At 43.6% G+C, this 70666-nt stretch overlaps 1 protein-coding gene and 1 long non-coding RNA gene across 2 annotated transcripts; one reads left to right on the top strand and one right to left on the bottom strand.

Moving 5' to 3' along the window:
* Positions 1–20800: 20800 nt before the first annotated feature.
* Positions 20801–50662, bottom strand: SLC1A4 (solute carrier family 1 member 4). The gene is made up of 8 exons (XM_045549737.1): positions 49860–50662; positions 39762–39804; positions 37926–37988; positions 32907–33073; positions 27626–27859; positions 26026–26220; positions 25629–25763; positions 20801–23751 (listed from the first exon to the last, which is right to left on the bottom strand). The coding sequence occupies exons 1-8, from the start codon at positions 50384–50386 to the stop codon at positions 23517–23519; spliced, it is 1599 nt and encodes a 532-aa protein (XP_045405693.1). The 5' UTR covers positions 50387–50662; the 3' UTR covers positions 20801–23516.
* Positions 50663–65454: 14792 nt separating this feature from the next.
* Positions 65455–66985, top strand: LOC123636978. The gene is made up of 3 exons (XR_006734720.1): positions 65455–65977; positions 66424–66494; positions 66926–66985. It is a non-coding gene; the product is annotated as an uncharacterized LOC123636978 (long non-coding RNA).
* The last annotated feature ends 3681 nt before the right edge of the window (positions 66986–70666 follow it).

Genomic DNA, 70666 nt, shown 5'->3' with positions numbered 1-70666 from the left:
ATAATACATAAATGATAGTAGCCCCCAATTAAATTTTGTTTCCCTTCTATTTTGATGGGTAGACTATTTCCTTCCAATGCTGGAAGTAGACAGTTGTGTCACCACTGGGAGAAAGGGAGTGTGAGAGGAGGTTATATCCAGAACTTAGGACAGTTCATCAGAAGCCCCCAGATTCCTCGGCCCTAGGAATAGCCTGCAGATGTGCTGTTGCTACTGTGGTTATTACAGTCAGGGGGCAACCATTTAGTGCCTCCTGGGAGGACATAATAAGGGGAAATGGCTCAGCCTGGGCAGGGGAGAGACTTCGCAGGGTCCAGGGTCCCATGGCAGCCAGTCAGTCCAGGTCTGCAGGTGAGTCCCACAGAGCCTCTTCCTCCTGCCTTGTGGTGACTGATTTTTCATGACATCAGGTTAATCACAATTACATATACAGCCACTACACACTCCCAGGACCTCAAAAGAACCATAAAGAATATAATAATTATAAGCAAGACCATTCAGCTTTTCATGGCTCTTCATTGCCAACTGCATGAGTTCCCAACTCTTCCACCTGCAGTTCTAGGGCCTCCAGTATATGAACTCAACTTTCCAGAATCTTCTCCTTATACTTTTCTACATGGCCCATATGCTGCAGTCAACTGCCTACTCATTGATCCCTAAATGGGCTCCTGATTTCCCACCTTTGCCTTTGTTCCCTGTTTCTGGAAAGTTCTTTCTCCCCTTCTGCTTGTTGAAACCTCAGTCATGCTTTGAAGACTCATTACATCTGTGAGGGCTATTTATGTTTTGAGTGACACTCGAACAATAAAGGGAATCCATTGGCTCCTATGCTGAGAAATAGAGATATCTATCTTCAGGTGGTGTCTGATCCAGCAGCTCAGACAGCACCACAAGTGACCTGGTTTTACTCCACTTTTCTATTCTATCTTTTGCAGTGTCAGGTTGTGTTCTGACACCAGCCAATGGCTCCCTTGCCCCTCCCCCAGCAGTGGTGGGTGTGCCTCCTATCTTCCTTTTGCCTCTTTAGGTCTCTATTCTTCTCCAGCCTGCCCAGTGCCCTTGGAGGCTACCCTGGAGTACATCAGTGGGCTCCCTTGCCCTCTGCTATCCACTTGGGTTTAGCCAATGAGGAGCACCACATGAGCCCAGCAGATGGTTGGGGTATTTATTAAACCTCTGTCTACCATGGAGCACATGACAACTTGCCTTCATTCCTCACCTATGAGGTGACAGTCTCCATACAGCTCTCTCGATCTCTGCATTCCAGTAACCACCCTCTGTTGGCCTAGGGTGGTCCTGGCACCAAGATACTTCACTATTCCTTACGTTTTCCGTTCACCATGCTCACACCTTTGTAAAGGGTCCATTTATTAGTTGCTCCTCAAATTGCCTAATCTGAGTGTGCTGCTTCCTGCTGGGACCTTGACTGATGCAGCAATCCCAAACCACACATCTTCACACCACACTGCTCAGGGCAAAGGGAGAGGTTTCTCTTTTGGCTGTTTTAACAGGAGAAAGGGAAAGCTTCTTGCCCGCGAGCCCAGCAAACATCTTCATTCTCTTTGCCTTGGTTTTCTTACCCACCATCACTGTGGGGTGGTGGTAGTAGGAATGGGAATGTGCTGATCTGCCTAAACTAGTAAGAGACTCCCCCAGTGCTGGGGGTGGGGTCATGTCAACGCAAACCCCATGACTGAAACGTGCAAGGGGTGATTCCCTCAAACAAAATCAAGGTGCAGCAGTCCCAGATGGAAGAAGGAGGGAATGCCACACACTCCCTGGAGGGCCTTCTCCTTCTCTGAAGCTTGTCCTTGTTTTCCCAACTGGTTACAATGCAATGGGCAACAAGATAGGTGTGGTCCTGCTGTTGTGGAGCTTACAGTGTAGCTGGGGAAATAATTAAGTACACAAATAAAGATGATTACACATCATATTGAGTGCTAGGAAGGAAACAAATGAGGTGCTGAGAGAAGACAATACGGATCACCTATTTCAGATCATGTGACCAGGGAAGGCTCCTCTGAGGAAGTGACATTAAGCTGAGGCTGGAAAGATGCAACAAGTGAAGGGGAGGACTGGAACTCCTGATGGGCACAGCTTGAGAATGGATGAGAATCAGCAGTGGAGGAACGTAGGCGAGGCCAGTGTGGCTGGAGTGAGGTGAGGAAGGGGAGAGCCACCTGCATGAGGCAGGAGAGGCAGGCAGACTTCCTAGACCTGGGTTTGGATTCCATCTGGGGACAAAGAGAGGATTAAGGGGTGAGACTTAATCTGATTTCTGTGTTAAGATCACTCTAGGAATAGGGGCGCTCATTTTCAAGATGCTGCATTGTCGAGGTGACAGATGACAAAGACCTAAACAGGGTGCCCACTGTGGAGATGTATTTTAGAGGTGGAATCAGTGTAACTGACAGATGGATGGGATGGGGCGGGTGGGAGGTACGGAAGAGTGCAGAGTGACTCCTCAATTTCTGGTCTGTCTTGAGTCGTGGTGATGGGGCTGGGGTGGGAATTGGAAGGTAGTGGCCTGAGGCCACCCAGCATCCCTGGGTCCAAATGTCGAGTTCCAACAAAAGAGTCTGATGGCTGCCCTTGAGTCAGGTGCCACCTGGCCCATTAGCTACACTGAGAGAGAGGAGGGACCAGTGTGCTAGGGCCTGCCTGAATTTGTTTCAGCCTAAAAGAAAGGAGAAAATAAGCATGTGAATAAGTAAAACACAAAGCATTATAAGGTCTGGAGTAGGTGCTATCTGGGGCATCATCGTAGCCCCCAGCTGTTGCCCTTTCTCTAGAACCTGCTCCACCCGCCCTGGGGTAGGGGCCAGCTACAGTGGATGGCAGAAAGATTCTGCTATAAAAAACATACAAATAAACAAACAAACAAAAAAGAACAACAACAACAATAGGAGAAAGAGATGGAGTATGTCAGTAGGCACATCCCTGGTTCTGCACCCAAAGAATTTACAATCCCCAAATGACTTTTGTGATATTACACCTGCCTTGATTTCTCATTTATTCCAAGTCACCTCATCATTTACTTTGTTAACCTGCACTGTTTTTTCCCCCATCGATTAAAGTAGCTTTTAAAAATGGTTTTCAAGTTACTTTTTGTGTGTATTTAAATTTTCTGCCTACTTGGTAATCCCTCTGCATCCATGGAAACTTCTCCATGAATCCTTGTTTGTGAACCAGACAGGGTATTCTGGGACACTAATGTCTCCTAATTTACTGGTGTAATTATATCTCTATCTCTGTGCTAGCTAGAGATATAGAAATAGATGAATGATAGAGATATGAAATTCATCTATTTTCTCCTTCCACCTTAATAAGATTATTCATTGCTTTTCAGCTTGATGACCTTGGACAAATTACTTAACTTTCAATTTCTCATTTATAAAATAGCAATTATAATAGTGCCAACCTCACTGGGTTGTTCTGAGGATTAAATGGGATAATCTGTATAAACCACTTAGCACAGTGCCTGGCACTTAGTAAACCAAGCACTTAATCACAGTTGGCAGCTATCCATGTAAAAAGGAATGAAGAATATCTCTAAGTACTACCATGGTGGTGGGGAATGGTGGTTCATGCCTGTAATCCCAGCGCTTTGGGAGGCCTATGTGGGAGGATCACTTGAGGCCAGGAGTTTGAGACCAGCCTGAGCAACATAGCAGGACCCTGTCTCTACAAAATATAAGAAAAAATTAGTCAGATGTGGTAGTGCACACCTGTAGTCCCAAATACTCGAGAGGCTCAGGCAGGAGGATTGCTGAAGCCCAGGAGTTGGAGGCTGCAGTGAGCTATGATTGTGTTACTGCATTCCAGCCTAGCTGACAGAGTGAGACACTGTCTCAAAAAAATAAAAAATAAAAAATAAAAACTACCACTGAGTGATCACTAAGATATATTGCAAAGTGAACAAACCAAGGTAGAAAAAAGTATATAGAATATAAGACTATATTTTTAAACATACACATGTACATATTTTTAAAAACCAAATAATAGATCAAATTGTTTATAGCAATGGTATTTTTGCTAGCAGAATTGTTATTCTGTGATTGTTGGGTATTTATTGTGGTATGATAAAGCAATATAATATGTGGTCTTATAATTCTGTCATTCCCAGAGTCAATGAAAACCAGGATTCTCAGTGTGGGAGAAAGAGGATGGGACATAAGATAGAAGTTCAAGTAAAAACTCTATAGTCCTGATTGTGAATGGGAACCATCAATATGAATTCAGAGTGTATTTTCTGTCTCTGTGGAAAAAACCTAGAAACACTGACCAACCCTATAGCAATGAGCACCCTTCACCTCCAGATTGTGGTCTCAAACGATCATTTTCTACCAAAAGGAACCAGATGTCTTTGGAGAAATCACTGGGTCCAGGTCTTAAGCGGGAAATATATGAGATGACCCTGGAAGAGCTTGTCATACCAGAGAGTGTGGAAGCTTTCAAAGACAACTGGGGTCATGCCAGAAGGATTCAGGAGCCAATTTGAAAGCCTCCACTGGCCAAAGATGGGATGATTACAGCATCAATAAGGACAAAATTGCAAAGGATTAAAATACATCAAATATATTTAAATCTATGAGTTAAAATAATACTACTAAAAAGAAATGTGTTGTTTCCTGTTGGAGGATGCTAGGAAGTCAACTCGTTATTTTGAAAACTCGTAAATAAAGAAAAGGATCCAAGGATTTATCTTGTTCTTCTATATGTTTTTGTTTGTTTTGCTTTTAGAGACGGTCTCGCTCTGTCACTCAGGCTGGGGTGCAGTGGCATCATCATTGTTTACAGCAACCTCAAACTCCTGGGCTCAAGTGATCCTCCTGCCTCAGTCTCCCAACTAGCTGAGACTACAGGAGCCAGCCACCCCATCTGGCTAATTTTTCTATTTTTTGTAGCAACGGCGTCTCCCTATGTTGTTCAGGCTGGTCTCAAACTCCTGGCCTCAAGCAATCCTCCTACCTTGACCTCCTGAAGTGCTGGGATTATAGGCGTGAGTCACCCACCTTGCCCAGCTTGTTCTTCTATATGAACTATACCCCTGGGGAACCAAATAGAAGATGAAGGGTTCTCTCTCTCTCTCTCTTTCTTTCTTTCTCTCTCTCTCTCTCTCTCTCTCAGTGGTGGGTTACCCTAGCTGGAGTCTGTTACCCAGCCTGGATTTGAACTCCTAGGCTCAAGCCATCATCCCACCTCAGCCTCCTGTTTTCTCTTTAAGTGCTGTACAAGGAATGATGGAATTAACTGTCACTGTTTTACAATCCTTAATGTATTAAAGCAGTGGTCCCCAACCTTTTTGGCACCAGGGACCAGTTTCGTGGAAGAGAATTTTTCCACAGACCAGGGTGGGGGGATGGTTTTGGGATGATTCAAGTGCATTACATTTATTTTGCAGTCAAACCTCTCTGCTATTGATAATCTGTATTTGCAGCTGCTCCGCAGTGCTAGTCACCACCTCAGCTCCACCTCAGATCATCAGGCACTAGATTCTCGTAAGGAGTGCGCAACCTAGATCCCTCACCTGCGCACTTTACAGTAGGGTTTGCACTGCTATGAGAATCTAATGCCACCGCTGATCTGACAGGAGGTGCAGCTTATGCAGTGATGCAAGTGATGGGGAGCAGCTATAAATACAGATGAAGCTTCCTGCTGGTTTTCCCACTGCTCACCTCTTGCTGTGCAGCCTGGTTCCTAACAGGCCACAGATCAGTACCAGTCTGTAGCCCCAGGGGTTGGGGACTGCAGTGTTAAAGGCATAGCATCAATAGCTGTTGTCATAACAAAAAGAGAGACAACCAGATATGAAAAGCCTCCTGCTAGAAGAACACATTACTACCCATGAAGTAGTCTTGCAAAAACATTGAACTTGAATGGAAACGAGCTTCTAGTTTCAACAACCACATTATAGGCATTCAAAGGAGAGGAGAGAGGAACACAGTAGATGATGCCACTATAGAGCTGTAATCAGCAAAATCTAGACTGCGATATTCTCCAGGTCAAACGCCCTGCTGAATTCAACAAATCTCAATGAAAAAATTTTAAAAGTGGGTGGGGGAAATATATGGACTAAGAGACATATCAATTGATTGCAGATCCTAATTCAAATCAACTCTTTAAAAGTTACAACTTTATTAAGCATTGGAGATTTGAATTCTGAGTAGATATTTGATGATATTAAAGAATTATCATTAATGTTTTTGGATATGATAATAGAATTTGGAGGATTTTTTAAAAAGCCCTTTTCCTATTAGAGATATATACTGAGATATCTATGGATAAAATTATATGATGTCTGGGATTTGCTTCAAAATAATGCAGGTGTAAGGTTTTTAGGATTTGGCCGGCGCCAGAGAAAGAAAGATGAGTAGAGCTGAAAGGGATAAGTAAAGAGGTTTAATTGGAGTGGTTTTGGGTGGGGGTAATGAGTCTTAAGAGAGGGACCTGGGCGACTTCTCTGGTCCCACTCCAGGCCTGGCCCTCAGCGTCCTTAGCCAACCTCTGGGACCTACTCCTATTTCCACCCCAGTGGGCTACTTATCAAAAAAACCTTACAGCAGGAGGGGGATATGGATGGGTATACATGGAGTGGGATTGAGCAGTGGGTGACGAATCCTGTACATAAAGGTTCTTTATGTTATTTTGCTTACTTTTGTGTGTATTTTTAAATTTCCCTAATAAAAAGTTAAAAAAAAAGAAACAAAGAACAAAATGTGAGGGAGCAATAATAATAATAATAATAATACAATTAGCAATTATCCCCTGTATGCCCAAACCCTGGTCTCCTGGGTAGCCCATTCATGTAAGACGATTCACAGACTAGCAGTCCATTTGGCCAGTCGAGACTCAGTTTTCAGCTTATACTTTAATAGAACTTTTCAGGTACATTTACAATAACTTCCTATTAATTATTCAGACAACTTAAAATGATCCCTTTAAGTTAAATGCCAATTGTTTTGATTAGACTTTTTTCTAAAATGTCTTAAATCACTTCCTGCCAGAGGAAACTGAGTAGTAACATCTTATCTGTTTTTGTTTTTTTAATTGTGTGATTCAGAGTCATTGTTATGAAACCTCAGGCACTGTCCTGGCTGTACTCCAGCCCTGGAGGTTATTTCATTATCTGGAGTTATTAGCGCTAATTCAGAAGCTCAGAGGCTTTTATTCTCTTCTAGGTGGTGACTGCCCACTTCCTCCCTTCCTGCCGCAGTCAGCTAGTCCACGTCCCTCCCACGTACTGTGCTCTATTCTCCGATCTCCCCTTCACACCTCTCACCGCAGCCTAACAAGGTGCCTTGCACACAGTAAGCGCTCAATAACCATTTATTGAGTCGGATTAAACCTGGGAAGACTGGAAGTTTGCCAGAGGAAACTAATTAAGCTTGTTAACTCATTAACCTTAACTTTAGACACATCCCTTAAACTCCTGAGTGTAGTTTGGGAATTAATTCATACCTGAGTTCCAAATGCTTGAGGTTGTCAGGAATCTGGCTGCTGAATTAAATGGGGGGATGGCTCTATTAGATATTAAAATGTGTGTTTGCAGGCATGAATAATTGCTGCTAATTTGTGCAGCAGGAAGAATAAAAGTAGCAAATTGATAATTTCTACTTCTATAATGAAGACTACCCCCAAAATGTGTACAATTGTTACATATCAATACAAAAAGAGAGAATAGCCCTTGATTACCTTAAATACAACCCTTACCTTCATTGTAGCATACCAGGGTATGAAAGTATTATTTATGAAATTCAAAGCTAAGTGTTGAAATTCAAACACATTTTTATAAAAGAAGACATATTTTGACTAAAACAGAATTAGGTAAATTGAGTGGAAGCAAAAAAAAAAAAAAAACCCATAATCTGTTTTTTAAACACCAAACCAGATCCAGGACATAATCTTAATTAATTAATTTTTTATTCTAATCCCATGACATATTAACATAATCTTAATTTAATTGGCCTTTCCTACTAAAACATTTTAACTTTGTTTAAAAACTACTAAAGGTAAACTAGGAGATACACCTTAAGTGCAGCTTTCGTAGGCACTTAATTATTTCTCACTAAATATAGTTTTGCTCAGGAACAAAACTTTGGAGTCCTCCTAGATTCCTCTTGGTCTCTTCTCAAATCCAGTCCACCCATAAATCCTGCTAGTTCCATAATACCTTCATCTCAGTACCTCCACTGCTGTGCCCTATCCAGGTCACCACTGTCCCTCCCCTGAGCTTTGTGTTAGCCCCTTACCTGGTCTCCTGCTTCCAACACTGTCAGTTCTGCCTCCAGTTGCTGGAGTGGTTATTGATAGGAGAGCAGTTTCATCACCGCTCTTCCTTGCTCAGGACCCCCCAGTGGCTCCCATGACACACAAGTCCTCATGTTGGTCCCCTGGCCCCTGCCTGCCTCCACACTCCCCCTCAGTCACTCTGCTCCAATCACATGGGCCTCCTTTCTGTTCTTTAAACACACAATAAATATTTGTTCAATGAATGAATGAGTTCTATAATAATTATAGTCAATTGCAATCTGTACAGGCTGTGTGCTAGCCTCGCCCAGCCCAGCCCAGCCCAGAGACTTTCTCTTACCCAGCTGGCATCAACTGCTGGCTCTCACGCCTTACTAGGCATCAGAATCATCTGGAGGGCTTGTTAAAACTCAGATGGTCTGGGATGGCCTAAAAATTTACATTTCTAAGTTTCTAGGTGATGCTAGTCCGGGCATATACTTTGGCCTAAAGATTCTAGCGTGGAAGACCAATAGACCATTCTGGGCAGAAATTTGGCAAATTTTGTCCTGCTATTCCTGTATGCCTCCAGGGGTAAAAAGATTAATTGCAGATGTATTTGGTGGGGGAAAAACCCTGGACCTCCTTTTTTAACATTTAGCCACAGGGTGGCCCCCTAGCTCCAGTAATTCCTCCCTCAGGCCCCCCCCCCCCCCCAGTTAAAACACCTTTTGTTGTTTGGAGAAGTTCCAGGCCATTTCTCTTTAAAAAAAAAATTAGCTCTAAGACCAGGAGTTTGCTATTTACAAAAGGGCAGGTGCCCCACGGGACATGGTGGTGGTTTTCTCACCAATGTAAGACTGTGTGCTCTGTTGGAAGTCACTATGTCTCAGATAGAAATGACACAGGAAAGTAGGTTTGTAAGTAGGAGACGACATTACATTAGAAGATGAAAGGAGGTTTCATTTTAGCCCACAAGAAGTGATCTGACCCAGGACAGACTTCCACCCCCATGTAGCCCATGACGCCATGCACACTATGGACACTCCATATGCCCTGACCCCAAAGCCTGCTCCAAACTCCTGTCACTGTGGTGGAGAGAAGAGGACCTTTCCTTCAGCTTCTAGCTGCACTTCTCCAGCATCTTCACCTCACTCCCAGATTAGGGGGCTGGGGACCAGCAGGAGTGAGTGACAAGGACAGGGACGAAGGGCCTAGCAATGCTGCCTTCCTGGGCTGTCAGACCTGGCCTGGTGTTGGAATCTGAGAAGGGCTGCTGGGCTGGCAGCTGATAGCTAAAGTGGTGAGTGCTGGAGAGCTGGCCCAGGGGAGGCAGCACGAGTGGGTCCCACCTGTGGGTCCTTCCTCTTCATCCCTCCGCACTTGCTCTCGTGCTTCTCTTTCTCTGTAGAGTGAAGCCCAGTGTCTTACATTAACAGAGCCTGGAAAATGCATCCAAGTGAGAATGTACAAAGGTTAAACACAGCCTTCCATATTATAAGGGTGCTCGCTCCACTCCCAGAAAGATAATGGCAACTGTAAAATTCCCAATGACTCTTTGTCCATTAGCCATATTCTTCAATAACACAGTCTTAGCAGTTTAAACATCTTCACATGTGAAGAGGCTGTAGCTCTTTTTTCTCAGTGAGGTCTTATTGAGGCAATAGAGCGACTGCTTTGGGTACTACTGTAACTTTAATCTTTGTTTCAGTTTAAGGTTTTTGAGACCTTTGCTTCTTATCACAAATATCGTTAATTTCTCAGTTTTCCACTCATTAGAGAGAGAGAGAACAGGGCAAGTGCAATCAAATACTCAAATAGCTGTAAAACAAATTTTGCTCAACAAGGATGGTGACAACATAGAACCAAACTCACTGGCTGGTAGGCAGGAGCACCGTGAGACGGTTTGAAATATTCATTCATTCACAACAGCCTGCATTTGTCATGTAATGGGCACCTGGGGGAAGCAGACCTTGTGTGGAATGGGGCAGGCGTCCTGTGAGCAGGAGCTGTGGCAGAGTGGCCACTCAAGGGCCCATCTGACTCCTGTCAGGAAGGTGTACCTTCCTGAGCTATAAGGCTGAGACCTAGAAAGTGCTTTCCCAGACGTCCTAGCAGGTCTGCCAGGCAGAGCACGTGTGTGAAACTCAGAGGCTGCACCGGGGACAGTGGACAATACAGGACAGAGCTACACTGGGAGAGCAGATTGGAGTAGCTCTGGGGGAGGGTCCACTGCCTGGTTCCTAATGTCACAGGTGTGGGGTGGTGGGCAGCAGCAGCGGAACCGCTGTCAGTACAGTTCTAGAGCTCTTATCTGTATGGTTCCTGGCTATTAGCAACCCACCTGTCTTTTTCTCTCTCTCAGAAATTCTGTATGCTCGTTAATAATACCCTGTGCTCAATGCTTTTCTGCTTTTGATAACTAGAGTAGATGCTGTTGTCTGTAACTTAGACCTCTTACCAAGAGAGTGCTCTAGCCAAATCAGAGCTACTCAGCATGGGCTCAAGAAGATGTGTCTTGACAGTATTCTCTCCAAATCCCCTGCAGCTGTCAAAGTCTGTTACACTTTCTTCCAGTGCTTGTTCACAGTTTTGACTCCTTTCTCTGTTGGCCCTGATGGTTACCAGCCAGAGGGTGATACCTGACTGCTGCTTTGTACCCTCTGTTCCCTCACCCAGTTCCCAAAAGGTATTCAGGTTGACATCCAGCCTGAAACTCTTCCTTGGCACTTTTGTGTCACCTCTAGCACTGTCATTTGCATGTCTTTTGACAACTATTACCATGCGAACACAAACACCATGGAGAAGTAAACATGTCAACTTGCATGACCAGAGTGAAAGCACAAAGCATAAGTGTGCAGTGACAGAGTTCCCAGTGCAGCACGCCGAGGGAGCTCTCCAGGCCAAAAGCGCAGGATCCTACTTGCCCTACGGGCTATTGGGTGTTGTGAAAAAATCTGTGTTGACTCTATCCTTTAATACGGTAATTTCTCATGTGAGCGGCTCTATCAGCTTTGCTAGAACAAGACAAAGTGCGGTATACGTGGTTTCATTGTACAAAAGGGCAGATAGCAGGAAGTTTGAACATAGGGAAGTTGAAAGCCACCTGGAGATACTTTGTGTAAATAATACTAACTAGACGGGGAGAGAAGGCACCTGTGCTAAGAAAGGGGCGTGGCAGCCTCGGCTGTGCATTAGAATCACCTGCGACTCTAAAATGCCACTATCCAGGCCCAAACTCAGACCAGTCTTTGTGGGTGGGGGAGCTGGTGTTTTTTTAAGCATGGGGGATTCTAATGAGGCTTCAAGGTTGAGAACCACTGGGTAGAGCTTTCTACTCTGCCCTATTTAGCCTCATGAGTGTGGCTTTTTCTCCTCTCTCCAGTGTTGTCTATAGCTTCAGACGAAGTAACCACATAGGTTTTCCTAGTTAGTAGCATTTCTGGCTGGAGACAAGTTTCCCATTTAAAGACTGTCTCTCCTAAAAGAATTCAGGTACTTCCAGACAAAATTCAGGCTGGGGAATCTTTGATTCTTAGTGGAAGCATGGATAGTCAGCAAGGTGAAAAATGTAAACAATGATTCTGTAATCATCCACTTCACAAAACCAGGGTATGAATTGCATTGCAGTTTTGTCTAGGGCAAGATCACCTCCTTGGCAGACACAGTAGAAACAAGAAGCAGATTTCTCCTCAGATGAGTTCATCTGTGGCTACTCTAGTTAGAGATTTTTGGGCAATTACCTAGAATGGAGTTTTCTAGCAAAGACCCTGAGCCAGGTGTGCCCGCAGGTGCTGATGGTTCTAGCTGTTTGGTTCTCAAACATTCACATGCCCAAGAATGGGCTGGGAGCTTGTTAAATGCGGAGTTCCTAGGCCTGCCACAGTGCTGCTGACCCAGCCACTCTCAACCTTGGCTGCACATTGAAATCCCCTGGGCAGCTTTAGAAATACTGGAGCTTGAGTCCCCCCAGCCTCCACCAGAAATTTTGCTTATTTGCTTTGGATATGGCCTGGGCCTGGGGATTTTCCAAAGTTCCCACAGTAGTCTACTATGCAGCCAGGCCTGGGAACCACTGGCAAGAAAAATGCCACTGTGGACTTTTATTCCTATTTTCCTTTTCTTCTTGGAAAGTCTGTTTTCCTGAGTTTCTTTCACATTCCATCAGCAGTGGAGCAGAAGAGTAGAACTCAGGGACCATCTAGTCCAACTCCCTCAGTTTGCAGGAAGGCGAACCAACCACCCAAGGCCACAGGGCTATGCAGTCAGCCCCTGGGTGCAGCCTCCTCCCTCTCTCATTGTCCTGCCCCCATTGTGTTGCCTGCTCGGAAACAGAGGGAATTTTGTATGAAGCAAAATGCTACAAAACATTAGAAATAAGGAATAATATAATAACATTATATTATTCGGTCCTTTAAAAATCTTTAAAAGTCTCCATCAATTTGTAACTTCATACTATCTTCCATATTTGTAAAGTGATGCTGGTTTCCTAGGGGCAATTACTCACGTTCCCAATAAGCCACAGATGACTAAAAATGGGTGTGATTTTGTCCCTGACTCACTCTCAGGGACAGATTGGATTTGGATTCTGATGGACAGGCTGAGCTTCCAGGGAAGTATTTTAGCCATTGATTGTTGCTTTTCTTTCCTAAATCTCCATGAATATGTATACATCAGGTATCTTGTGTGTATCAGGCTAATGCCTTTCAATGCCTACTAGCAAAGTGGAAATCGGTCAGATCAGGGGTTCCTGGACAAGAGACTTCTCAGCTAGCAATTTATTGAGGAAAAGGCCCTGATATGCCCACTTTCCTTGTGTGTATGGGTGTGGGGGTAGGTGCTGCTAAAGAGGGCTGTTCCCCTGGGGAGCCTTGCAGGGGGGTGAGTATGTGTATAGTCATCCTCAGACTCATCAATGCCTTGCCAGTGTTTCAGTGCGCCATTTTGTAGAAGAGAGTTCATTTTATAGAGAATAAACTGCTAACAGGAAAACCATCCATGCATTTCTACTGTTAGATTCAAGCTACCTATTAGCATCATACCAATGTGCTGGGGAGGATCAATTCTTCATCCATTTCTCATTCCTTCCTTCCAGTTGTTCCACAGACATTGATTGTGTGCCTATTATGTCATAAGGTAAGTAATATAATAATAGTTTCAGGATTGGGTCACCCCGGAGGGAGCTGGGAATTTCTGGGCCTTGGAATTTCTGCTGGGCAGTCCCTACCTATGAAAGAGATTATCTGAGTGTTTTAGTGAAACACTAAAATTCAGCATGAAATGATAAGTTTATTGTCCCCTATTTATATAAGTATATAAAAACACATTTGATTTCAAAATTAGAAGTACAAGTTTGTCAGCCCTAAGCTCATTATTTGAAAGACTTGTTTAATTCTGACTAAAACAGTGAAAGGAACTTGTACCTTCTAAAAGAATAAAACCCCAAATCTATAAATCAGTTTATACAGAACTGGATAAAAGATGATCCTGCTTAAATCACAAGAATATCTATTCTCAATTCAAGAAAGAAATTTAAATACAATTGTATATTTATCATTCTTCATAATGACAAATGATAACATAGTTCTAAAGAACTGCTGAGCAAAGAAGATATACAAATGGTCAGTGAACACATGAAAAGATGCCCAGAATCATTAGCCATCATGAAATGCAAATAAATATCACAGTGAGATACCACTTCATACCCACATGGACAGCTATAATTTGAAACAAGACAATAACAAGTCTTGGTGAGAATGTGGAGAAATTAGAACCCTCATGCACTGCTGGTGGAGATGGAAAATGGTGCAGCCACTTTGGAACACAGTCTGGAAGTTCCTCAGAAGGTTAAACACAGTTACCACAACCCAGAAATTCCACTCCTACATGGAATCATATAGATATATACCCAAGAGAAATTAAATCCTAAGTATATGCCCAAGAGAATATGCTTAAGAGAAATTAAAACATATGTCCACACAAAAACCTGTATGTGAATGTTCATAGCAGCATTATTCATAATAGTTAAAAAGTAGGAACAACCATTAACTGATGAATGGAAAAGTAAAATGTGGTCTATCCATAAAACGTAACGTGATTTAGTGGGGAAAAAAAAGTACCGATACATGTCATAACATGGTATGCTAAGTGAAAGAGACCAGTCAGAAAAGTCCATATATTTTATGACTCCATTGATATGAAATGTCTAGAATAGGCCGATCTATAGAGACAAAAGGTGGACAGTGGTTGTCCAGGGCTGTAGGGGACTCAGAGGGCAGAATGGACAGTAACTGCTAATGGACGTGGGGTATCCTTTGAAGGTGATGAAAATGTTCTAAAATTGACTATAATGCTGTTTGTACAACTCTGTGAATACATCAAAAAACATTGAATTAGGCACTTTAAATGGTATAGTAAATGAATTATATCTCAAAGTTGTTACGTTGCAACCTGTGAACAGTTGATGGTTTTTCCATGTGTGTCTAATTTTGTGAAGCTAGGATAAAGAAAAAATTGCAAAAACTGAGGGTGTTTTTTCTATCCAAACAGAATTTATGGAAAACCAGATCTAAATATTGCTTAACACATTTGAGTTGAGAGACAGTAGTTCAACTCTGCTTCCCATAGTTCATGACAACAATTTAGGGAGATTTCTATTCTAATTGCATGGTTTTGTTTCTCTATTGCTATCTCACAAATTATTCCCACAACTCCTCAGCTTAAAACAATAATAAACATATTTATTTCACACAGTTTCTTCAGGTCAAGAATTCAGAAGTAGGCTGGGCACAGTGGCTCACGCCTGTAATCCTAGTACTCTGGGAGGCCGAGGCGGGAGGATTGCTCGAGGTCAGGAGTTTGAGACCAGCCTAAGCAAGAGTGAGACCCTGTCCCTACTAAAAAAATAGAAAGAAATTATCTGGACAACCAAAAATATATAGAAAAAATTAGCTGGGCATGGTGGCGCGTGCCTGTAGTCCCAGCTACTCGGGAGGCTGAGGCAGGAGGATTGCTTGAGCCCAGGAGTTTGAGGTTGCTGTGAGCTAGGCTGATGCCAGGGCACTCTAGCCAGGGCAAAAAGAGCAAGACTCTGTCTCCAAAAAAAAAAAAAAAAAAAAAGAATTCAGAAGTTGAGCATCTTGGTGGTTCTGCTCAACGTTGCAGTCCAGATGACTGTTGGGGCTGTAGTCATCTGAAGGCTTGACTGGTCCTGGAAAATCTGTTTCCACGATGATGTACTCACATGACTGGCGAGTTGATGTTGACTCTTGACAGACGCTTCAGTTCCTCCCCATGATGACCTCTTTATAAGACTGCCTGAGTGTCCTCTCAACATGGCTGCTGGCTTCCTCCAGAGTGAGATCCATGAGTGAGCAAGGTAGAAGCCCTAATGTCTTTTGTGACCTAACTGTGAAAGTCACACATCCTCATTTCCACAATATCCCATTGTTTACACAAATCAGGCCTGTTTGGTGTGTATATTAATACAAACTAGACAAACCATGAATACTAGCAGGTAGGCATCATTGGGGGCCATCTTGGAGGCCTCTTTAGATACGTGCTTTAGTTTATCTCCCAGCTAGTTAAAATTTTGACTAGCCAACCAACAAATCTCAGGCCATTTTCCTTGTCCAGAATGTTCATTGTCCTAGGATTGGCATGGCTGAGCCTTCTTTCCTGAGCTGAACATTACAGTGTAGTTTATACTTGGCTTTCACCAAACAATACCAGTGGCAAATGGGTCAGGAGAGTGGGGAAATATGATATAATCTTTAGAGCTGGAGTTGGCAGACTTTTTCCATAAAGGACAAGATAGTAAATTACTTAGGCTTTCTGGGACAAGAGGCAAAATCAAGGATATCATGTAGGTTTTTTTTTCTTTTTTTGAGACAGAGTCTCGCTCTGTTGCCCGGCTAGAGTGAGTGCCATGGCGTCAGCCTAGCTCACAGCAACCTCAAACTCCTGGGCTTAAGCGATCCTACTGCCTCAGCCTCCCGAGTAGCTGGGACTACGGGCATGTGCCACCATGCCCGGCTAATTTTTTCTATATATATTTTTAGTTGTCCAGATAATTTCTTTCTATTTTTTAGTAGAGATGGGTTCTCACTCTTGCTCAGAGCTGGTCTTGAACTCCTGACCTCGAGCGATCCACCCACCTCGGCCTCCCAGAGTGCTAGGATTACAGGCGTGAGCCACTGCGCCCGGCCTCATGTAGGTTCTTATACAACAAATGAGAAAACTCCTGCCCTGTCTTGCCCTGCACCATTTGCCTGGGGTGGGCCATCCCCAGTGATGGTCACACCTGACACCCAGTTGTCATCAGTTGGAGACATTCTCAGGACAAAGAGAATGGCCTGATGGGGAGGGGCTTGACCTGGGCCACTGGCCAGAGAGGTGAGGCAATTCACTGAGTTACTGACTTCTAGCCTGAGATTCCACTGCTGGAATCTCAACTGAAGCTGCCAATACTGAAGTCCCCAACACATAGGTGGTGGTGACAACATGGGCCCTGGGCAGGGTGAGTGTAGCCACCAACCAGGAAGGCAGGTGCTGGGGGGAACAGGGGCCAGGGTTGCATATGACTTTCATGGGCCTTGGCACTTTTGCCTTCATGGACCCTTCCTCTGTTAAAGAATGTTAAAAGTTCTATTTTATAACTGTGCTAGTATAAAGACAACTATAATCACTGCTAGGTTATGTTATTTTTCTTCTGATTTTAAAATAAATTATTTTGACAGGCTCCTAAAAGCATTGTGGGCCCTAGGCCCTGTGAGTACTGTACCTTGTGGGTCAGTCGGCCCTGCCTGGGTGGAGGGAGACACGGAAGCGTGGTCTCTGTGGCTCACACTGCTAGTACGCTGGAGCAGTGCCCACGGCCATACGACACAGGCAGAGGGTGGCTTTAGCCTGTGGGCCACAGTTTGCTGAGCCTTGCTCTAGATGACCAAGGTGCAGTTAGCTGAGAGAATTTGAGGTGGGGGTCACAGGACACCTGAGAAAAGACATGGTCATCCAAAGTGAGCAGTAACCACTACAGAGAGTTAGACCTGCCAGGTGCTAATTAACCACCCCCTCTCCTGTTTTTTTTTCCTTCTCACTTATGGAAAAGTACATAAAGCATAAGTGTGCAGCTTGATGAATTATCACAAAGCAAACACTCATCCAGTTGGAGAAGTAAAACATTGCCAGCACTTCCAGAGGCCCTTCTCGTTCCTCCGAATCCCTATCCTCTCCCTCTACCTGAAGGAACCTACTAAACTGACTTCTATGCTCTGGGTAGAAGTTTGTTGGGTTTTGACCCGGTATAAGCAGAATAATACTGCATATAACACTGCACTCTTTGGCATCTGGCCTCATTGATCCCTGGCCATTGTTGTGCTTGTTTTTGGAATAACTGAATGGAGTGGGCTACCATTCACAAGACCTTGGAGCCACTCTTTTGTGATGAGATTGGTTCTCTTAAAGGGGCTTGGTTGGAGGTGGAAGGCCTGTGAAGTGTCATTGCATTGATGTTACAAAGTGCCTAGCAATGAATCCAGATGCCACAGGTGGAAAAATCATGACTGGTGAGGCTGATTAAGAAAGTTCCTCTTGATTGCAACCCTGTTGCCTCTGAAACTTATTACCCATACTTATTAACAGGAAAAGAAATTTATAAGGAAGACAGATTCAACATGCTTTATGTTTGAGTGTGACTCAAAGCTTTTAACTGCAGCTTACCCCAGGAGTTCAGGGCCGCCACATTGCAACCTTGAAGGCTGCATACTACTCAGGTCCTGGAAGTGTCATCCACACGGAACTCAGTGTGAATGGTACCCCATGGAACTGCACGATGTTGCAGCCCCGCCAGTGTTAACACACCCAGTTGCCTGGATCTCGACTACATTTTAGCTTAGCATGTGGTCTAGATTTATGGACGTTCATCAGTTATATGTGTTTACACTAAAGGCTCTTCTGATTAGTTAAGTGTTCGGGTTAATCCATTGACCAGAATTTTTTTTTTTTTTTGGTCCAACTCCTTATGAAAAAAAAAGTTTCTGAATATATGTAGAACAGAACAGGCTAAAATGATTGAACCTGTATTTGATGATTAAGAGGATCTTAGCTTGCAGGGTCCCCTTTGGATGTGTGTGGGGAGAATGGGGTGTAGTGGGAAAGTAGACAGTGGCTACATCAGTTCTCTTTATCTGGGATATATTTATAAAAGGAAAAGATGTTATGATTCTATTTATGTGAAATATCCAGAATGGGCAAATCCATAAAGACAGAAAGTACATTAGTGGTTTCTTTTAGGGGTGATGAAAATCTTTTGGAATTAGATTGTTGTGATGGTTGCACAACTCTGTGCATATACTAAAAACCACTGAATCATATACATTAGAAAGATGGATTTTATGGTGTGTAGATTAAATCCCAATAAAGCTATTATTTTAACAAAAAAGTGAAGAGACACTAAGTCTTTACTGACTTCAGGATACCCATGGAGCTATTTCTTCAAAGAAGGAAGACTTCTGAGCTTTATGCATGGTTTTCTTTTACCCTAAAGGCAGAGCTTGGGGACAGTTGTAACCTGGGACTAGTTTACCTGTTATAAACCACACTAAGAATCCCAAGGATGTCATTTCAGTCTCATGTCTTGCTCTAAATAATCCTAAATCTACTAAAAATCCAGCCCAACACTCTTTGATATATCTCTCCGAAGATAAATAATTCAGGTTTGAGAATCTGATTTGAGAAATTTAAGGATACTCAGTTCCAACTCTCTGAAAAGATGAAAAATTAGTGGGGACTCATGGCTGTCTTCCTTTGAGAGGAGGAAATTTTATTTAAAGTGACTTAAGATTCTCCTTCTTGCTATATACTCTCTCACTCAATGAGAGCCCCAAGTAACAGGCCCTGCAAGGCAAGGGCCCTGAGATTGGAAGGTGGACCAGAACACAAACACCCAGGCCTGTCTATGCCTTCCCTGAGTGTGAGGAATAAGGGGTGGAGTGTGGGCTGAGAGTCAATCCCTGTCTAGAAGAAGGAGTTGTCTGCATCCTGGATTGCAAGTTGGAAGGATATAGCTAAAGAGAGAAAATAGTGAATGGAAAGCTTCTTTTGTGAGAAAAGGACATTCAAGTGCATCCTAAAAATTGTTTAACAAGCCTGCTCCCTTTTAAGCAGTTGTCCAAACATTTTTAGAACCAAATGTTCACAACGGATACACTCCTTACTATACAGGCAGGGATGGGCAGAGGGGCCCACAAGTTGAGATAGGTCTTCCTCTCTGTCTCTCCAAGAGGCAAAGGGATCAAATGCATGCATGCCACTTGTTGGGTCCAGACACAGGCTGCTTGGGAACCTTTCCAGCCACTGTGTCTGAATTGAGAGCAAACACCGACACTGCACATTCCATGTGGCAGGTGCTTTTCTGAGTACTTTGCATATACTAACTCATCTAATCCTTACAGTAGCGTGTGCCATTGCTGCAATTATTCTTCCCATTTTGAATATCAGAGTGAGACACAGAGGTTATCGTGACCAGGGTCACACAGCAAGCAAGTGGCAGAGCTGGGACTGGGACCCAGACAGCCCATGTTCCTCCTCACTACACCATCTCTGCTGTTTGCTGACGTAATGGAAAGTTCCTTCGCGCAGGCTCAAGTGGCCCACCAGATCAGTGCTCCTTCTGGTCACCTGGGAAGAGGTGGCTGGAGCGTGTGGAATTGCTTCTCTTGATTTGGTTACATGGAAAAGCTGAATCACCAAGTCCTGATCCCAACCTCCTAACTCTCTCCACAGAAGCAAATCAAGGCAGCCACACTCCAGGGTAGGAATCCAAACCATTGTTCCTAACAGGCTCCATTAGGCCCCTGATCTGTGCAAACTCTCTCCTCATCCTTCGGGCATTGCCCAACAATTAAAACTGTTTCCTGTATTATATGAAGAGCTGGAAATGTCCGGGTCAAAGCAGGATCTGTTTCTTCAGAGGCCCCAGAGTCCGGAAACCAGTGCTTCCAATGTGAGTATGCAGGATAATCCTGTGATTAGAGCCTTTCAGATCCCCTAATTGTGCTGGAATGTGGTGTTGTTGAAAACGAGATTACATAAAAGTGGGCTGGGTGTTCTGGTGGCCATGGTAGAGGCAGGGGCAGCTGCTCTCTTTCAGGGACTGCCCCAGTGATTCTGTGGCCTGGGGCATTCGTCCTTGTTATTCCTGCTTGGTACTTGGCTGACAGTAGATGCTTAGTTAAGGCCTGTCGACCTAGTCGTCTTCACAAACGTAACTTTATGGAGGTAGGTGGCAAAACTGCACACTTTTTGCAAGAGCCCTGCTAGTGTGGACTGGGAAGCCCTAAGCAGCCTGACATTCCCCAGTTGCAAGCTGGTGGCCACAGAAGGATCAGTGACATCAGCCCCTGCAGCAGGGTTGCCCACCAAAGCATACCTGCCCTGCCTCAGGGGCTCATGCTCATGAAAGAAGCAAGAAAAACAATCCCTTCAGTCATCCACATGGCGTCCGCTGGAAAAGCAATAGCTCCATCAGCATGTGCCACTTCAAACACAAGAAAGAGCAAGGAACTGCAGATCCCAACAGAAATACTGTATTCATTTTTGAGGACCGTGCTATGTTTTAAGGCAAGTGTCACACATACAAAACAGTCAAAGATGAACGGTATTTGAACAGTATTAATGACAACATGTTAGAAAGAGAATAGCAGAGGAGACGTTTCCAAACAATGAGAAGTACGATTTTCCCCATTCGGTTGCTGCTGGTCTGCCGACTCCTCTGTGTACTGAAAACCAGGGAGAGACAGGAGCCTTCTCTCTCCTCTTCTTGCTTCCCAGGGGAAGGGTGATCTGACAGCCACACAGAAGCACCCATCTCCAGACTGCGACACTCTTCCTACTTCAGGGCCAGGCCAAGCTATGGGGTGGTCAGCAATGAGTCTTACTGTCCAGTCTACTTTCCACACTTTGTGAAATTCATCTTTAGAAATGGGAAAATCAAGATACCAAAGACATACAACTTGTAGTTAAATTCACCTCTATCCAAACTCAAACTTGCTTGGATTGGAGCCAAAACTACACACACACACACACGTATGTGTGTAAATATACACATATGTATTTTGTGTGTATATGTTTAAAGATATACATATGTGTGTTTATGTATACATACAAATGTATATGGAAGAAGAAAAAAAGATTTACTGAAGTCTGAAAAATAGTGAATGTTCATTTGCAGTTTGGAATCAAACAATGTGATTGTTTCCCCTTTGAGAACAGAAGGGTATTAGCAACAAGCTCCAGACAGAGGGTGAAAGTTTCCAGGCACCTTTACTCATTCCTGGTCACTCCTGGCTTCACAGGAGACTGCAGTGGCTGAGCTGGTTTATGGAGAGCTGGGCCTTCCCACTGGCTGGGTCAACGCTGTGCCCCGGGGCTCTTCCCCGCCCTTCTGTGCAGGCACTGCCCCCAGTTTTAAAATGAGGGGCGCTTGATTGTCTCTGTCCCATCTGCCCAGGCTCATCACGATGGTGCACACATAGCAAAGGTGTGTACCCCGTTTGTAGGGCCCACGACAACAGAGAAAACAAGGGAATGAATGAGGCCGAACATCGAAGACGTTAATGGCCTGTTGTGGGGTAGCAGAAACAGCGCCTGAGTCTGGGAGTCACCTCGAAGTCAGGTGCCTGGAAATGTGGTAGAAGGTGGGGTAGCTAATTCATTAAAACTTGAAGGACGTCAGGAAGAGGCTACATTTGATGATATCAAGTACAAAGAGAACAAAAAACAAACGGCATGATAAAAGTTCCAATGCACAAAGACAACAAAGCCCTGCTCATAAACTTGATCTTCACCAGGAAAGCTGTCACTTAGGTAAAAGAAGAGCGCACGGTGTCAGCACTGAATACCTAAGAAGCGAAATGGTTGTTTTTCACAGATTTACAGAGTTCGCCTCACCAAACCCCTCTGAGGTAGGTAAGAGGCAGACGACATTAGCCCCATTTCACAAATTGAGTAAAGTGAGGCCCAGGACCTGCGAGAGGTCACATCACGGATACGCAGCAACGGCTACAGTCAGACAGCAGGCTCTTAGGTCTTCCCTCTTGCTGGCAACACACTGTCTTCTCTATGAAAGCCCCTCACCTGGATCAGAACTGAGTCAGCAGGTAACTACAGGAACGTGGACTGTTTTGCTGATCATTTTAGACTTTGATGTACTGGCAAGAAAGGGATCTATCTGTGGAAGCCAGCCAAAGCCTGAGAACCCAGGAATGGTGTTACTCTGTCCAAATTAGCACATGGGTTTATTTGCAGGGGGTGTTGTTTTTGCTGCAACACAGCATTTTAGGGAATTAAAATAATAGATTGATAAAGCAACAAGGGTCCTGGATGTGATGACTACATCACACCTCTCCAGAGGAGGAGGAGACCCCTGCTTTGGCCTGTCACCAGATCAGGGTGAATGGAGATGAAGCTGCAGTGTTGTCAGAGGCCCAGGCCCTGGAAGCAGAAAAGTGCCCCAGGGCTGGGATGGAAACAGGGACATTTGTGTGTGTGCCTCTGTCCTAACTAGGGCTCACACACACATACATATATCACACACGTGCACACACACACCCTGCAGGCTGCACCCTCTCCTTTGTTTGACCTCAGAATTTACATTGCTTACTTAAGGCTACTGACCAGAGACCCCAGCAGTGCAACTGCCTCCCCGGAACATTTCTAACTTGACACTGTGCCATGCCTCTGGTCCCCCAGCATCCTGTGAAGCCCACACACCTAGCTGTAGCACAAACTCTTTAAACACCCTAGTCTCAGCTCAGCAAATTCCAGCCACAGCTAAGAACTTGGGAATTTTTCTAATCACTACAACTCGAGGCAGTACAACAGAAGGACTGTAAACCCCCTTGGCTTGCCCAGAAAGCACCCGCTGCAGAGCTGACGGGGCAGTGAAGAATACACCTGCATTTTTCCATGCTTTAACCAGGACCCCAGAAACCTGTTATTTCCCAAGCCTGGCAGCTCAAGGGGGTGTATCCAAGCAGAGGCCTGGTGTGCACACAGTTGCACCTGCACGTGGATCAAGCCAAATGTCAGTGTCCTGGTCCTCGGTCACCAGTTCCCACTGGGGAACCAGTGTAAGTGCTGAGAGGTAATCCTCAGACTGGTGACAGGCCAAAGCGTTGCTCGGGAGGCTAAAAGTCAGAGAGGGCAGTGCCCCGTGTCCGTGTCCTGTGGCTGCGCTACCAGGGCGGGGCACCACTGCTGGCAGGTGAGCCCAGAGCCCAGCCCCGTCACAGAACTGACTCCTTGGATTCCAGTTCTGGGACGCTGGCTGCAGGGACAACGGGGTTCTGGTGTGTCACCAGGGGCGACGTCTCCAACTCAGACTTGCAGTTAGGGATGGCTTCCACTTTCACTTCACTCAGTTCCTGCTCCTCTTTCTTTATCATCTTCTGATTCAGGTGGTGGAGGATGCCTGCGCCCAGCGCGTCCCCTTCCACATTCACCACCGTGGTGGTCCGGTCCCTGGCGAGGAAAGAAGAAGGCAGGTGTCACAGCCAGCACAGCCGGCAGCTGCCGGGAGAGCGGCCCTGTCACGGGCAGCCGGGACACCATGGAAAGGTTGGGACGGTGCACACTTCCCAGGGCATAAGGCTTTGCTTTAAATTGATTTTCTTTGAATGCCTTTTATTCTTATAAAAGCAATAGACTCTGTAGAAAACTTGGAGAAAAGAGAAGTATAAAGAAGCAACAAGTCACTCACCCATAGTCCACAACTCTGAGTGAATCAGTATTAACATTCGATCTGTTCTGCATGTACTTTATATGTAATAGATGCCATCATATAAAACTTCCACATATTGGGATAATAGCGTAGGCACGGTTTTGTGTCTAGTTTTTCTTCCACTCAGCATTCCATTTCCCTTGTTTTTCTCACTTCAACACTGCTTCACTACTGGATATTAATCTTTATATGCATTCCATGGCTGTCAGCAACCACCACCTCACAGAAAAATAGCACTGTCCTTTCTAGAAGCTTACTTGTCTTGCTACAGATTAGCCCAATAGCCACTCCCGGGTCCCTGGAGCTCAGAGGAAGTGTTGTGCCCACCGTGAAGCGAGGGGAAAACACGTGGTCTTCCCTAAGGGCGGTGGGGAGCCGAAGCCCCGCAGAGGGCAGTTGGCTGTGGAATCAGAGGCCATGGGTGGCTGCAGGGCCTTCAGGTCTGTACCGGGCAGCCAGCTTGGTGCCCTATTTCCCTATTCCTGGCCAAGCACCTCTTGGTGCCCCTTCTCCAGGCAGATGGGTGGAGAAGGAGACAGGGCCGCTGTCATGGCTCTGGTCCTGCCCAGCCAGCCAGCTCAGGAACAGACTTCCCTCCAACGAGGGCTCTGGACAATGCGAGTGTCTGCTGCACACTTCACCCTCATTGCTCTCAGGAGCCCTCGGGATTCTGAGAAGCCTGTTTAAGTTGGGAAACTGCCATTTCCAGCCACAGTGGGCAGGTCCGTGAGCCCCGTGCCAGGCACTTGTGTTCGGGTCCTCTCATGCCTGGCTGTGACTACCCCGGCCAGGAGTGTCTTTCTTCACTGATGTTTACTGAATGCTTTACCACATGCTCAGTATTCTGTGTGCTGAGCCTGGGCCAGATCAGGTAATCTCACTACAGCTCCGGTGTTGTTTCTATTAGCATTCCCATCGTACAGATGAGCAGACCAAACGCAGAGCAGTCCACATTACACAACTCCCGATGGTGAAGCCAGGATTTGAACCCAGGCACCCAGGCTCCAGGGCTCATTTTCTTACCCACATGCTCCACTGTCTCAACATTTGAATCTCAGCTGACCTTCCCTATAAAGCAGGTATTATTTACACCTGCCAAAGGTATCACGCAACCCAAGGAATCAATGCCCAGAAACTGTTCTGCGTTTGGAGAAGGCAGTCTGGATCACACCTCCTTCCCTAACTCCTCCTCAGCTGAGCCCGAGCCCGAGCCCAAGCCACTCACATGAGCATCGGTCATCTTCTCTGCCTGCACAGAAACCACTCCTCGGACATTTCCAGGCCAGGGACAATCATTCCTGAAGGACCACTGCTCCAACGGCTTATTAATCCTATGCTGCCAACAACTCCATACTCCCTTGTGCCCCCTGGGCCTGTGCTGAGAGCCTCATCCTCCTATCCTCACTCTCATGGCCATTCGTGGATGTTTGTGGGCATTTCATTCTCATGTTGTTTAATTTTTCCTAGCTCCAAATCTTGCCTTGCCCGCTCACTGCAGGGCCCTTTACAAGGCAGGGAGTGATTTTAAGTTTCTCTGCATGCCCCTGACCTGGCAGCATCAAGCTTCTAGGGAACTCAATACAGACTTTTTCTGGTGTCCTTAGGACCTGCTACTTACACAATCCAGTCCACAGCTAGGATCAGAGAGAGGTCGTGAGTGGGCAGCCCAATGGCCTCCAGGATAATTGCGATGGTGAGTACCCCTCCAGCTGGCACACCCGCTGCTCCAACACTGGACGCTGTGGCGGTCACTCTAGGGGACAGGAAAGCAGGGCAGCCATTAACACAGAGCATGGAGTGGGCACAGAGGAAAGCAGACGGTGGCAGCCAGGACTTGCCCACTGAAAACCACACCACCACAGCTTCTGCCTGGGAGAGGCGCTCCACTGTCTTCAAGTAACGAGTCTCTACTGTTTTTTTACAAACAAAACATCGAGTGGTGGCGAGATTGGTTTTTAAAAGGAAATCACAAGAAAACCCTCAAGTTTTGAGCCAGGAAAGAATAAGGAGCTTACAGAATGGTGAAGATCTGCCCTGCGTTCAGCTCCACGTTGTTGAGCTGGGCGATGAAGACGGCGGCCACGCACTGGAAGATGGCGGCTCCGTCCATGTTCACAGTGGCCCCGATGGGGAGGATAAACCTGCTGATCCTCTTGTCTACACCGTTGTTTTCTTCAATGCACTTCATCATGGAGGGAAGGGTTGCTGAGCTAGACATGGGAAAAACAAACAGCCAGACATGAGAACGGTCCCTCCCGGCCAGGCTAACGTGACTCATCTCATCTCTGGAACAGCAATTAGTATCCCTCGTTTCTGGCTTTCTTCTCTTGAAAAAAGGGGAAAAGCAGAACTGTTTCAAAGTTTCTGTCACAACACGAGCATTTGGCAACTCCCGAAGTATTCAAAATACGACTCCCTGGATTTCCTTGTTACATTATTTACTTGGATTCACCTGTTCCAAATTTCTCAAGACCTATACATTACCTCTTGGTAAAAATGTTCCCAAGGACAAAGAACTATGTACTCTATATGTGCACCCCCTCTCTTGAATGCTCTCCCCTCAAAAAAGTAAAAGGTAAACTACGGGTTTTTTTTTCTTTCAGGCCAAGAAGGAGAGGTGGCTCTGCGAGTCTGGAGGGAATAAGGGAGTGAGGAGATAACCATAAGAACAGCACCTGCTCCCTCCAGCTGGCTCTGCAGGCTCCACAGAGATTCACTGGTGCAGCTGAGAAATAGGTTTGTTTGTTTTCACCAAGGCCAGAGACGCTGCCCTCCCTAATTCTTTTCTACCACCACCTCCTTGTCATATAAATAGCCATCCAGAACGGGAGGAAGTGAGCAGTGGAGAGGCAAAAACCACATGTGCTGCCGTCCTTTGAAAGTTTTAACTTGTTTGGAAAGACCAGTGTTTTCCTGAAGGATGTCCAGTGAGTAACAAGGTGTATCTTTTGTGCTAAATTAGATAATCCCACGGTATAGTGGACCTACCTCTAGGGAGCCACGCACACATCCCTCACCATGGCGCCTTGGCCTTATTTTCTAATTCACACTTCCAGACAAGGAGAACTGGGCATGAGCCATTCTAGAAACTTCCCCACTATGTGTTTTCTTGTGTTAGGTGGGTTGTGCCTTTTACTCAGGCAAAGGTCTTCCTAATGAGGGCAGAGACCCAGAGCTGAGACAGTTAATGATCTGACTGATCGCTGAGGAGCAAGAAGAGGGAGAAGTGAATGAAGTAACCTCCATGGATCAGGAGATGAAACAGAAACCCAGCCCAGAGGAATACGGAAAGGCTGTGGGGCTGGTAATTAAAAAAAAAAAAAAAAGTCATATGAGGCTGGGCATGGTGGCGCATGCCTGTAATTTCAGCTACTTGGGAGGCTGAGGTGGGAGGATTGATTGAACCCAGGAGTTGGATACCAGCCTGGGCAATATAGCAAGACTCCTGTCTCTGAAAAAAGGAAAAAAAAAAAAAAAAAGAAAGAGAGAGAGACCAATTTAGAGTTTTCAAGGAATTAAAATATGTTGAGATGCTGATTGTGCATCTACCACTGGGCTCACCTGGTTCCATATTAATATGGTTGGAGCAGCTAACGGCACCCAAAACCCACTCACCTGGAACAGGTAGCAAATGCTGTTGCAAATGGTGTGAGGAGGCCCAGGAGGAATCTGAATGGGTTTTTTCGTGTGAAAACAAAATAAATAAGCGGCAGAACAATTCCTCCATGAATAACGTGGCCCAATATAGATGCAAAGATATATTTCCCCAGGCTGGTCACCAGCACGACGATGTCCTTCATTTCCACAATCTTGCTTCCAACCAGGGACATGATGCCCACAGGTACGTACCTAGGGCATAAGCACAGGGCACTCGTCGGTAAGGGTGAAGAGGCTGAGGTTGGGAGATACAGGCCCTTCCTGAAGCAGAATGCAGGGACTTCGAACTAGGCCACTTTCATCTCTCCCTAGGATAACCCTGAGGAACAGAAATACCATCCCCATTTTACAGGCCGTGAGACTGAGTAAAATGAAGATGATCACTCACCATGGGTAATAGAGTCAGGACCAGAATCCAGACTTCTTTCCCCTTAGGTACAGTATGTTCTTAACAGACGGATGCTACCAACCACATGGGCTCCCAGGTGGCAAGGCAAGGCTCTCAAGATCAAAGCCTCTGGGACTGTGAGCTTGACTTTTGGCTTTGCTCAAGCTTGTTCTGAGAACTTAGAAACACAAAAGACTAGTACCTATTTCCCAGAATTGCGGTGATACAAAATGGAGCCAAAGCTGAGACTTCGGTGAAGTTTTAAATTCTTTGTGGTTTGGAAAACATGATCCCGTGGGAAAAAGTCACTAACAATGACACTCTGGGAACACTCCTGGAACGTGAAGATTTTTTTAAAGGCAGGCTGGGAAGGAATGAATCGTGGGAGCTACAAAGAACAAAAGTCAGTCGTTTTGAATTTAATATAAATTCAGGAAGAATTTTATAACCATTGACTTTATTTGTAAATTTTAATTATGTAGGCAATAATGTCATATAGTTCAAACTTCCAGGGGTACACAAGGGTGAATAGTGTGAAGCCTCCCTCTCACCTCTGTCCCCCAACCCCCAGTTTCTCCCTTCTTGGAGACAGCCAATGTCATTGGTTTCCTGGGTTTTCTTTCTAGAGATATTCTAAGCAGTACTAACAATTTTAAATCCCAAAGTAATACATGAACACATTCTCCTTTCAAAAAATTAAAATATTATAGATTAGACCAAAATCCTTTTAGGCACCATCCTCAAGCCAAGGCCCTTCTCACATAACCACTCCTACTTTCTATGTATTTAGATATGTAGGTATGTATTTAAATCTGTATGTTTATTTTTCACCCTATATTATGTCTTTGAGATATTTTCATATCAATACATAGAAATCTACCCTATAAACCCTAAAATATACATAACATAACATTTATCATTTTAACCATTTCAAGTGTATAGTTCAATGGCATTAAGTACATTCATATTGTTGTGCAACCATTACCACCATTCAATGCCAAAATTTTCCATCATACCAAACTGGAACTCTGTACTCATTAAACAATAATCTCTCAGTTCCCTTCTCCTTAGCTCCTGGTAACCACTATCCTACTTTTTGTCTCTATGAATCTGACCATTCTGGGTACACAAAAGTGGACTCATACAGTATTTGTCCTTTTGTGTCTGGGTTATTTCACTTAGGATAATGTCTTCAAGGTTCATCCACATTGTAGCATGTGTCAGAATTGCTTTCCTTTTTAAGGCTGCATAATATTCCATTGTATGGATATATTACATTTTTTAAATCTATTCATCCACTGATAGATACTTGGATACTTTTACCTCATTATTTTTATTTATTTATTTTTATTTTTTTGAGACAGAGTCTTGCTTTGTTGCCCGGGCTAGAGTGAATGCCGTGGCATCAGCCTAACTCACAGCAACCTCAAACTCCTCGGCTTAAGCGATCCTACTGCCTCAGCCTCCCGAGTAGCTGGGACTACAGGCATACGCTACCATGCCCGGCTAATTTTTTCTATATGTATTTTAGTTGGCCAGATAATTTCTTTCTATTTTTAGTAGAGATGGGGGTCTCACTCTTGCTCAGGCTGGTTTCGAACTCCTGACCTCGAGCGATCCACCCGCCTCGGCCTCCCAGAGTGCTAGGATTACAGGCGTGAGCCACCGTGCCCAGCCAACCTCATTATTTTTAAATAATTGTCTTTAGAATAGAAATATCATAGGTTATTTTGTCATTGTCCTGCTGGTAGACGTTTAAATTGTTTCCATCATTACAGACAACACTGCAAACTGCCTCTGTGCCCATATGCTTGTGTTTTCTAGGGAGGGACACCAAGAAGTGGACCCGCTGAGTTATGGGGTTTGCACACTTTAAATTTCAGTCGATACTGCCCAGTTGTTCTCCAAAGTGACTGTTCCAAATCACATTTCCACCAGCAGTCCAGGAGAATAATCCTCCCTCTGTACCAGTGATTCTCATCCAGGGATGATTTTGCCCCCAGGAGACATCTGGCAATGTCTGGAAGATAGCTTTAATTGTCACAACTTTAGGGGAACAGTGCTACTGGCCTCTATTAGGCGGAAATCATGATGCTGCCAAATATTCTACAGTGCACAAGACAGCCGTCCATGACAAAAATTGATCAGCCCCAAATGTCAGAAGTGCCTTACCTTTATCAATGCCTGATAAAACCAAATTCTCATTTCCCTGATTTCTAATGAGTTTGAGCATCCTTTATAATGTTTACTGTTCATTCAGGTTTTCTCTTTTCTGAATTGCCTGCTCACATACTTTGTCCATTTTCTAGTAGTTTATTCAGTCTTCTTTCTTTTTCAGTAATCAGAGCTCTTTATTTCTATGTATATAGTATGTAAATATACACATATGTATATACACAAATTTTTTTCAATAAGTGTCTTGACTCTTAACTTTGTTCAAAGTATCTTTTGTATGCAGACTTCTTATATTTTGATGTGGTCAAATTTAGCAGGTTTTGATGGCTTTTGCTTTTTATTATCATTTTTTACTTTTTAATTTTTTTTGAGACAGAGTCTCACTATCACCCAGGCTAGAGTGCTGTTTTGTCAGCCTAGCTCACAGCAACCTTAAACTCCTGGGCTCAAGTGATCCTCCTGCCTCAGCCTCCCAAGCAGCTGGGACTACAGGTGTGAGCCATGACACCTGGCCAATTTTTCTATTTTTTGTAGAGATGGGGTCTTGCTCTTGCTCAGGCTGGTCTCAAACTCCTGAGCTCAAGCAATCCTCCTGCCTCGGCCTCCCGGAGTGCTAGGATTACAGGTGTGAGCCACTGCACTTGGCCTGGCTTTTGCTTTTTATATCTTCTTTAGGAAAACTTTCCCTGCCCCTATATTTTCTTCTGATATTTTTACAGGATTCCCCTCATTCTTTCCTTTCTTCCTTCCTCCTGGTTAGTTTAATCCAGGAGTTAGCAGTGTGGATTTTTGCAAATAAAGTTTTGGAACATAGCCATGCTCATCCATGTTCAAATTGCTTATGGGTGCTTTCCTCCTACAGTGGCAGAGCTGGGTCATCACAATACAGACCATATGGCTTGCCAAGCTTGCTGACCCTGAGTCTACTCCATCTAGAAGTTATTTCTGTGAATAGTGTAGGGTAGGCAGGTGCTTTGGTTTTGGAGCAGATAATCAGTGAAGGAGAGAAAGCAGAAAGAGCTACTGCTGAAGATTCCTCCCACACTTGGTTGAGATCCCTTAACCAGTTAAAGCATTTAAAACACCAATTATGTGTAATATCAACATGTACTTTCTCCCCCTGCAGTTAGATACACAGCAGGACCTGACTTACCAAATACCTGCTTGCGTGACCAGTACATCTAATTGGAAGAATGACTAAATCGGTTTCCAGATTGAAAACAAATGTCCTAACATGGGAATATCACTTTCTTTCCTTTAGTCAAACTTTAGGATTTTAAACTTAAAAAAAAAAAAAAAAGCCAAGAAAAGAACTTGACATCTGACAAAAACCCTTTTTCCTTTCCAAAAAAAAAAAAATCTTTCCCTACAGCTACAGTCATAGGTAAGTGGCATGTTTGCAACGATAGAGTCAGGCTTTGGAAGTTCTGGGTTAAGTGAGAGAAACACCACTGGTGGAGGCTCTACACTTGGCCTCCCACTCAATTTCAAACCCCCTAAAATCAGTCCAGCTGTGGCTGGGCGTGGTGGCTCACACCTGTAATCCTAGCACTCTGGGAGGCCAAGGCAGGAGGATTGCTTGAGCTCAGGAGTTCGAGACCAGCCTGAGCAAGAGTGAGACCCTGTCTCTACTAAAAAAATAGAAAGAAATTATCTGGACAACTAAAAAATATATAGAAAAAATTAGCCAGGCATGGTGGCGCATGCCTGTAGTCCTAGCTACTAGGGAGGCTAAGGCAGGAGGATCACTTGAGCCCAGGAGTTTGAGGTTGCTGTGAGCGAGGCTGATGCCACGGCACTCTAGCTTGGGCAACAGAGTAAGACTCTGTCTCAAAAAATAAAATCAGTCCAGCTGTCACCCAACTCCATCTGAGAGAGAAAAGTTCGGGGATCTTTAAGGGTTGAAAATAAGGAAAATGCTTCGTGCATAAAAGGAAAAATTAGTTTTTAACAACCAATGGTTAGAAGCTGAAACCCACAGGAGTCTGCTTTGGGTCAAACAGCAAGATAAAGCTATGAGGGACTGCTACTAGAATTGATAGGATTTCTGAGAAGCTGCTTTGAGGGAGCTGGTCAGATTTTTACTTTTTAGCCAGGAATCAATTGAATGGTTTTTACTGAACAATCATCCTTTCACTGATATTACACAAAGAAACATCTATGAATTAAAAGCCTACTAAAAGAAGACCATTCCACGTTTGTATATGCATGGGATAAAGATGGACTTGTCCACCATGCTGTGAAATACTAAGTAAAGCGTCCCTTTGAAGCTTGAAGTCTATCATTTTAAGATAAGCGAGCCTTATTTTAGGTAGCAGATAGCAAACTGATGGAATTCATTGCCCCACAAGATGATATATGGACATCCCATATGACACAGGCTGATGGTAGGAACCCATAAATTGATCACAGTGATAAAACCACCAAGAGGTCAGTGTGGGCACTAAGGATGTGACTGGTAATCATGTATCCCTTGATTCTCTGAGGTCCTGGACAAGAGGAGAAACCGTCTCCACTTCCATCATCCCCCATACCAAGACTGGCCTGTGGTGCATCAACCTCATGCAGAGCACTGGGCCAGGTGGCCCACAGGGGTGACCTAGAACGGCAAAGTTGGGTTCCTTTCTGGATGGTAGGAGAAATGAGAGGGAGAGTAGATGGCGGGGCAGCACTCACCACATAATCCACGACACCAGCACCATCGTCGCCTCGTTGAAGGCGTTGAAGAAACGGATGAGGTCTTCCCCTTCAGAGCCTAGTTTCTTTAGGGCCACTCCTAACACCAGCGCAAAAAGGACCAATCCTAAAATGTTCATCCCTTCGATCTCGGTGCTAATGGGGACCTGCAGGATCAGAGGGGATAGAATGGTCCAAGTTTACAACATCAGTGATAATTGAAGATGTATTTGCTTTGTGTTTCCACCAGACTGAAACACCATGACAAGAACGAGAAGAGGCTTATATTTTCTTTAACTTACAGCAATTTCACAAATAAAAGGGTAGGAAACTTAAGGGAAGATGGAGTCTGAGGATATGGAGAGTCAACAAGCAAAACTTTCACCTAGTTGTGAACTCTAAAAGCTGTTCAAAAATGGCATAGGTTAAAATGTACAGTAGTGAGCTCCCTGTCACTGGATATATTCAAGTAGGGGTTGGACAACTACCTCAAAGAATTGCTTTTAAAAGAAGAGCTGGTTGGTAAAAAGTTCCTTCAGATCATAAATCATGATTACAACTTTGTCTCCTATATGTCAACAAATTTTTTGTTGTTAGGCTCATAAAGTCAGCTCCTTGCTGACAAACTTCACAAAACACTTTCAAGGATCAACATAGTCTTTTTCAGTATATTCTTTCCTAAATCCCTGACTTGAAATATATAGGTACAATGTATTCTTTATCTTTCCCAGCAATGCTGAATCTCACTACTGCAAGCATATATTAGACAAATACTTTATCCTATCAAAACTTGTTATGAAATTCCAAACAGGAAACATACACCAGCATGGTAAAAACAGAAAGAGCATTTTTACCATAGATCTGAGTTCTAGACCTGGCTCTGGGATTAACTAACTTCTTTGAGCTTCAGGTTCTTCACCTGTAAGATGAAGTGAATCAGACTAAATTAGTAGCTTTCAGCTCTCTCTTTTTTTTTTATGTAGAACTTTTCCTTCAGTCAAAGAAAGGCTGGTAGAACTCAGAGCCCATCAGCCCTGGGGGTGGAGAGGGGTATGTGTGGGGGTGGGAAGAGGCCAGAAGTGCAACCTTCCTCCCGTGACAGCCCTGTAGCCCAGCACGGAAATCACTGGACTCAGTAATCCTTGAAGTCCCCCATCTCTTGCAGCTCGATCATGAAGGCTGGAACCTAGCTCAGTATCTGGCAAACAACAGGTACTCAAAATTACCACAAATTTCTTTTTAAAGTCTTTTAGAAAAATCTTTTCTAATTTCTAAATTACCTAGGAGACACCGAGGTACCAGGTATGATTCACATGAAATGTACTGAGATGCATGAATTCATGTATGTCATAAAAACTGAGGGGTAGCTTCTCATTTCCTTCCCACTGTTAATCGTGAAAAATTTCAAATATAACAAAAAAATTGAAATATAGCATGATGATCACCATATGTGGCACTTTTGTTTATATTGATATATATTACTTAGAGAGGAGTAGTAGTAATAGCAATTAAGGAGCATCAGCTTTGGACCCTTTCACTACCTAGCTGTGTAAGTTTAGGTAAGTTACTTAACCTCTCTGTGCCTCAGTTTCCCATCTATAAATTGGAGATAATAACAGTAGCTAATATTAATATATAAAGTTGTTGTGAAGATTAAATATGTTACTATATGTAAAGTACTTAGACTGTGTCTGACAAATGACAACAACAATTAGCCATTGTTATATTAATGGAATGTTTTGTTGGAGATCATTCTAGGCTCACTCTATCTGGAGTTTGTTCTTACAACGTCACAGTAATCCCAAAGACAATAAGACTTCTGAATATCACTGTTCTCTCCCAGGACTTGACCTACTGAAGCTGGGTGCAATGAGTATAGCTGAAAGAGCTGGGAGAGAAAGAAGACTTAGTGCTTGCTCTACTATTTAGTCTGCAAAAGGATTCCAGAAGTCAACAAATACTAGGATTCTACAATCTGGATGGCTAACACTTGGTATTGATCTTGGGGCTGTCAGCTCCACTTTTTGTCCATGTCCTGAGTCTTTACTGGAATTAAGGGTCAAGATTCAATGCAACCTTGGCCGGGTGCGGTGGCTCACGCCTGTAATCCTAGCACTCTGGGAGGCCAAGGCAGGAGGATCGTGAGACGAGAGGATCACTCAAGGTTAGGAGTTCAAGACTAACCTGAGCAAGAGCTAGACCCTGTCTCTACTAAAAATAGAAAGAAATTAGCTGGACAACTAAAAATATATAGAAAAAATTAGCTGGGCATGGTGGCACATGCCTGTAGTCCCAGCTACTCGGGAGGCTGAGGCAGAAGGATCGCTTGAGCCCAGGAGTTTGAGGTTGCTGTGAGCTAGCTTGGCCCATGGCACTCTAGCCTGGGCAACAGAGTGAGACTCTGTCTCAAAAAAAAAAAAAAAATTTTTTTTCAATGCAACCAGAGAATTCAACTACTAATCAAAAGTTGGTTTTATTAGGCCTATAACTCCAAGGTGTGGCGTTCAAGGTCAGTCAATTCCAGATAAGGAACTGACTCTCTGACTTGAAGACAATGGAAATAATTTTTCCAATGAAATGAATGACTCCCTTTCTGTAGAGACCGGTGCTGGCAGGTGCATTTAGAGCAAGATGTGCTAGACTGTAACACACCTGGCACTGGGTGGGGCGAGGGGACTACAGACATAGCCAGAGCTGCATCCTGAGCTGTGCCTCTTGCTGCTGCACCTTGGCATATTCTGTTCCCACTGCCTAAATCACTCTTGCCCCAGGTCTCCCCACAGCTCCTCCCTCACCTTATCAAAGGCCTCCCAGACCACCCTGCTAAAATAGCACCCATCACCATCACCTAACACACACACACACTCTTTCTCTGTGTACTTGCCCTGCTTTAATTTTCTTCCTAGTGCCTATCACCAGCTAACATATACTTATTCATTATATGGTTCCCTCCACTAGGTGAGGTCTGTAAGACAGGGCTTTGTCTATATTGATATATTGAGCACTACTATAGTCTAGCACCTAGGAAGGACACTTAGCAGTTGCCAAATGACTCACTTTTCAACGAACTTATGATTCAATTAAAGCCTAGGAGGTATATATCCATGGCAGGTTATCACAGGGGATCAAAGCAGGCATGGAAGATAGAGCCATGGTTCAAAGCTGGGGCCTTTTCAGGTGTCCTTGGGCTTCTGGGTCTCTGACTTCTCACTCTGTCACCAACATCTCATCCTTGGGGACTTCTGTCACCAACATCTCATCCTTGGGGACAAGGACCATTGCTGTTATGCCTTCACACAATCTTATAGCCACAGGGTTTATGAAAGCCTAGAACCAGGAAGGACACACTGCACCTCTCTTTCTTAAAGTCTGACTCCTTGCATTCCTGGGTTAAACTTACAGTGGGAGCAAGGCTACGTCAGCTGAGGCAGATGCTCACAGGGCACTGACATTTCCAGTGGGGAAGTCAGAGCAGCCAATAAATGCCATGGATGTCAACCTTAAAGTTACTGCAAAGACATTAGTGTTCTAGGATTTACTCATCATTCTTGGTTTCAAATATTCTTGATCAACCTTGGAAGACCATCATTTTAAGTAACTTGTAGTGGGGATGATATATCCTACCCGGTCAGGTTGTCCTAAGGGTCAAATGAGATGACATTAGAGGGCATCTGTGCCATGCAGGTGACAGGCAGAGGTGAGCCACTTACCTGGAGAGTGGACCTAGCTGACATTCACATCCCAATTAGCCCAGCTGTGGAATCCAGAGCTTGTCAGAAGGGGCCGGATGGACTTCCAGCCACCCCCTCTGGCCAGAGTGTGGGAAGTGACACCTATCTTCTAAAATCAAGGACCATTGATTCAATCAGCATTGGTGGACAGGGGAGATAACATTCCCTAGGCAAGTTTTGGAATATGTGGGGGTACTTTTGTTGCCATAATGATTGTGGTGTCTCACTGGGAAATAGTAGGCAGGGTGCTAAGGATGCCAAATGTCCTGAAATGTTCAGGCATCCAAGTGCCTACTTTGCTACACTCCCAGGCTTCTGAGCACTCCCTCAGATATTCATATGGGGGGAAATCCGTTTATAATGATCTGAGCTAGAGCTAACTCCATTTTACCCATAAATAGTTTTTTTCTGCATAGTTTTAATATTTACCAGATTTTCTAAGAATATTCAGTTAATCTAAACTGAAGACAGACTTTATTTTGTTCTGAACTTTACCAAATGTTATTTGCCATTTTAGAAAATTGTGTCACCAACAGCCAAGTCCCAATAATAGTCAAGTCACTAGTATAACACATGATGTCAGTCTGTATTGTAGCTGTTGCATTCAGGGTGATTCTAAATTCATATACAAAAATATTTATTATTAATAATATATTTACTATATTATTATTTAATATAACAATAAAATTAAAAGCATTTGATATAATAATTTATATTATATTTAATATTAATACATTTAATGTATATTTAATATATTATTTTTGCACTTATTTCAAAATGTGCAAAAAAGAAAGCAAAAAAAGTGCCAACAATATTTACTTGAATTGTCTTACTGCTTTTCGATCCAAATGTATTCATTCTAAGTAGATGCAAATTACCTGAAAACTTCATTATGTCTTCTAGTATGGTTGTACCTTTACATGGTGAAATATGGATTATGTTATTATAAATCATTTTTATTTTTCCCTTATGTTGATTTTTTTAAAAAGTTACACACGCGGGGGTAGGTTAAACCACCTGTTGATTACGTTCAAGATAGTAGAAGGGGCGTTATAAAATGTTTTACGGATCCTCCGAGGATCCCAGGGCTGCAAGTGCAACATGGCATTTGGCCATGTTGGTAAATAACTGAAGGAGCAAATCTAGCTCGCGTGCTTCAAAAAGCCCATTTGAACCCCAAAGTTTTCAACCCAGCTGAGAAAAAGACACATCTTGTATGCTCTTTCAATTAAGAAACATTAGTAGCTTTTTACACATTTTTCACAAATGATCTTATAAAGAGCTTTACCTTTTCTTGGGTTATGTTTCCAGAGCTGGTGTTGTGGGTCACCACTTTATAATCGGTTGCATACTGTGATCAAGAGGAAGGAAAACCACTGTTAGTGTGCAGGTAAAGACCCACCCAGAGGACTGAGGGCATTGCTGGGCCTCTTGCTACTTCCATCATTATTTACACTGAGTGTTCTGGGCAGTCCTCACTTGGTTGGCTTGACAAGGGCCTCTGAGAACTGTACAAAAGTTACATTAAAACCAAGGCAGCATGTACTTCAAGAGGCCTCTCTGGGGTTATTTAGGGTCCCAAGGAAACAGGGAGAACTTCCTTACGTTCCTTGGGCAATGGTTTGGAGGACGAGGTCTGCACAATTTCAGCCGGTAGTTTGCTATTGCGAACAGCCTGATATCTCATATTATTTGAATAACCCTGGCAGTATCCATAATGCCAAAATTCACTTTTCAATGTGTCATTTTATTTTCATTCATTTATTTATGCTCTTTGTTCCAGAGCTTATTTGAGCATGACTGCTTTTTAGCATCTGTTTCCAATCTGTCTTGAGCCTCCACTCTGCAAAGCCAGGGATGTGAGGCAAGGTGCCATTTCCTGGCTAAGTCTTTTGGGAGACTCGCTTATCAGAAGTGAAACATCTCTCCAGCTTTGGTCCTGTGGTTGATTTCACACGCTTCTGCATGGTGCACACACATGTCCTTCTGTGGCAGTTCGAGCTGTCGAGTGGAATCTGTTAGAACACAGTCCTTCCTGACCCCTTCTAAGGGCACCTGGCCCTGAGCTGTCAGGCGGAACCCACTAGGACCTCCAGACTCAAAGGCCTGCTTTGTGCCTGCCTTTGATGAGCTCTGGCTTCTCTCAGCTTTGATTAATCAAGCTGTTCCATGCTCAAGGGTGGCAGGGAAATAAACCCCACTCCACTCCCTCAGTGACGGGCACTGAAAGCCCCATAAATCTACTTTTTCCTCCTACCTCACATTATATATACAAGTCCCTCCTGTGCTTATATGCAGATTAAAAAAAAACAAAAACAAAAATGAGAGGTTTTAAGTAGAAACAGAAAACTTTGACTTGTAAAAAACAATCCATTAGACCATAAAATCTAGAACTTTATATCCCTTGTCTGTGTAAAGAACGGTCACAGGAATGTTATTTGCATCATTATTAAAAATAGGGGAAAACTAGAAACAACATGAATGTCCATCAACAGGGACTGATAAGACGAAAATTATGTAATGCTCATAATTTTCTATGGCCATAACATTATGTGGAAGGGTATTTAGTGACATGAGAAAATAGAAGCAGTATGTATAGTATGTGTACATACTAACAATATGTGTATGTTTCTTTTAAAAATGTTATACATGCCCAGAAAAAACATATCTGAAGAAGGTATACCGAAATGTCAATAATGAGTAGCTCTAGGTAGTGATTTATGGGTAATTTTTGTTTTCTTACACTTTTTTTGTATTTTAATTTTTTTGCAATGTGATCATATTACCTCTATAATCAAGAAAAAAACATAAAAGTGTATTTTTTAAAATTCTACAATATTTAAGACATCCCCAAAATGCGATCTGAGAGTATTTCTTAGGTGATGTAAAAAAATTTGTGAACCAGTGGGACATTTTAGCAAGCTTTGTTTGTTCATTATTTTTTGTTTGTTGTTTTGTTTTTGTTTTTTACTCCAGGTACCCATCTATAAAAATTTAGGCCAATATTATCAAGTTTTGCTAACAACATTATCCCTCCCTGTTCTACCTTGCCTAACTCTATAGCAGTAATTTATACATCTCCCACATCAAAGTTTCATATTTTTAGCAAAGCATCAAGCCTTACCGTCCGGAAAGCTGCAACCACAAGATTTGAGGGAACCAAGTTTCTGTTGGAAAAGAAAGCATTTTGTCAGTGTTCTTAAAATTCAGTGTGCAAAGTGTCTGCTTCGAGATGTCCACTCCTAACAGCCTAACACGATGTTCTCTCTCTCTCCGACGCCAACGATACTGTGGTCTTTTGCTCGACCTAAGAACCCAGCTGTGCCGAGCTGCTGGGCCACAACAGACACTGTGAGTGCACCAATTCCCATCCTCGTCTCCTTCATGGTACTCCTTGGTATTAGGCACTGTGTCCAACCAAACCATGTAACAGCATCGCTCCTTTCACCTAGAGGTTGAGCCCCACTGTAGTGGTTTTCACTGTTGAGTGGTACTGCCCACTAGTGAAATCCAAGGGAGTTTTTGTCACAATAATTCAGAGGCATTCCTGGAATTGTGGGGGGAGTATTTGGGGAAGTGCTAGGTGCCAGACATTTGTCCTGCAAAGTGCAGCAAACGGCCTGTACAATGAATCATCTCAAGGCCCTCACAGCTTTCCAGTGTTCTGCACGACACACAGGTAGATAACCTTATTTACAGTTACCTGAGCCCAGAGTAACTCCAAAACAAGGAGTTGGTTATTTGTTTGTTTTGCACAATTTGAACATACACTGAATTTCTTAGAAATGCAACTACTGTGTAAATTACGGGCTATTTTTCTGTTTTGTTTTGTTCAGAACATTTCCAAGAATTATTCATCTTCCTGGAAAATCATACTACCAATGACAAATTGTAGAATCTGAGTCCTTAATTCCATACCCCAGTATCAAGCATCAGTCTGCATTTATAGCTATCTCATTTGTGGTGATTCTAAATTCAGGGGCAAGCATCCAACCATTTTGTTTTAGAGCATTTACATATTGAACCACATTGTTTTTATTTTATTATTTCCCTTTTGTCTTTTGTATTACAGTTAAGTCATATTGATGTTTTAAAATTATGTGAGGCCAGGTGCAGTGGCTCACGCCTGTAATCCTAGCACTCTGGGAGGCCGAGGTGGGAGGATTGCTCAAGGTCAGGAGTTCGAGACCAGCCTGAGCAAGAGCAAGACCCTGTCTCTACTAAAAATAGAAAGAAATTATCTGACAGCTAAAAATATATATAGAAAAAAAATTAGCCAGGCATGGTGGTGCATGCCTGTAGTCCCAGCTACTCGGGAGGCTGAGGCAGAAGGCTTGCTTGAGCCCAGGAGTTTGAGGTTGCTGTGAGCTAGGCTGATGCCATGGCACTCTAGCCTGGGCAACAGAGCAAGGCTCTATCTCAAAAAAAAAGAAAAAATTTACCTGCTCACATAAATTTATTTATTTATTTATTTATTTAGAGACAGAGTCTCACTCTGTTGCCCAGGCTAGAGTGCCCTGGCATCAGCCTAGCTCACAGCAACCTCAGACTCCTGGGCTCAAGTGATCCTCCTACCTCAGCCTCGGGAGTTGCTGGGACTACAGGTGCATGCCACCACGCCCAGCTAATTTTCTTTCTGTTTTTTTAGTAGAGATGGGGTCTCACTCTTGCTCAGGCTACAAGGGCAGGTAAATTCTATTCATGGATTTCATTTTAGAATGAAGGATATTATAAAACATTTGTTATAAAAGGAGGGCAATATAGCTGATTGATGCCAACATGCAAATCATTTTTATTAAGGGTCACCTTTGGGTCAGCTTCTGTGTGGGATACCGGTTTTGATATTCAAGAAATTATATTCCAGCTGACAGTACATTTGTTTTACCCACTTCCTGCAAGAAGAGTAAGTCTAGAAGAACAAAAGAGTTTGAATTACCCTTTATAACTTATTCCAGACTTATCCACTAATTCTTACTTCTGTGGTTGGGTTGTTCACCTAGCACTAGAATCTCCAGGCAACTATTTGCAGTGCATTGGGTTTCAGAGGTAGGTCTGGCTGCAACCCAGCTTGGCAGGCAGAGTCTAAGATGGCCTCCTGGTATTCACACCTTTGTGTCAACCCTTGAGTGTGGGTGAGGCCTCTGACTTGCTTCTAATGAACAGAATGCAGCAAAGGTGATGGGTTGTCACATCCATGATTTGGTTATGTAAAATTGTAGCTTCCATCTTGCTAGCCAACTCTTCTTATTGTCTTCTGGGCTTGCACGCTTTGATGAAAAGTTATTATGTCGGAAAGGCCCACATGACAAGAAACCGTGGGTGGCTTGCAGCCAATAGCCAACAAGGAACTAACGCTCCCAGTCCAAACTTCAAGGAACTGGGCTCTGCCAACAACTACATGACCTTAGAAGTGAATCCCTCCTCAGCTGAGCCTTGAGATGAGACCCTAGCCCTAGCTGACACCTTGACTGCAGCCTTGTAAGAGACTCAGAAACAAAAGAGCTAACTAAGTTGTGCCAGGATTCCTGACCCCAGAGATACTGTGGGATAGCAAGTGTGTGGGTTTTAAGCCGGTAACTTTGTGGTAATTTGTTATGGAGCAATAGATAACTAAAACACTGGCAAACAAGGTGAATGAGAAGCAAAAGGGACTTCATTAGAACACTTGTGGTGCTCTCACAGGATTGCCAGCGTTTAGAGGCTGCAGCACAGCATTTCCCGAACTTGTCTATAAAACCTGAATTGCTTTTAACGTACTTAGAGAATACCAGCAAGCACATGATTGCATTTAAGCAGAAAAAAGTAATCTTTAACTGAATTAATTGTTGCAAAATTGTGGTCAGTAATTTGATCCTTATCACAGGTATATTCACTTTAAAAAAAAGGTAGAAATAGACTAGCAACTTTTATTTGGCTAATTTTTAGCGTGTAGATGAAGAGCAACTTATATTTGCTTATCATTTCCATTACAAAGCAACTTCCTTACATATTTCAATCTTGTGGGCTAGGTTTGATATCTCATTTCCATTTGCTATATGACTCAGAAGCAGAAAGGGGCCCTGTGCCAAGGTTTCTTTGTTCTATATCCACCACATGACAACTCTCAGTAGTTCCCAGACCAAGCTGGCCTCAGGTTCTCTCTCCATGAGGACAGGGAAGTTAAGAAAACAGCTGGGTTACAAGCTTTACACCTTCCCCACAGGGAACAATTTCTCCTGCAAAAATTTTACATCCTTTAGGTATTAGCTGTTTCTTCAACTGGTATAAGCACCGCCTTTCCTACCACCTCGAAACGCACTCTCTTCCAAGGAGCACAACACTGTTTAAATCCTCCTATCTGTCCTGCCTGGGTCTCTTTATCATGAGAAATAACCCGGTACCACCTCACCCAGAATGAACCATGACCTTAACCCCGAACTTCCAGTAACCACTTGCACACTGACCTGTTTTCAGACTGTCTACGATATCTAGTCTACAAATCTAGTGGGAACAGGAGGGTACAGAAAATACTAGAGGCAAAACGGCAACTCCTGCCCCCCTGACCAAACCAAGTTGTTAAAAACACAATGTCCTTTGATAGTTTCTATTGAGTTAAACATATACTTACCCCCCAACAATTTAAACATGCACTTCCCATATGACCCAGCAATTCCACTCCTGGATACATACCCAAGAGAAATGAAAATATGTCTGCAAAAAGGACCTGTAGGCATTCATAATAGCCCGAAACCCAAATGTCCATCAACAGAAGAATGGATAAACAGCTTATGATAAATCCATACAATGAAATACCACTTGGCAATAAAAAGGAACCAAGTCATATACACAACAACATGGATGATCTCAGCAACACTGTGCTGAGCAAAAGAAGACAAAGAAAAGTATATACCAAATGATTCCATTGATATAAAACTCTAGGAAAAGGAAAACTAACTTATAGTGATAAGAGCAGATCAGCTGCCTGAAGCCAGGGATGGAGAAGGAGGGTTGCTGAGAAGAGTCACGGGTGATGGAAATGTTTAGTATCATATTTTTTTTCTTTTCAACAGGTAATGTGCCTGCAATTGTTCAGTGTCTTGACTGTGGTAGTAGTTACACGAGTTATCCATTTGTAAAAACTCACTGAACTGTACACCTAAAATGGGTACATTTTATTGTATGTAAATCATACCTCAAAATTGTTTTAAAAGTTTAAAAGATTCAGTGATAACAAATAGAGATTTTTCTAACCAAAAAAATCCATGCATTCAGTGGGGTGACTGCGCTTTGTTTCGATTATATAGCTCCATTCTCAGAAATCAATCCCTAGGAAGGACTCCCTCAGGGGCAGTGAGCTGAAGCAGCCACAAAAAACATCCTCCTTTCACTCAGTGCCTCTGGCTGCCACAGACAGGAGCAACAGAAGTTCCCTTCTGCTGTCACCAAGGGTAAGGAGCCGAGGCTGCCTGTGTAAAGCAAAACATTTCTCTGTTCTCTCCTTTGGCTTTCAAACTGATGCTGTGGTAAACTCTGGCTCTTTCCTCCTCCCGAGCTCTCTTGGATTCTGGGATCTGCTGCTCCTCGGGCACAGTCTCGCTTCCCAGAACTCCGTCTTCAGGCACTTTCCCCAACTCCTCACATTCACAGGGTAACTTTGTGGGTTTTCAAAATGAGGGACATTGAGCTGGAAGGATTTTCGAGGTGACCCAGTTCCATCCCCTCTCAGCACATGGACACACCTGTGCCCGTCACTGAGCTGACACATCTCCCAGCTCTGCTCCATCCACACCAGCACTGTCCACTGGAAATTGATTTGTTCATGTTGAATCCCCTAACTGGTCTCCAGGATAAACTAGTTAAATTTAAATAGCCACATGTAGGTAGTGTCCATCATACACAGAGATGGAGAGTTCTGAAGCCCAGAGCCTGGAATTCAGGAAGCCCCAATGGTCTTTCAATGCTCGCCTCTGCGTGTCACTCAATGTCACTGGGCGTTAGGGCACTTCTAACCACTGAGCTCCTCATCTTATTCAAGTTTGCAAGTGTTTCCTTTGTCTGTTGTTTGATCCTGAGATATCTACTTGAATTACAACATGTGCATTAAGCCGAAGTTCCTCAAACGTGAGTAGGCCATGAAATCAATTTATTGGCTTTAGCAAGTATTTAATAAAAGGTGAAATACATTAAGCAAAATATTAGCATGTATCACATTTATAATATTGTTTGGTGGAACTTGTGTTTCAGTTTGTGTTTGTGGGGGTGTATGTGTGTGGATGCCATAATGTAAAATGTATTTCTTATTGTAGGTCAAAGTAAAAAATATGTGGGAAACCTCCAAGATTATACTGCTATTAATATATCTAGAAACCCAAGTCAGACCACATTGGGAGAGAAGAAATGAACAAGGCTTCCCAGTACTATAAGACTCTTTGGATACATTATTTAAAACAAACAGAAAAACTGGTATGAGCCGAGGCTGAGCTGGCAATGTAGAACTGGTGTTGGAGGCACTGCACAGACTCATGCAGCTCACACAATGGCAAACTTCAAAAATGTCCCTTCTTTATGCATCTGATACTGTTTGTTCTTCTGATACTATTGTCAAGGGTGGTAGGCGTTTCCCTGTTCTATAGGAGAAGAATGTAAAACAATTTACTTTTGCTTAGGTATTTTTTCCCCCCAGAAATATTTCCTTTTAAGTTGAAAAAACTCTTTACCAAATCTATGAACATTTCAAAGACTCTTCAGAACAGGATATGGCACAGTATGTATACCTGATAAACATTTATTATCCCTAGTGTTTATTGCTAGAGCCAGTTAACAGGAACATACCCCTTCAGATCTTGGTACCCCCCTATAGGGCTAGAAGCCGAGGAGGGCTGGGGATGGTGGGCTCACACTCTGATGACTAGGGGTGGGAGTGGGGATTAATCTACCCCTTTTTTAAGGCCTACATCCAGCTTTGGATTCCAACCTGAAAGAGTAGGGGCTAGGCCCCTGGTGTAGGGAACTTTTGGGGGAAATCAAGTTAAGAACGCACTCATTCTCTGTATCAAGTAGCTCTCAGCTGTCCCTGAGAGGCTGGGACACACTAGAATATAGCAAGGGACTCAAATATTAACTCATTTAATCCTCACCACAATTCTAGGTAGTACATCTTATTAGCCCCATTTTATAGATAAAGACACTGAGACACAGAGAGGCCAAGGACTTGTCCACATACAGATAGTAAGTGGTAGAGCTGGGATGCAAATTCAGGTAGTTCGCTTTAGTGTCTGTTCTTAATCACTACCCAACCCTACCTGGGTTTATGCCCTGTTCAGTCTCTAAACTATTCAGGTGCTCTCCTCGGTGGTAGAGGGAATGGCCAAGAGTTAAAAACTTTTTTTTAATTACAAGCTGCTATTTTTTTCCTTTAGTGACTAGTTAGGCTGAGAAACCTCTGTTAATTTAGATCCTTCTTAGATGAGCGAAGAGTCTTTATCTTGCCTATACAAAAGGGAGACACAGGCATAGTTAAGACAACCTGCCATAGTCAATATTTATTTATTTATTTATTTATTTATTTATTTTGGAGACAGAGTCTTGCTTTGTCACCCAGGTTAGAGTGCAGTGGCATCATCATAGCTCACTGCAACCTCAAACCCCTGGGCTCCAGAGATCCTCCTGCTTTAGCCTCCCAAGCAGCTAGGACTACAGGCACATGCCAGCATGCCCAGCTAATTTTTCTATTTTTTTGTAGAGACAGGGTCTCGTTCTTGCTCAGGCTGGTCTCAAACTCCTGGCCTCAAGCAATTCTCCCGTCTCAGCCTCCCAAAGTGCTAGGATTACTGGCATGAGCCACCTCGCTCAGCCCATAGTCAATATTTAAAAGAAATTATTCACAACTTACTCCCTTGACTTTGCCATCTAGGGGCTAATATTACATCCCAGTCTCTGACAGGTTTCTTTGCACCTGCTCAAGAAATGTGTTCTTTGTAGCTTGAGACATCACACATATTCACTCCAGTCCTTGGGAAGGAAAGTCTATCACACATCCCTCTGTGAAGGAAAAGTTTCAGAGCACTATTTCCTATTAAGAAAATGAGCATAAGGGTAAAAAAAATCTAAAAAATCTAAGAAATCAGGCAGTAGACAAAATCCTACTTGTATTTACAAGGTACATGTCAGCAACCTGCTATACTACTGCAAAAGACAGTGGCCCAGGGCCACTCTTCTGGCTGCCAGTGCAGACAGGAACCCTGGGCCCAGGTGCTGTCCCTACCTGCTTTCTTGGCAGTTAAGCCTCTGGTTCTTTAAAAAATAAATTAGAGCTCTATTCTGCTGCAATAAGGGGGCCGGTCGTCATCTGTGGAGTATGTATCTTGCTCTGTAAACCTATCTCTTGTTCTTGCCCTGTAATCCTATCTTGCTCCCACTCAATAAATATCACCTCATGCTTGCCTTAAAAAAATAAAAATAATAATGAATTAGAAATCATGGCAGAGAGACCCTGTGGGAGTTCTGGAGCCACTCTACCACCAGGAAAGGGATGGACTTTAGCACAAGGCCTTAGCAGCAGCTATGCTGACTCATCAGAGACTTTTTCCACTCTTTCAGGTGTTTAAGCTCTGGGTAGTTACCAGGCAAGAGCCTGCTGGATAACTTGAGGTGTTTACTAGCAGAGTCTCCTTTCAAACATGTGCCTACAGGCAGAAAGGACTAGGCCCTGCCTTTTCCAAAGAATATGCCCAGAGTCACATGAAATTAGCATCCATGAGGTTTTCTTCTTTTTTTCTTTTTTAAATAGAAACAGGGGTCTCTCGCTCTTGCTCAGGCTGGTTTCAAACTCCCGAGCTCAAACAATCCTCCCGCCTCAGCCTCCCCAGAGTGCTAGGATTACAGGTGTGAGCCAACTCGCCCGGCCCATGAGGTTTTCTTCTTCTTTTTTTTCTTTTTAAAAAATTGTTTTTTCGTTTTTTATATTCTTTCTTTCTTTCTTTCTCTTATGGCCAACTGGAAACTTCTGTACCATGAGATTTTCTTAAAGGAAGTAATTTGACTCCAGAGACTACCAAGACCCCAGAAGTATTTCCAGGTGGCTCAAAACTCAGTTTCCTCTCATAAGCTGCTAAGCATAAACCCAAATCCGAGCAGGACACACACACTTTCCTTCATTTAAGGAGCTCAGCCTCAACCCTTGGTTGGAGGAAGTGGGCATTTGCCCTGACACAGTCATATGCTTACCTGGTTCTCTTTTGGCCCAGGGAAAATAGTTCCGAGACAGTTGCACTAAACTAGGAATGTGATATTATTACTATGGCACGTCGACTTGGGGGGAAGACAATAGGAGAAATAGAGAGAGCCCTAAACTGTGGGGCGGTTAGTTCTTCTAATCCCTCTTTTGATAAGCCACTGCATGACCTTGAGCAAATCGCTTAATCTCTCTCTCAGTTTCCTCAGTCGTAAAATAGGATATACCACCTGCCCTACCTTTATCCGTGAGCTGCTGGACTGAATGGAATTGGCTATTGAAAGCATTAGGAAACACTACCTATTTCCAGCAAGCCACGACAAAGCTTCTCTTAGTCTTCCCATGCAAGCACAAGCCCAAGTCATTGAAAAGTTGCGCCTACACTGACTGCTAAGCTATGACACTGGGTCACATTCACTTCAGAAGCAGGAGCTGAAGGGGCTTGGATCTAAAGCTAGAAAACCCTTCTTGGGCAGGGGGTAATGAGGTAACCCGCCCCACCCCCACCCCGTCCCTCTTCAGAAGATAAAAGAATAATATTGAGGCTCTCTATGGGTTGCCAGCAGCAAGCATAGTTGAATATTCACATTCCCTCCCTGGACCACAGATCGCTGCAAAAAAAGGAATCCTTTAACCCCCTAATTGCCTTCCCTCCCGGCAAAAGCTGACTGATATCCTGAAGGCAATAAGTCAAAGGTGCTCTCAACCTCAGCAGATTTCTTTTTTTCAGCACCTGCCTAAACGTCTCTGAACCTAAAAAAATCTCTAAAGACTCCAAACATCAAGCTGCCAGACGCGGAACAAACGCTGAGATTCCATCAAAGTCCTAATAGGCCACGCCCACCTGCCCTTTTGGCAAGAACTTTTGGTCCCTCTCATCAGAGTTTTTTTTTTCAATACAGATGTCCTGGATTTTTTTTGTTTGGTTGTTTTAAATGAACAATTTCTCTCTTAAGTGGCAGACAGTCATCACATTTTCCAGAGGGAGAATTGGAAACAGTGGAAAAGGCAATCAATTCAGTTTGCCCAGGGTTTGTTGTTTTTCACAGCCTCAGCAACTCAAGACAAAACATACCTCCAAAGCTCAGAATCCAGAATTATCAGAAACCTAGAGGGGGAGCCTCTGGGACTTCTCACTCAACTGACACAGCGGTTACATCAGCAAATACCTCCAGGCTGCAGTTTTCCCATCTGTGAACTTCGCGCTGAGAAACCAAGAAAAATTGATGCTTTGGATAATTCTAGAAACTACACTACATCATCTCAAGGGATGAAATGCAACTTCTAACAGTCACAAAAAGCAGGCAAAGCTAAGTGAAGATGCTCCTCTCTCGCTTCCCTCTAGAACTCACACCTTCCCACAAAGAAAGGCCTTGGAAACAGGATACTCTGCAGTGGTCCTGACTGGGGTGAACAGCAAACTGTCCCAATCCCCCAGGAGAGGCATATTTCTGGTCGACAGGCCCCACACAACTAACCCCAGCCAGGCTATCCTTGGATCCACTGACAGCTCTTCAGAAAATTGCCAGCTTCCTTCGCAGCCCAAAGGCTCAGACAGAGAAAGCCACCGAATGCAAGCAGGATGGCACAACAGGCAAAATTTAACCAATGTTCCCCGAAGCTTTCGGGCACCTTGGGGAGGAAATGGGGTGAAGATACTGGGACATGGTCGGACCATTTTTACCCGGAGGGCAGCACGAGAGTATAGGAGTAAAGTACAGGTGGGACGGCTGACTCTTCCCTAACACGCCTACCTAACTGTAGGACCGGTTCTTGCTAAAAGATGTGGCCCTGCTCTTTCGATTGTCCTTGTCCGCTGTACCCCAGCTGTTTGCAAAGGTGTGGTCATCATGCAAAGACTCCAGACGTTATTTTTATATTTTAAAAATGCCACCAGCAGCCAACTAAGAATTAACTCTTAGGAGTATATGAGTGTATGTGTGTATGAACTGGAGATGCATTGGAGAGCTGGCATCTCCCCTGAGCTCTGGGCGAGGTGGTGTGCGTTACCTGGCCAAGTCGAGGAAAGAGTCCACCGTCTCTTTGGGGACTGGAGGAGGCCCCGAATCCTCCAGCCCCAGGTCGCTGGATTGAAGGGTCTGCGCACCGGACCCCGGCTTGATGATGAACGCCAAAGCGACGGCGAGCGCCGAGGCCCCCAGCGTGGTGAGCCCAAAGTAGGCGACGGCGATGCCGCCCAGACGCCCGAGGGAGCTGGCGTCCAGAGAGGCGGCGCCCGACACCAGGCTGCAGACCACCAGCGGCAGGATGATCATGCGCAGCATGCGGAGCAGCATGTCGCCCGGGAAGGCCAGGTAGGTGATCTGCGTGCGGCTCAGCCCGACCCCGCGCAGCGCCGCGCCCAGGGCCGCGCCCGCCATCACGCCCGACACGGTGAGCAGCACCAGCGCGTGGCGCCGCAGGAAGCCGGCGCAGCGCCGCGCGCGTCCCGCCGCGGTCCCCGGCGCGCTTGGCGCCCCCGCAAGCCCGGCCTGGGCGCTGTCGAGGTAACCGTTGGTCTCGCTGCTCTTCTCCATGGCTGGGCCTGCCGCTCCGAGCTGGAGGCAGGGGACTCGGACTCTGGAAGGAGACCGGGCTCCCAAAGAATGGATCGGACGGAGCTGGTGAGGTCTGCCAGCCGCGCCCCCCAGGTTCTGGGAAGCGTCCCCGGGGAATCTACCGGCCTGGCCCCGGAGCAGGTGCGAGAAGGGCGAGGAGAGGCGCAGGAGTGCGGGTTGGAGTCCCAGGCGAAATGGGTCGCGCCGCGCCCAGCCTTTCCAGAGCAGCCACCGGCGGGAGATGATGCAACGCGGGAGCCGCGAGGGAGGACGCGCCTGCGAGGAGGGAGGGAGCCGGGAGAGGCCCGAGCCCGCCCCCTTCACGCCCACCACCCCGCCCCCCGCGGCTTTGGCCAATCAGAGCCCGGGAGCCGCCGCCGCCGCAGGCCTCGCGCCCCAAGCCTGGCGGCGGGCGCCGAGCGAGTGGCGGCCGGGCGGGAGGCTCTGCCCCGGCCGCGGGGGCGCAGGGGGAGCCAGCCAATCCCGACGCCAGCAGCCGCCCCCCGGCCCAGCTAACGGAGGCCGGCTCTGGGGCGGCCGCGGGGAGGCGCGGCCTGAAGGACGGCCGGGGCTCGTGGGTACCTCTCGGGCCGGCTGGGGTCTGGGCCCTTGTAGTCAGAGGCCCCGGGAGAATGTGGAACTCGGCGACGTTCCTCATCCTGGGGACTGCGGGAGGAGAAGGCCTCCCTCCACGGCTGGGGCTTTGGCGCTCTGAGAGGTCGCCGGCCTCTCCACCGAAGGGGCTGCGCGCGATGGGGAGGCCCAGGCGGTCTTTCCGCTGCGTCCCTCCGGCGTAAAATTCTTTCCTCGAGGGGTTCTGCGGGGTTTCGTGCGGGAAAGCACGCCATGGTGCCGAGTGCAGGCCCAGCCCGAGACAAAGGAAGGATGGATGGATGGATGAATGAGTGAGTGAGAAAAGCCTTATCACACGCTCTTTACGGGTTCTAACTAAGCTTTACCCGAAGTGAAAGGGGACTTGCGACGGCACCGAACCCAGCGCCCGGGCGATGCCACCACGCGCACCTGGGCGCGCTCCTCGGCGTGGGTCTGGCGGACGGGGGATGCGCCTGGGTCTCGGGCAGTTGTATGCAGCATGCGCGCTGAAGACGCAAAAACTCTTCTAGAAGAAACAGAGCTCTCGCGCCACCACTTCCAGTTGGTTTCTGCCACGTAACCTCAGCTGAAACACGCGATTTTAACCTCTTCCATCCCCGGCCCAGCCCTGGCGCGAAAGCAGCGCAGTCCACGGTTTGGCCCGCCTGAAAGGTGGTTCCTTATGGTTCACGTTCTTTTGCTTTCTGCCTTTATTTAATATCTGCTCTGGCCACGGCATATGTAAGGGAAGCCTCTGCAGAGTTTGTTTTACTATGTCACATGTATTTTATTTTTATATTTTCTCGTTCTGCTTTTGAAAGAAAGTGTTCTTTGAAGGCTTCTGTGAAGGGGAAGTCTTAAGTGTGGCTAACCTGAATTGAGAAGGACGGCGATTTACTATTGACTTCGTGCTGAAAAGGAGTCGTCTTAAAACATGTCATGACGGATGTTTGTGCAAATCAAAATGCCTTCATAAGGAAACTTAAGGAGCTGTCCAAATTTTGAGACAGTGAGGAGTTCATTACTTGAAGCCAGGCAGCTATAGGCGGTAGCTTGTAGGGGGGTTTGTTTGTTTGTGTGGGAGGGAGGAGGTAGTGTCAGGTGAAGAACTGTACATAGTTTTATCTGGTTTTCCAGAATGCAGTTTATTTCTCTGTGTGCACGGAAGAAAGAGTAATTCCTACAGACACACGCTCTATTTTGCCCATCAGCCCCTCCCTTTGTTTTGACTAGTGCTTTTATGCAAAAGACACTCAAATCATGTTCCAGAAACGCCTTTCCAACGGCTTTATATCTCCACCTGAGTGTCTTCGAGACAGCCCGACTCAACGTGCTCAAAACCAAACTCATGGTTGCCTCCCTCAGGTGCACTCATCCTCCTCCTCCCCTAGTTCTGTTAAAACATCACTGATCCAGTCACCTCTGTGCGAAACTTCAAAGTGACCTTTGATTCTTCCCTCCGCAGTGTCTTCTGTCATCTGATTGCTTGCCAAGTCCCACAGGCATTCCTTTTGAATCATTTATCACACCCACCCCTCCCATCCATTTCCACTGCTACCATACTGGCTCGGTTCTTATGTCCTCACTTCTTTTCTGGGCTACTGAAATGTTCTGAGTTGGTTTTCCCACCTCCAATGCTCCCTTTGTTCCATCCTGTATTTTGCCTTGCCCGGTCTAATCTTCCTAATGAGTAATATACATTTTAGGATTAGGTTCACCTTTTATGTAGCAGAGAAAAAAGGAACAATGAGGGTGTGCCTTCTCCCTGTAAGAAAGAACACTTTCCAAAAGTTGCATGCATTCTTTCCCTTATATTTCATTAACTAGAATTTAGTTAAGTGCCCACACCTAGCCGCAAGAAAAGTTAGGAAATGTAATTTTTATTTTTCACAGACATGCACCCAGTTAAAAATTTGGGCTTAAGTTACTAAAGAAGCACAGAAGAATTGTATTGGAAGACAACTTTTTCTTATCACTTCCTGTTCAAAAGCCTTCAGTGGCTCCCACTGCATTAGGAATGTGCTCCTCATCCTGGCATTCAAGGCCTGCCATGATCTTAGCCTCAGCTCACTCTCCAGCCTTGTGCCCTCAGTGCACCCAACAAAAACAGGACCATGTGCTATTCCCACATTTTGGGTTTTTTTTTTTTTTGCCTCTCCATCCAGTCCCAGTTCAGATATCACTTCCCTCCCACAGGCTTTCTGAATTCCCTTCGCTCTAGCTCTGCTACTGCCCACAGCTTTTTGTGCTGTTCCTGTGCACCCCAGAGCTGCATTAATACTTAACCCTCGACTGGGAGTGGGGAACTCCCTGAACTATTGGATGTAAGGATCGTGCCCCGTGGGAGAGCAGTGTTTGGGGGTACCTTCCTACTTGTGAGACAAACCAAGAAACAGGTGTCTTCTCCTGGCCTCAGCAACAGTTGATGATACTACCATATCTCTCGTGAAAGAGTTTCACTTTCTGCCTTCTTTCTTTCTCTCTCTTTTTTTTTTTCTGAGACAGGGTCTTGCTCTATTGCCTAGGCTAGAGTGCAGTGGCATCATCATAGCTCACTGTAACCTCAAACTCCTGGGCTCAAGCAATCCTCCTGTGTCAGCTTGCAAGTGACTGAGACTACAGGCGTGTGCCCCCATGCCCAGCTAATTTTTTTTACTTTTTGTAGAGATAAGGTCTCACTGTGTTGCCCAGACTGGTCTCAAACTCTTGGCCTCAAGCTATGTTCCTGCCTCAGCCTCCCAAAGTGCTGGAATTACAGGTGTGAGCCACCACACCTGACCTCTCTCTTTTTTCTTAATCCCTCTCCTTTTGCTCTTTTATAACATTTTTTTTCTTTTCACAAATTTATGTGCCTCCTGTTTGTAGGTTTTTAGTGCAAAAAGAAAAAAAGAAGATTCCTGTATTAGACACCTACCTCCAATTGTTCCAATTATCTATTACTGCATAACAAACCATCTCAAACCATACTGGCATAAAACAACAACCACCCCCAAACAGAGTGGCACAAAACAACAACCATTTTCTTATGCTCATAATTTTGTAGCCCAGAAATTCACACAGGATGTAGCAAGGAGTCTCATCTCTGCTGGGGTGGCTTAATGGGTGGCGATGGCTGAGACAGCTCACCTGGAGTCCTATGCCTGTGGCCTAGGTTTTGGCTGTCCACTGGGATCCCTGGTTCTTTCCCACATCTCATCTACTGAGGCTGGAATGTCTAAGATGGCTCTTTCATTCACATGACTGGCACCTGGGCTGGTAGTTTCTGGAATAGCTGGGGCTGACTTGGCATCTCTCTCTCTCTCTCTTTCTCACTTCCCTCCAATATGGCTAGCTTGGGCTTCTTCACAATATGGCAATCTCAGTGAAGTCAAACCTCTTACATAGTTGTTGACATCCCCCAGAGTGAGTGTTATAAGAAATGTAGGCAGAAGCTGCAAGACTTCTGACATAGCCTCAGAAAGTCCCAGAACATTACTTCTTTCACATTCTGCTAGTCAAGGAAGATGCTAAGGCCAGCCCAAATTCAAAGGAGGAGAACTAGACTCCGCCACTCAGTGGGGGTGAGTAGCAAAGAATTTGCAGCCATCTTTAATCCACAGTAACATTCCTGCTTAAATGCTTATGTGTTGTATGCCAGAGCAGCATGTGTATGTCACTACTTCCAGAAGTATCCTAGTTCTGGCACCCCCACCCCTTTTTTTTACACTCCCTCCCCTCCCTATCTGGCATCTCTTTAGATGATGCTATTTGAAAGTTCTTTTGGACAATCTCTTCATGAAATGGTGCTGGGAAAACTGAATATCTACATGGAAAAGGATGAAATTAAACCCTCATCTCACACCATACACAAAAATCAACTCAAAATGGATTAAAGACTTAAATATAAGACCTAAAACTGTAAAACTAGTAGAGGAAAATATCGGGAGGGCCTTTTGTTATAACAGAGGGGTCCATTCATTGTTCTGTGCCAAAGGTATCTTGCTTTTACTTTATAAACTTATATCTTGTTCTTGCTCTGTAAATCTATCATGTCCTTCCTCAATAAACTTCGTTTCATGCTTAAAAAAAAAAGAAAAGAAAATATAGGGAAATAGCTCCATCAGCTCGGTATTGGCAATGATTTTTTTTGGATGTGACTGCAAAAGTACAGGCAACAAAAGCAAAAATAGACAAATGGGATGATATCAAACTAAAAAGCTTCTGCACAGCAATGAAAACTATTAACGGAGTAAAGAGACAACCTGCAGAATGGGAGAATATATTTGCAAACCATACATCTGTTAAGGGATTACTAACCAAAATATATAAGAAACTCAAACAACTCAATAGCAAGAAAACAAATAACCTGATTAAAAAATGGGCAAAGGACTTGAATAGACATTTCTCAAAAGAAGACATACAAATGGCCAGAAAGTATATAAAAAATTCTCAACATTACTAGTTATCCGGGAAATGCAAGTTAAAACCATAGTGAGACACCACCTTATACCTGTCAGAATGGCTAAGATAAAAAAATGAGAGATAAGTGTTGGTGAAGATGTGGAGAAAAGAGAATCCCTGTATACTATTGGTGGGAATGAAAATTAGTACAGCCATTGTGGAAAACAGTATGGAAGTTCCTCAAAAAATTAAAAATACAACTACCATGTGATCCAGCAATTGGGTATATAGACAAAAGATTTGAAATCAATGTGTCTAAGAGATGTTTGCATGCTCATATTCATTGCAGCATTATTCACAATAGCCAAAACATGGAATCAACTTAAGTGTTCATTAAAGGATGAATGGACAAATAAAATGTGGTACATACACACATTGGAATACTATTCAGCCTTAGGAAAGAAGAAAATCCTATCATTGAGACAACATGAATGAACCTGGAGGATGTTATGTTAATCCAGGCACAGAAAGACAAATACTGCATGATCTTACTTATATGTGGAATCTAAAAAAGTTGGAACACATAGTAACAGTGAGTAGAATGGTGATTACCAGAGGCTAGGGGCTAGGGGGATTGGGGAGATGTTGGTCAAAGGACACAAAATCCCAGTTGAACAGGAGGAATAAGTTCAAGAGATCTATTGTACATCTTGGGGACTGACATTAATAACAATATTGTATACTTGAAAATTGCTAAGCAAGTACATTTTCAGTGTTCGCACCATAAAATAAGTATGTGAGGTAATATGTTTATGAAGTAGTTTGATTTAGCCACTCCACAATGTATATATGTATCAAAACATCATGTTGTACACCATAAATCTATACAATTTTTACTTGTCAATTGAAAAAATAAAGAAAAGAAAAAAATTTTCTTTGGCATCATTTAGTCATTTTCTTAAAACCATGACTGCATCAACCATCAGAGAGAATCCATTTCCCTCATTAAAGCAAGGGCTATGGATTTCTTACTTATAAAGTGATAACAGTGATTTAATCTCTACCTTGTCAAAGTGACTGTTTTTCACTCCCAATATGTATTTGAGAATAGTTTATGTTATACTCACATGTTGGCTTCTGCTAGCAAAGAAGTTATCTCAGTTTTATCTTCACGTCTGATGACTATTACATATTTTCCACATTATCTCACTAGAATGACCGGTAGTAGCATCACTGGAATCATATAGCATGCCATGAATGAACTGAGAAAAGAAAATTGTATACTTACTCATAGGCAAATTTGGATTCCAGAGTACTTCTTTACCTTAACTAAGAGACACCAGATGGTTTGATCAATAATTATATTTAAAAGGTTAAATGTCAGTTAAGTTGTTCCCAAGCCAGCAAAACATAGCTTGTAGAAAGTACAATGTGATTTAAAAAAAAAAAAGAATATTTGCTTTTCAAATAGATCAGATTACTTAGCAAACAGAGCAAGCAAAGTCAAAATCTAAAATAATAAATAAATTCTTTTTCTTCCACGGTGGACAACTTGTACACAATGGCATACTGGCATCAAAATACTGGTGACTTTGTAATGTATAATTCTTCCTCTGGGCTCCCCTTGGTATGAACTCTACCTGCCAAAAAGAAAAAGAGAGAGAGAAAAAAGGGGCCGTAAAGATGCCCCTAGAACCAAAAGGTCAAGCCCAGACTCAGATAAACAATTTGAGTCAATACTAAAAAGGGAATTTGGTCAGAGTGGAGGTAAAAGGCAGAATGACACAGAAATGAGCTGTCTGTTTCTATGGTTTTAGAAACCAGCTAAAGATACATTAACTGGTATTTTCTTCTTCTTCTTTTTTTTTTGTTAAGAAACTTTTTTTTCTTTTTTTTTTTTTGAGACAGAGTCTCACTCTGTTGCCCAGGCTAGAATGAGTGCCGTGGCATCAGCCTAGCTCACAGCAACCTCAAACTCCTGGGCTCCAGCAATCCTTCTGCCTCAGCCTCCCGAGTAGCTGGGACTACAGGCATGCGCCACCATGCCCGGCTAATTTTTTCTATATATATTTTTAGCTGTCCATATAATTTCTTTCTATTTTTAGTAGAGACGGGATCTTGCTCTTGCTCAGGCTGGTCTTGAACTCCTGAGCTCCAACGATCCGCCCGCCTCGGCCTCCCAGAGTGCTAGGATTACAGGCGTGAGCCACCACGCCCAGCCAAAACTTTTGTTTCTTAACCTTAAACCTTAGTAAGATATTTTCTTCTCAGAGAAGACTAGTGAAATAGGCACACCGAGAGAGATGAGTTAAAAGATGGGAATGTAAGTTAGGTTGGTGTCTGCGTTTGTGGGTGGTGGTTCTAGGGGTAGGGATTTACTTCAGCAACACAGCCAGATGTTTACTGAGCTGCTTGCTGAGAATCAATCACTCTGCAAGGCCCATAGGGTGAATACAAAAAGGGGAGTAAGAATTCCTTAAGTTAGTGGGCTTAAATGCATATTCTTAATCCTGGAAGAGAGCCTAGGAACCTGCATTTCAATAAGCCAATCCCCCCCCCCATTATTTAATCAAGACGTATTTATAAGGGCATTGAATTAACAGAGTTTAGGATTAAAGAGACATCCAAGATAAGGTCTAGGGCTAGTCCTCAAAGACCCTGTCAATCAAGTCCTTCTTACTAAGTGCAGTGCTAAGAGGTAAGAAGCAGGTGGGATTAGAGAGGTAGGGGCTTGGAGAGGGTAGAGAAGAAATGAGTATCCATTAGACTGAGCTATGGTTCTCACAGGAATTTATTGTGCTTGGCACAGGAATTCACTGAAGTGGATTAAAGCCTATTTGAAGAAAAGATAGGGACTCCTGAAAAGATAACTAACCTTACAAGAAGGGCTCAGAGGTCCCCAAACTAGACTCTCATTAGAGTCACCTAGAAAGAATTCAAAAAGGACAGATTTCAGAACTCCACGTTGGAAATTTTGTTTCTGTAGCTCTGGCGTAGGACCCAGGCATCTATAATACATATTTTTAATTCTTCCCAGTTAATAGGTTAAGGAGATATAACAACCAAATGCAATGGAATCTGGATTAAAAGAAAACTAAAGCATAATTCTGAGATACTTAGGGAAAATTTCTTGTGGACTGTATGTTGAACTTCATATTGAGTCTTTTCAGGTGTGGCAACGGTGTTCTGATAGTAGGACCATGGTCTCATTCCTGAGAGACTGCGGAGAAGCATTTAGGGATGAAATGTCTTGGTGTCTGCACCCCACACCACTCTTGTGTGGCCTGGCAAAGAGGAAGTGTGCATATATATAAAGAGGGCGCCGTGGCAGGGGAGGCAAGATGTTCATACCTGGTAAAACTAGATGAGGATCATGTGGGTGTTCTCTGTTTTGTTCTTGAAACTTTTCTGTAGGTTTAGAAATTTTCAAAATTATAAAACATTAATTTTTTAAATAAAAACAAATAATGGGGCATAAAAACCCCTCCACATTTGATTTTGTCACACAACAGAGTTGTACAATCTCAGCAGAAAGGTACATATTATAGAAGCTTGAAGCAGTGAGAGGTTACTGTGGCCCAGAACTGTGTTTCTCCACTCATTTTCTGCAAGGACACACATGACAGATGATGCTCACACACAGCGTCTACAGCCGGGGGAGGACCCAGGGTTAGATGTAATTCCTGGCCACTGACCTGTAATGCAACAGATTTTCCTCCCACTTAAGAATGTTAACTTGCAGGCAAATGATGTTATCATAGGGATGACTTTGAATTCATCCAAATTTGCTTAAAAAATTATAATGTCCTAACTTCTGTACTTTTGTGTGGAAGGAGTTTGAAAATTCAATAAATCATGCTGATGTACAAAGAAAATGTAGATTCTTTGCTATCTGTAACTGATCTAATCTTTGTCATGGGCAGTCATGACACTGGGTCATTAGACAAAGGAGAAAATGACTTTAACTCAGCAGTGAATGTAGTGGAAGTCTTTTCCAGTTTAAAGACCTTATGTGGATAGCTAGACTCAGAGTGTTTTGGTAAATGCATAGCATTTCAGACTTCCTCTCTACCAGTAAGTGACTCTACAATGATATGATCATAGCAAATTGTAAGGGCAGTTATGATTTTTTTTAAACTTGAGAAAAAGTGGTGCTTTACTTATAAGAAAAATGCATGGATATTGTGATGGATTATGAGAATAGTCCCATTCTTCACAGCTTTCTATGCCCCAGCCCTTTGTCATATTACTTTCCAGGGCCTTCCAAGTCTAAATTTGGGCTCAACCACGTGATCCTCTCGGCCAAGGGATGAGGTGAGCAGAGGTTTGAAATGGGCTCACATTGGGCTTTTGTCCTGCACCTGTGCTGTTGCCGTGAGACCATGCCTGGGCTAACCCACTGGAGGAAAAGAGACACACGGATCTCAGCTGGGTCCCCCAGTCATCATAGTGGAGGTCATCCCAGATCAACTGCCAACCAGTCAACCCCTGGATATGGAAGCAAGTCCAGCAAAGATCAGCAGAACTTTCTAGTTTCCATCCCCCACCTCCTCCAAAACACTTAGAACAGTATACCATGGAGGTTTTGTGGCTTCTTAGTTACTGTGTTGGTCCAAGTCCTTCAGGAAGCAAATACCAGATGGGACAAAATGTGCAAGGAGTTTGTTAGGGAAATTCCTATGTGACAGAAACTGGAGAGGGAGCTGTGGGCTAGGAGAGCTGTCAGAGGGCAATGCAAGTCTGACCCAGAGTGAAGGAAGGAGTCCAAGGAAGGTGTAGCAAAGCCATTGGGAAACCGTAGGCCAAAGGCCTCCATCAGAGGAGTCTTGTGCCTCCTAGGAACAGGTTTGCCTTAGCATTCCCATTGGCTGGGAGCAACCTGTGGGAAACAGGGCCTTGGCATAAACATGGCAGTGGATTTCAGAGCGTGCTAATTGGTCAATTAGACTAATGAGTTTGCAGGGTGCTTTCTCATGGCTGCCACAGTTACACAACATTATTGTGGTAAGACTTAACTGATACAGGCAAGAGGCTACTTGCTATAGAACTGGACTTCTTAATATGGATAGTGTTGACTCCTAGGGGACATTTTAGAAATGTCTGGGGGCATTTCTTGGCTGTCATAATGATTGAGGGCCAGGAATGCTAGACGTTCTGCAACTCACTGGACCATCCTGCACAAAACAAATCTTCCTGTGCCCTTCACGAATTCCCAATGTCCTGCATGATATCCACAAGGAAAATAATCTGTTTAAAATTATCTGAGCCAAGGGCCAGGCATGATGGCTCACGCTTGTAATCCTAGCACTCTGGGAGGCCAAGGTGGGCAGATCGTTTGAGCTCAGGAGTTCGAGACCAGCCTGAGCAAGAGCAAGACCCTGTCACTACTAAAAAAATAGAAAGAAATTAGCTGGACAACTAAAAAAATATATATAAAAAATTAGCCGGGCATGGTGGCACATGCCTGTATTCCCAGCTACTCGGGAGGTTGAGGCAGGAGGATCACTTGAGCCCAGGAGTTTGAGGTTGCTGTGAGCTAGGCTGACACCACGGCACTCTATCCCAGGCAACAGAGTGAGACTCTGTCTCAAAAAAAAAAACAAACAAAAAATTTCAAAAATTATCTGAGCCAAGAACCTGATTCTGTTTTAGAAAGAAACATGAAATATTTCTTGCTCAATATGAATATGCACTGGATTTCTAGGATTGCAATTGCTTTGTTTCAAACTTTACTAAGTGTTGGTCACCTCTTTTAGGAAATCATGCCACCAAGCATCACTACTTGTGGTATTTGAATCACCAATACAGTGCTGCTGAGGCAATCCACATTTGTGACTGTGATCATCATGTGCAATGAGCAAGCATCTGGCTATTTTGTCACACCCCCCTCCATGCATGATCATTTGCAGGCACTGACAAAGAAACACATTTCATTATATTGATTTTCCTGAAATTATGTGGTGGGTAGGCTGCATTACTTATGAACTTCGTTTTAGAAGGAAAGAAGGTGCTAGGTCTGACGTGGTGCAGGACCACTCCTGTAGAATGAGGGCCAGACAGTTACACAGGATTATAAAAGAGAAGAGAAATGTATACCTGTGTTCACAGCAGCATTGTTCACAGCAGCCAAAAGATGGAAGCAATGCAGGTGTGCGTTGACAGATGAATGGATGAACAAAACGTGGTCTATGCACACACCTCCCTCCAGAGCCCAGGCTCATACTAAGCTTCACTCCTTCATCTCAGGACTGGCCCCCAGATGTGTGGGGAGACGTCCCAGCCTCAGCCCTGCAGGCCGGTCCTCTGAAGTCCTGGTCTCTAATAACACCCCCTCTGCTCTTTTGCTCCTCTTTCCTAGAGGTGGCAGCTGCCCCCTTCAGTGGTTAACCTCTGTTTACTTCAGCAATTCCCTTTTGCTTTTCCTCCCTGATACCTTACACCTTTGTAATCAATTACCTGTATTATATTTCTTCTGTTGAAAATTCCTGGTATGGTTTCTATTTTCCTATCTGGACCCTGACTAATGGCACCTCTTAAAGACATACATCTCTCTGTCCAGAAGTAACGTTGCCTCCACCTGTATGCAAAGAGAAGAATCTGATATGGATCCCATAGCAGCTAGATTTTGGTCTCTAATATTATTTTCTATTAAAAGGAACCAGAGATCCTTGGAGAGTGGCTGATTCTATGATTCTATGTTTTGGGCAGAGAAAGTAGAAATGGGTTAGAAAATCTTATTGTGAAAAGCGAACATTTCTGGGACTGTTGGCCAAATTGTGTGACAACTTTAGCATTAAAAAGGAAAAAAAACTATTTCTGTGCAAAAATGTGAGTGTATAACAATACTAAAAAGGGGCAACTAAAATATAGTACATCGAAGGAAAAGCAATTATAAGTTTTCAAAAATGTTTGCAAAAAATACTCTCTACGCTGATGCATGTAAGTTCCATCATTAAAAACCATGCAATAGGTTTGGGGCCTGAGCAATTAGAAGGATGGAGACGACATGCAGCTGGGATGGGGAAGGTAGAGTGGAGGAGTTTTGTGGGGTAAGGGGAGAAATTCAGTTGTGGACGTGTTAGGTTTGAAATGTCTACCTAGCCATCTAAATGGAGATATTGAGTCAGCCTTTGAGATCTGTTTCTAGAGTTGAGGAGAGAGGTCTGGGCTGATGTTAGTCAGGATGGGTGTGGCTGTGCTGCAGTAACAACTGCTAAATCTCACTGGATTAACACAGTGACAGTTTCTTTCTTAGTGTAGTTCTGCTTCCTGTCATTTCCCCTCAGGGTACAGCCTAATAGAGGCTCTACTATCTGGACTATTGCTAATGCAAGAGGAAGACAAGAACTAGAGTTTCACTACAGCAATGAAATGCTTTCACTTTGAGGTGGCCCCTAACCTCCGTTCACAGATTTTTTTTTTTTTTTTTTTTTTTTTTTGGCCAAAGTAAGCCACATGGCCACAAATAACTTCAAGGGGGTGAGGAAGTGTAGTTCTCCTGCATGCCTGGAAAGGGAAGACCAGAAATATGGGTGAGCCATACTAATGCCTACTAGAGCTGGAGATATACAATGGGAAGTCATTGGCACGTAGATGGTGTTTAAAGGCACAGGGCTGGATGAAATGGCCAGGAAGTGAGTGTAGATAAAGAAAACAGGAAGTTCAAGGGCTGAGTCCTGGCCACTTTCAATACACAGAGTTCATAAACTCAGTTGATATAACAAGCCCAAGATGGCAATTCTGTTCCCTTGGTTATGTGAGTAAATTTGTAACTCTGGGACAAAGGAATGAATCAATAGCGTTGATACCTTAGTGTAAATTGTGCATTATAAATATAATAACAAGTTTTTAAAATTCTGTACTGCTTATATATGTTTTTTGTTTATAATGTTTTAAGTGATTAAGAAAATCTGATTGATTTATTAAATTTGTAAATCTACTTTACTAGATTTATGAGTCCCTTGAGTAATTAGGAAGATTTTACTTCTTTGATTTGTGAGTTTACTGTTTGGTGTTTGAAGTTCTTGGGAAAATTCAGATAGTTTATATTTGTGACTGTGGTTTGAAATCTCTAAAGGAATTTAATTAATCAGGGTTATAAATGTGTTAAATGTTTAGGGAGAAATTAATCTATCAAATGTATAAGCTTTTTGAGGATAAATCAAAAGTGAAAGTATTTTTTATTTTAACACAAAAATTACTAGATCTGTAAATAAATGAAATCTGCATGTTGAGTTTAAAGGCTTTAGAAAACAAATGGGGTTTATAGGTTTACAAGCTAATTGGATATTAATGAAAACATAACCTCTAGCATTCTTTTCCATATACAATAGCATTCCATGGATGCTGAAAAACCCACCCATCCATCCTTATTCTCATCTTCCTTATGATGGCCTGGGAAGGGCACCTGGTAACCCTGTGGTGATGCAGGGGTCCTTGGGCACTTCCTGCTCCATCTCCCAGGGCTGTCTCAGGGCTGATGTTCTGATTGGCCTGGCCTTCATCCTGATGGATGCAAGTCTTTTCTGATGGGCTGGGACTGAACTAATTATTAAATGTTTTGAATATTGTTGGTTATTTTAGATCATGATCATGTCCCATGCCATTTCCTTTGGTCTCAAAGTCATCACATGTCGTGCCGCACTCGCCTGCAAGGACGACGCAACAAACTGGAGTTCTTCCAACAGCAGTTTAATGAGGCATCTAGTCTAGTTACATGGCGAGAGACCCCGAACAGGAAGGACAGTGGGCTTATATACCATTGCAGGTAGTCGTGGCGGGAAGTGATTGGTAGAGGGCCCTGACAAGGCTCCCAGCAATGATTCTATTGGCTATGTGCTCACCCGTAATCAGAGACCGCTCCCAACAATCACATGTGGAAATTCTTTATCCTGACTTGAGGTCTCCTCTAGACAGCCAAGTCTCCCAGCACCCCTGAATCTGCTCGTGGTTATGTGGGAACTTCTGGATCTCCTGCCCTTCTGGGGATCAATGAATCAACAGTGAGATCCTTTTTGCCAGCACCCTGTTTCATTCATTCTTTTGTCCTCAGCACCTTGCCAGACACTACTGTATGATATAGAGATTTGTGGAACAGTGTGGCAGCGGCATAGGTGTTTTTTGACTAGTGTAGCAGTATAGAGTAGTGGTTTGTTGAATGGTTTAGCAGTATGGAGTATGTGATTGGTGTAGCAGTATGGTTTAGCGGTTTGTTGAATGATGTAGCAGTATGCTGTAGAGGTTGGTTGAATGGTGCAGCAGTGTGCTATCAAGGTTTTTTGATGGCTTAGCAGTATGGTACAGTTTGTTGAATGGTGCAACAGTATGAAGTTGTGGTTTGTCGAATGATGCAACAGCCTGTTGTAGAGGTTTATTGAATTGTGTAGCAGTATGGTATAATGGTTTATTGAATGGTTCTGCAATATGGAGTGAAAAGTCAGATGTGTTTGTATCCTTTTCTGCCACTTATTAGCTGTGTGATCTTGGGCAAATTACTTAACCTTTCTGTGCCTCATTTTACACTGTTAACAATCTCATAGTGTTGCTGAGAATCAAATGAGCTATGCACCATAAAATAATTAGCACAGTTTCTGATACATTATGAAATGCTTAATAAATGTTAACTAAAGCAATAATTATATGACATACTTTCATTACTATTTTGTATGGTCTGACACATTAATGTGTCAGAATAAAGAAAAAAACCACTCTGAATCCAATTTCCATCCAAGAAAAAGAATGTGAATTCTTGTTCATGATATGTTTGAATAATGCAAGGAAAAATCCAAGCAAAACCTTGCCATGTAACTGGAGAAGGTTAGATATTTTCTGGTGAATTTGTCAGATCTAATTCTTGTTTCCCTTTTTCCTTTCCCTCCTGTTTTGGCGCTTACTGCTGCTGCTGAGTGCGGGGGAGTGAGTCACAATCTGCAGGAAGGCACTTGCATCAGAGAGGGAGTTGAAAATCTGAGCTGCAACCATGAAAGGTCATCGCTAGTTGACAGGAAGAGGACTGGGCATTTGTCCCTGCTTTGGCAGCTGACCTTGGCCCTTGGCAAGCATCCCCAGTAGGTCTGGCAAGTGGCAGAAGTGGGCAGGTCATCCTGACTGCCCTCCACCCCGCTCCCTCCTCCCACCCAGGGCCAGTGTGAAGGTCACACGTCTCTCTTTTGAGTCATCCCTGTGTTTAGTCTGCTCAAGTCCAAACTCACTGGGAACATCGGCTCTGTGAGCTGGAGCCAGATCCGCTTCTTGACAGAAAAGGCAAAGGGACCCCTTTAGCAATCTATGAGAAACGGTTAAATCCCCACGGAGGCGCGATGGCCGTCAACAGCGGCGTGGTGAGAAGGGCACTTTACTTCCACGGTTTTCCTCCCCCAAACCCACAACCCCTGTCTAGTGGTGAGAAAAACAGCAGACAAATCCCAATAGAGGGACATCGTGCAAAACACATGTCTGGTATAACTCAGAACACTCCGGTCGCCAAAAACAAGGAAAATCTGAGACACTGTCACACCCAAGAGGAGCCTGAGAAGACACGGTGACTAACACAGTGTGGGATCCTGGATGGGAAGCTGGAACAGAAAAGGACATTAGGTAAAAACTAAGGAAATATGAATAACGTGCAGACTTTAGTTAATAATAATAATGTATTAATATTGGCTCATTAATTGAGGCAAATGTACCATACTAAGGTAAGATGTTAATAACAGGGAAATGTGAGTGTGGGTATGAAAACTCTTTGTTATTCTAGCAATTTGTATGTAAATCTAAGACTATTCTAAAACAAAAAAGTTTACTTTTAAAATTCTTCAGAAGAGACGTCTGCGCACAACACCTTGGCCTGTTAACCATGCTTGTCTCGGGAAGTAGAAATGGGGTGGGGGTGGGGTGCTGCCACCTGGGGCCCCTACGGTGTGCAAGATTAGGGATCGAGGGACGGAGGAGACTAAGATGGGCAGGACTTGCCCTGCTGAGTTGAGAGTGGGTCAGGGAAAGGCCTTTGATACTTCTACATCGTTTGAATTTTTCTCAATGAACAGGAACTACTTTTCAGAATCTGATTTTTTTATGGAGAAGAAAACCCCAGAAAGCTGAATAAAAGTGATAAAGAGTAAGTTCTTATAAATGTTAACCTGGATTTCCTAGGACACACTGACACCTCTTCTTGGACTGTGATTTTTAAGCATTTTTTTAGGTCTAGACTAGAGATCTATCAGTTTGGAATGCTGTTTCCCAAACTTACTTAACCTCAGCCATGGAATATATTGAAAATAGTAAACGACAGAACATCAGCAGACATGTATACGCGATATTGAAAGCTTGTATTAAAGAAGGCAGGGGAAAAGATGAATTTCCTTAGAGAAAAAAATGAAGGCAAAATATATTTTATTTCACACATTCTTATAAAACTTTTAAAAGATTTTTAAAATATAATTTATGTCTTTTATATATTTGTGTTTTAAATGTTTAAAAATATATTTTGTCTTTTATATGTTTAGGTTTTAAATATTTATTTGTTTGTTTATTTATTTCTTCCAAAAGCTCTTCTGGAATTTCATCTTTTTAAAATCACTTATCTCTATTTTGGAAACAGCATCATCATGGCCAAGGGTCTATGCTTTTAGCGCAGTGTGCTGGGAAAAGTCCACCTTGCCCAGATACACCGTGGCAAAGGGAAGAAGAATGAGAGCTGTATGCCGTGTGATATTTGTGTCCTCTTAAATTAAGCAGCTTCAAATAGTGTTCATTGTTTCATCTTGGCAATATACATCTAGATTTTTCTTTCCTTTTAGAATATTAAAGGTCAATTGCTCATCTTCCCTTTAAAGTATTTTAAATTTGTGTTGGTTTGGATATCATTTAGAACACCAAGACCCTTCTTTTCATTTAAAGCTTTCTTATTTTAGCCATAGATCTAAGGAGAACAAGTTAGTGTTGTGTGACTGTTTAATATTCAATGTAGGCCAGGCGTGGTGGCTCACGCCTGTAATCCTAGCACTCTGGGAGGCCGAGGCAGGTGGATAGCTTGAGGTCAGGAGTTCGAGACCCTCCTGAGCAAAAGAGCAAGACCCCATCTCTACTAAGAATGAAAGAATTTAGCCGGGCAACCAAAAATAGAAAAAAAATTAGCCAGGCGTGGTGGCATGCTCCTGTAGTCCCAGCTACTGGGGAGGCTGAGGCAGGAGGATTGCTTGAGCTCAGGAATTTGAGGTTGCTGTGAGCTAGGCTGATGCCACAGCATTCTAGCCTGGGCAACAGAGTGAGATTCTGTCTCAAAAAAAAAAAAAATTTAATATACATTGCTTAATATCATTTACATATGCTGAAAGTATGTGACAAGGTATGTGACATTTATGGTAGTAAATCAATAGATGATGTACATGGTTATACATTAGGCTCACATGGGCTGCATGTAACAGGCATCTGACCACAATGGCTTAACTAAATAAGCATGTTTGTTTTCCTATGATAAACAATTTGAGGGTGAGCAGTCCAGGACTGGAGCAGTGATCTATGATGCTATCAAGGACCCCAGATTCATCTGTATTCCTGGGTCACCATCCTTAGCATGTGGCTTTTGTCCTCATGGTCACAAGTTGGCTGCTGTACCTCCAGGTGTCAAGTCTGTGTCTCAAGCAGGAGAAAAGAAGACAAGGATAAAAGGTAAGGGGTGCAAAAAACATCTTTCTGAAAGCTGATTTAGTAGATGTCCCTTACATCTCACTGGCCAAAACTCAGTTACATAGCCACCACTAGCTGCAAAGGAGCAAAGAAAAACTAGTCTTGTAGCTGGGCCCTTGGGTACCCTGAACAAAACCGTGATTGTTCTGGTAAGGAAGGCAGGGAGAGTGGGTGCTGTGTAGGAGGTCATCGGGGCTGCCACCATCAGCTTATAGGTCAGCTGGTAAATGCTGCTGCTGCCGCAAAGTACAGAGCAAATGTCCTCCAGGGACCGTTCCAGCTCTTTCTGTTAAAGGCAGATTATTACATAATTAAACATAACAATATTCGTTGACTCGATTTTTTACAGATGTGCTTTTATAGAATAAATTTTGGTATGAAAAAATGCATCAGTATCAATTATTTTCGTGGAACATAAATTTCTTCAGAGCACAGTTTAGGAAAACTCTGGCCTAAGCTATAGAAATAACCTATTCCAAATGACAGCTATATTTTACACTGAGAAAAACCAAAATTTACTTCAAGTTTTTCTTAAATAATATACTCTTTTAGGTTAAAAAACTTAATTTAATTTGAAATGTATACGATACAAGTATCAGTATAATATCTATTGTATCCTACTTAGAACTACTAATTTTTTTTCATTTCCAAGTTCCAAATGGGTAAGTAGTAACACATTGTACACTTCCTGGATCACTCTTTTCAAAACAATAATGCAAACTTCTTAATCTGAAACTTTTTAGTATCTGCTTTCTTGTTTTGGGATTCTCACATCATTTTCAACAGCATGCAATCGGACTCGAGAACAAAAATGGCAACTTGGAATGTATTTCTTTACCTTCGTGATAACTTAGGTTTACAGCTGAAGGCCTCTCCCTGCCACTGTCCTAGAGTTTTCACTCTCTTTACCTACGCTGGCCCACATCCTGAGTGAAATTAATCCTCTTTTTCTACACTCAATTATAAACAACTTCATTTTTAAATGTAAAAATAATGCTTGTTACTTACCAAAACAATACAAGCATTTTTTTGTTTTTTTTTTGTTTTTTGAGACAGCATTTCCCTCTGTTGCCCGGGCTAGAGTGCCATGGCATCATCATAGCTCAATGCAACCTCAAACTCCTGGGCTCAAGTGATCCTCCTGCCTCAGCCTCCTGAGTAGCTAGGACTATTTTTAGTAGAGATAGGATCTTGCTCTTCCTCAGGCTGGTCTGGAACTCCTGACCTCAAGCAATCCTCCTGCCTCAGCCTCCCAGAATTACAAGCTTATTGTAAAAGAAAAAACAATAAAAACATCACAAACATTTATATCTTACCTAGCACAAGTCCCATCTCATAGGTAAATGTTAACATTATTTATATTCTTGCAGAGTTTTTCAATGCATTATTTTATGTATGTTTAATATGTAAAAATATATACATAGAAGATGTTGTTGGCTGTCTATACAACATCTACTCTTGCTCTTTTCTAAACAACCCCATTTTGTTCAGGAAATACAAGCCATTTCCCATGCCAAGGGTTGGCTTAAGTAAGGACACATGATGCAATTCTGCCCACTGAGATTTGAGAATGAGCCGGCTGCGGTCTTCTGGGTAGGATCCCTCACATGGCCAAGCAGAGGCAGCCTCTCTTCCTCCACTGGGTGTTGCCTTATTTGAAGTGGATGCCCAGAACCACTGCAGCCATGTGTGTCTGTGAGAGTGAGCCCAGGAACCTTGCTGACATGTTGAATATATGGACTTCTTGTAAGGGCATAATGGCAGATGTCCACATTATAAGCTGGGGTTTTCTGTGTTTTGCAGCTGAAGACATCTTAATTGGTGGACTATCTATTTCCTTCATTATTGTAGAAATGGAATCACACTATCTAGGTTGATCATCTTGTCCATGTTTGCATGGGGCTTTCCAGGTCTTAAAACTGAAAGTCCCATATCTCAGAAACTGCTTAGGTCCTGGAAAACCTGGACCATTGGTCACTTCAACATTATAGATATTTCTGCAACCTTTTATCACTTACTATACCTTGCATATCTTTCCATATTAATATATAAACAACTATATTGTTAGTTTTGGGGCTATATGGATGGCTCATTTTACTAATATGTTTTTTAAATTAAACCAACCTATTCTTTTTGTCAGTAATATTGTTCCCTGTTGATTTTAAAAGGATTATGTCAGTGCTCAGTTCTCAACTCTTTTTTTCATTGCTTTTAAGATTTTATAACAAAATGATCTTTGAGTAGGCAAACAAATCCATAAAATAAACAAGAAACACTCAGAGGCATGTTTTTTTTTTTTTTTTTTTTTTTTGAGGCAGAGTCTCACTTTGTTGCCCGGGGCTAGAGTACCGTGGCGTCAGCCTAGCTCACAGCAACCTCAAACTCCTGGGCTTAAGCGATCCTCCTGCCTCAGCCTCTCGAGTAGCCGGGACTACAGGCATGCGCCACCATGGCCAGCTAATTTTTTCTCTATATATTTTTAGTTGTCCAGGTAATTTTTATTTCTATTTTTTTAGTAGAGACAGGGTCTCGCTCAGGCTGGTCTCAAACTCCTGACCTCGAGCGATTCACCCACCTCGGCCTCCCAGAGGGCTAGGATTA

The sequence above is a fragment of the Lemur catta genome, chromosome 4, assembly GCF_020740605.2.
Source record: "Lemur catta isolate mLemCat1 chromosome 4, mLemCat1.pri, whole genome shotgun sequence".
Classification (NCBI taxonomy): Eukaryota; Metazoa; Chordata; class Mammalia; order Primates; family Lemuridae; genus Lemur; species Lemur catta.
Note: the sequence above shows the minus strand (reverse complement) of the source record. Positions and strands in the feature narration are given on the sequence as shown.

Excerpts from the sequence above, each read along its gene's own strand:
- SLC1A4 (XM_045549737.1), bottom strand. The coding sequence starts at position 50,386 with ATGGAGAAGAGCAGCGAGACCAACGGTTACCTCGACAGCGCCCAGGCC. Across the intron at positions 26,221-27,625 it reads GCATTTGCTACCTGTTCCAG|CTCAGCAACCCTTCCCTCCA; the intron begins GTGAGTGGGTTT and ends TCCCATGTCTAG. Across the intron at positions 23,752-25,628 it reads CTAGCTGTGGACTGGATTGT|GGACCGGACCACCACGGTGG; the intron begins GTAAGTAGCAGG and ends TTTCCTCGCCAG.